Raw genomic sequence first — 70,519 nt, 5'->3', positions numbered from 1 at the left:
TTACGTACGCTTTTTGATTTTTTGCAGTCTGTAATCAATTCCAAAAGAACCAGCCACTGAAAAAATCAAAAGTGTGCATCTATACTAATTGGGTTCACGGGAAATGCACGGTGCACAAATCTCCGAAAGCTGCTAGTTTCTAAAATAACCTAATTTGGGATATACTATACAAAAATACCAGAACTTTTTTTTTTTTTTTTTTTTTAAACTTTTGTTCCTTACAGCTTTATCACTGCGTCCTGTGCAATAGAGCTTAATGGCTGAGCAGAGAGGGGGGAAAAAAAAACCCACCTTGCATCTAATTTGAAATGTATTCGTAAGATTGCTCGACTATGACATGCAGGGACACGGTTTGTCTTTACTGTGATTAATGCGTTATGTAATTCTTTAGAAACAATAAACGAACCTGGTGTGTCCCCCCCCCCCTATTTACACCGCGTGATCCCTTACTTCTCAATCATGAGCGCGTGAGCGTTGGTGGTGTTGGAGCTTTGACGGTTGTCAGTACGTCTGCAGAATCGACGGCAGGGAAATTATGCATGGAATTTGATTGTTAGTGGGGGCAGTGGAGCAGCGGCATCCAATCTAGCGGCCACAAATAGCGAACCCTCGACAAACATTTCATTACTGCTGACAAGTGTTGGGCAAATTGTAATTGGACATATCCTCTAATTTAAGCCCTTCTTACTTCACCGATTGCCTTCCCTAATACTCGTCTCTTTTTTTTTCCCATCATAAACTTCTTTGTGGGGTGCTCTCTATCCCCTGATGATATCTGGCAATTGCTAATTTATATTCAAATTTTTTGGGGGGTGGGAGTTAATTAGTTACACAGACCAGTGGCTAGAGATCCTCGATTTGTAGATTTGCTCTTTTTGACGCTGAGGCTGTTCAGGGATAAGAAGAGGCCGGTTGTTTTGCCTCAGAATAATATAACGGAGTGGCAATAGTACCATAGTAGTACTGCAGTAGAAGTATGGGTGTCGTTTATTGTTGTGGTAATGGCATATTGGAGAAGATGGTTCATTTGGGCGGCGCCATGCTGGATCAGCTGGAAAGCGTTGGCCTGTGTGGAGTTTGCATGTTCTCCTCATGCCTACGTGGGTTTTCTCCGGTTTCCTCCCACATCCCAAAAACATGCAACATTAATTAGACACTATAAATTGCCCCAAGGTGTGATTGTGAGTGTGGATGTTTGTCTCCATGTGCCCTGCGATTGGCTGGCAACCAGTTCAGGATGTACACCACCTCTTGCCTGTTGACAGGTGGGATTGGCTCCAGCACTCCCTGTAACCCTTGCGAGGATAAGCGGCTAAGAAAATGGATGGATCGATGGATGGTTCATTTGGGCTTTGTTGATTGTTCACGGCTTCCTCGAGGTCATGTGCATGAGGTCACATGCAATTCTGTTTTTGCGAACCTACGCCGGTATGGAATTTGATTAAAGAATTTCCAGGTCTGAAAAAGGATGATGTATAGAAATTATTTTATGCGCGTATGTAAAACTGTTAAGATGACTTGATTTTTTTTTTTTTTTTTTTTTTTTTAAACTAAGCATTATGACTTGGAAAAAAAAAAGAACAATTGTTTATTTAAGGCAATTGGAAGCACAGCTCCAATGTTTGTGTGAGAGTACGACACTATATTATTCCATGGTCTTGACAAATACTCTGTTCGGATTGGCTCAGCAGCTGGTGTAGGGTTTAAGCTGCATTCCTGAAGAAGGTTCAGCTTCTGGCAAACGAGGCTAGGTATTTTAAAGCAGGTCTCAACCCTGCCGGGAAGATCCCACTGGATTTCAAGTCCAACGCCTTAACCACTCAGCCATTGCAGCTGACCGAGAGCTTGGCTTTCATATTGGGATTTCAAAACTGGTCTAGAGTTCCAATGGACCTTTCCAACCTGTCCATCACTCATAAAATAATAGCCAATCAGATAGCCGCATTGTCTTAACCCCTGGCTTGACACGCCCCTCTCACCGTATTGTCCCAGAAGCAATGCTGGTTGTCAGTAGCGTGCGCTTGGAAAAGTTAATGTTACAAAGAAAATGGTCCTTGATGAAGCGTCTACGATGGATTAAGGCTCGTGGAAGAGCACATGTACAACTAAGTGTGGACAGTTTCAACAAACACAAGGCTATATGTTCGAAGGTAAGTGAGGGAGAAGTATTTTCTCTGAGTTTGATTGAAGTATTATCAGTGCTTTTCACATTGCTGCAGAACAACTTTCACTTCGTTCGTGTATCACTGTCCTGCTGAATGAAGTGTGTCATGTTTTATGCCGAAGAGTCGGGTTAGTGATACGTAAATGTGCGATGTCATGCAAGAGAAATGTCTGCCCATTTGTATCACATCAGACTTTTAAGACAGAGTACTGGGTTCGATTACGAGCCAAGTCAAATGAATACACCCACTCACTTATAAAGACTACAATGCTATTACTCGTGATCTTTCCTAGTACAAAGTACTCACCCTGCTTTACAAACTTTTTTTGCATCGATTGCCAACGTTTTGCTAGAACTCTGACATTGCGTCCTGCTCCATCCAAAATCTTAATTCCGTGTACATATTCTTGCGTGAAATAGTTTAGACCTCTCTGTAGAACCCTCTTGGACAAGTCTGATACCACAATATTATCTGGAATACGCGATAGAGAATCCAGTTCAAACGTGTTATGTTCAGTCGCCATTTTGGAAGATTGTGGGAGATGGCAACTGTTGCTAAGGGCGGCGGCACTGAAGATCGCAGTCGGAAAGGTCCATTGCATTTCTGAAGAAGGTTCAGGGTTCAAAACAGGGTGAGATTTGCAAATTTGAAATTCAAAGTTGAGTTTCAAGTAAGATATGAGCAGGGGTACGTTTGCCAAGTATGTCAAAAACAAACAAACAAACAAAAAAGCCCGGCTCAAAACCGCATCCGCCACTTCAAGCAGGTTTATGGTTCATGTAGGCTTCAAAATATTGGGGTTTTAATTCGAGTTTCAAAATAGGGTTAGGCTATTAAGGAAGGGTTTAAAAACAAGGTAAGTACCATATTTCAAATTAGGGTTTCAAACAGTTTTTGGTTTTCAATAGAGGCAAAATGTCATTAGGATTTTGCTGCAAGTCAAAATAGATTTTCAAATTAGGGTTAGACTTTTAAAGTTCTAGTTTCAAATGGGTTTCGGCTTTACAATTAGGTTGTCAGAGTCTGATTTCAAAGCTAGTTTGGTTTCAAAATAAGGTTTGATAACAGGGATAGGGTTTTAAATTAGGGTGACAAAAGAAAGTAGGTTATAATATAAGGTTTCAAAATGGGCTCAGAGTTTGAAAGTTGGGTTTCAAAATAAGGTAAATTTGGGGCCTTTAAAACAATGTTAGGATTTAATAGGTTTTCAAAACAGGTTTAGGGTTTCCAAAGAGGTTTAGGATTATGAAATAAGGTTTCAAAACAGGGTTAAGGTGTCAAAGTCGGGTTTCAAAACACGGTTAGTGTTCTGGTTTAAGGCGTGTACTCGCGTACATGTCATCACTGGAAGGCACTTTTGCTTTGGGGATAGGACACAATTTTCAGGCAATCGTGGAGTCCTGTATTTTTGTTGTCATGATATTAAATTTCATATATTGTATTTTATGGATTTGTACTCGTTTAGGCTGCCCTTTAACATACCCTATTTTTTTTTTTTACTTGTAAAATTTCAGATCCGCTTCGATCCCTTTCAGGTGTGCTTTAGCACCCCCAAAAGTGTGAATGTGAATCAAATCACATTGCTACAGTTTATTTTTGACCTGATGGAAAGGAGAGGAATGAAGATTAGCCGAAGTAAAACAGAATATATGTGCGAAGATGCCGAGGATTTGAGCTCGGAATGAGGGGGCTGGATAGGATTAGAAATGAGCTCATCAGAGGGACAGCCAAAATTGGATGTTTTGGAGACAAGGTGAGAGAGAGCAGACATGGATGGTTTGGGCATGTCCAGAGGCGACAGAGTGACTATATTGGTCGAGGATGGAGCTGCCAGGGAAACGAGCAAGAGGAAGACCAAAGAAAAGGTTGATGGATGTTGTGAGGGAGGACATGTCAGAGAGGAGGATGCACGAGATAGGCTTAGATGGAAAAAGATGACACGCTGTGGCGACCCCTAACGGGACAAGCCGAAAGAAAAGAAGAAGAAGATTATTGACCTTCACATAAATACTGTACCGTAGGTAACGTCATTAAATTTGGACAGGATTACACCAATTAAAAAAAAAAAGATTATTGTGAGGCTGTTCCACTTGCAGCCCGCAGATGGCAGACACGCCATTCGCCAGCACGCTCGATTTGCTCTCCGGGCATCTCCAGACAAAGAACGACAGCGGCTGCGACGACTTGACACTCCGAGCAAGGGGATTCTTTTCTTTCATGCAACAACTTTTTGCAATTATTATTTTTTTTAAATTCATCTCATGTTACCGATTGTGGCCGCGGTTGTAGAATAACTGCGAATGAGGCGGTCATGGCAAATGGGAGAAGGGAAATAAGATGCCAAGTAAAAATATAAATGACAAAGTAACAGTTTAAAATAGCTTTGAGTGAGGTGCAGTTGCAAGTGAAACGCAGTCGTCGTCGAACTGAATGAAATTGCGAGGAAAACACAAAGGTATCAAAGTAAAAATTAAATTTAAAACATGTATAATGACAGAGTGAAAGCAGTTTGACTAAAGTGCTAACACAAATGAAATAGTAGCAATCAGAATGATGACAGTGAGGAAAACATTATCTATCTATCTATCTATCTATCTATCTATCTATCTATCTATCTATCTAATCTTTCAAAAATATGACGTGTAAAATTGCTTTGTGTCAGGTACTAAACCAAAGAAAATAGTAAAAGTACCTCAATGAATGACGAGGGATACCAAAACAGTATAAAATAGTTATAAACTATAAGGTGTAAAAGTGTTTTAATCGTGTACAAAAGTGAGTGCTTGCCATTTTGCGCCCCCCCCCCCCCCCCCACACACACACACACACTGAGATGGAACAGAATGCTGCTGCTGGTGGTGGCCCGATCTCATCACGCAGGACAAAACAAACAACATAAGGCACAAGCGCCTCAATTAAATTAAAGATATGGGGGGGGGGAGGTCCAAATGAACATAATGTCAAATACACATATTAAAACTCAAATGAAATAGCCGCGAGGATGCAGGCAGGCAGACGGGAAGATTAAAACTCAAAGGGACGCCGCGTCTCGGCGCCCCCAGGGGCTGCTGACTGCCGTCGACGAGCAAACAGAAACAAAACAACACCCAAAAAAAAAAAAAAGACAAAAAGTCATCGCCACTTCTCTGCAAGGCTCAAGTGAGCAGAAAAGGAAAAGCTGGACGGCAAATAAAAACGTCACCTTTTCTTGCGCAGGACAGTAAATAACGAGACCGGCAAGTTATTGCGTCATTTCGAGACACTTCCTTTGGCGGCAATCCTTGAAAAGTGCAAACATGGGAGGATAAATGACACCTTCATAGTTTCTTTTACTGCTCACGACAAAGAAGATCAATTAGGGAAATGTGTCAATTACGCCGCGATGACTCTTTCTTCGCTTATATCATTAAAAAAAAAAAAAACAAAAACAGGAGTGGAGGGAAAAAATATCAGCACGACTAATCACCTATGAAGGAACGAGTGGGTGGCGACATCAAACTGAACCGTGAAAATGAAACGGGAATTACATGCACTTGGACGTCAGATGTTAATGGCAGCAATCAACAGCCAATTATCCGCCATACTCGAGTACCTTGACGAGCGCAGGTGCCGACGCAGGCCTCGCTCGTGCGTTTCCGCAAATTGGACAGGAAGTCCCTTTCTTTTTTTTTTTTTTTTAATCCAACATTGGGGGTCACGCCGGTCACGCGTCTTTCTAACCGAGGCGCTATTTATCCCGTCCTTACGCAACAGGTGGCGGCTTTTCCTCAAAGTGGTCCGTGCTCAGTCAGGACCGGGAGAGTGCCCCGATCCGCGGTCCTATTGCCGACACGGAGCAAGCTGAAGGTGTCAGATCTTCATTTGGGAGAGTCCGATCCCCTTTCAGGATGCATCCAGTTCTTCGTCTGGTCCCGGAGCTCGTGAGTACAAAACATTTATTTTCTCAACGGGAGTTCAACTCATTTGGGTTTGGGACAAGATTTACAGATTTTCTGTCTGCTACTTCTTGAGTCCTGTTTACTGCAAATAGTCATGTCCCCCACTGAATTTGGATTAGAAAATCAAAATTTTTTTTTTGTTTTACCGATATGAGCAATGTTTCCTCTAAGCTGTGCAACTGCACATTTGCGCACTTGTCGCACACTCTCAGAGCAGAGGAAAACGGATCCAGCGCAGTGAACTACACCCTGACATGTTTTTTTTTTTTAACACGGCCACACACTCTACTTCCTAGTTTACCTGACACCGCCCTACTCCATTTTAAAGGTCTACTTTCATAATTACAAACATTGGTGAATGTGAATAACAGAAGAAAAAGTGATGAAATTGGACGAGATTTTCTCTTTTTTGAGGAACTGGTCTGAAGCGAAAATAGAAAGTACAGGATAAGATGGTGTATAATGTTAAAATTCCACCTTTAGCACAGCCTGAGTGAGGATGAAAGCACAGACGATACAGTGCCCGAAAAGCTAAATCTGTATTTTAAATATAGGAAGCAACATAACATTAACCTTAAAACTATTTTGGCGCATCATTCAGCGTTCAATATGCATTGCCAAAGATATTCTGAAAGGAATAATTTAGTTTTACACCAAGAAAAACAGAGGGGGATATCATTGTGGGATGGAAAAAAAAAAAAAAAAAAAAAAAAAGAAACCAAGTTGGAAGTGACATATATTTATAGTTAATAGTTGGCTTGGTATGTACTGTATTTGTATTGTAATGTGTGTGTTTTTTTTTTCTTTGTTGATTCAGTGTAAATTTGCAAAAAGACAAAATTGTTCTTAAAAATGATCTGATGGGAATGTAATGTGAACCTCTGAATGAGCCAATGAATGAGACTGATTGACCACAGTGCATATGTCTGATGTTGCTCACGGTGGTCAAAGGGGGCGCTCACGGCCTCAGTGTGTTGGCTCAGAAACCTCAAAATTTTGAGAGAACTTTGGATATGAGTATTTGAATTATTGGCAGTTGTTTATGATCAAAAGATCACATTTGTCTCTGATAAAGTAATATTCATAATTAATAGCTCTCATTTTTCATGAAATGTCACAATTTGCAAAATGTTTTCTAAAAATCTTAAATACATTTTGTTATACACGAGCCTTTTCTGCGTTTTCCATGAAAACTACCACAAACGCATCATACGGATTGTGGTCGAGGTTGTACTCTGTACATGTTTGGTAGCACAAAAATGATTGTAATATCTCAACATTATCACTCATGATATATGAAAATTTTAAATTTTGATACATATTTTCACAAGGATCATGAACGTTGACACACTTGATTTGCCTTCACGGACCACATAAAATCATGTGGTGGGTCGGACCTGGCCCCCGGGCCTTGAGTTTGACACCTGTGGGATAGAGCCTCATTATGTTGTTGCAATACACCAGAGGGATCTGTGTGCTCAAGTGCCAGGGTGAGGCTGTCGTTTTGCATTCACACAATAGCAGACAGCAAAATAAAAAGCTGTTATTGCTGAGATATGAATGAACATCCATGAATTTGTGAACGGGTTGGAAGTATTACATGCATTTACCGTATTATAAAAAGAAGTGTGTAATGGCTTTAAGGAGTCATTTGGTTCATGTATGCGTTTGTATCCGCGTAGTTTGAAGGGCAACGTGCAACTCAGTCGGTTTTTATGAAACTATTTATGACTTTACTATTATGCACTTTTGTCTCCACCGTTATGGGCCGCCATCATTTGCTCTCTCAGAGGATTGCCTTTACTAGGAAAACCTAAAAACTATCCGTGTCTGTTTTACCATATAAAAACATAAGGGCATCACAAAAATGACCAAATTGGATTTCAAAAAAAATATTTAATTTTTACAAGCGGTCTTTACCATAATTGAGCCAATTAGATGAAAACGAACCACACAACCTTTGAAACAAACAAAAAAAAACACCTTTTGTCAATTGACCTTGCACTATATATTCATTCATTGATGACAGTTGGGATAAGCTCCAGCTCTCCTGCGACCCTCGTGAGGATAAGCGGCTCAGAAACTGGAGGGATGGATGATCACATTTCTTGGAAATCACAATCTCCTGTCACTGGTGTTCTACTCACGATTCTCGGGGCGCCCTTTGTCCCCATGGCAACCACATTGGTGTCCATTTATACATCAAAGGCGCAGATTTTGGGGAAAAAAAAATGGCCAATGGCATTCCAATGCAAAGCTATTTCACAACATTCGACATATTACAATCGGACCATTGACAGTCCATTAGCTGTTAAAAATGAACGCGTTCTTCTCCCTCCTTGGTTTGCCCTGAAGCCGCTCGAATCGTTCTACTTGACTCCTGAACCATTTCAATATCGGGCCGCTGTGGATTTTCCCTCCTCGTCTTCATATTTCGTCTTCTGTCCCCCCCTCGAGGAGCTAATGTGTACGTTGCAACGCCGCTTATGGAGTCGGTCGCCCTTCCAATAAAACGGCGTATTTCCACGGAGCCTCGTCACGATATTTGACTTTGTGCGTGCGTCGCGTTGGAAAGTAGATTGGGATTCATTCTGAAAGCCTTTAAAATTAATTCAGCCTATTCGTCAACGTAGTCCGACCCTCCTGCTCGGGTTTGTTTCGGGCCCGGTGCAACATCTTGTTAGCAGTTCCTATTAATCACTTTGGAAACTCCGTCAATAAAGCAGCCCGATGGAAAAATGGCAATTAAGCAGTTATTGGCCTGATGTGATCGGTGTTGTCCAAGGTCATGAGCACACGTCAATGGCACCGTGTATGTGTGTGTCTGTGTGTGCGTGTGTGTTTGTGTCCCAATACAACATGCACGTGTTAATCTTCCTCAACATCTTTCACCAGTATTGCCAGTTACCTTGTTACTTAGTTACTTTATAAATTGCTTGATCTTAAAAGTAACTTACATGACTGAAGACCTGATTTCAAAAAGTTGGAAAAATAAATGACTTTATATTTACTTTCAGCAGCTGTCAAGTGGCAGGAAAATCATGTACCCACAAAAAAGCACGAGCTTACTTGGTAATGTACAAGTTAGGTCATCAACAACAAATACTGTCATAAACTAGCGGTGTGGGGGCGGACCCAAATGCAGGACTCTCAGGCAAAGGCATGATGTTCAATGGGCTTTATTATATACTGAGTTGTGCACGACAACACAGTCAAAGAAGGCAGGATCCACAAAACAAGAAACAAGGTCCGATAACTATGAGTCAAGTAAAGAGCATAACAAAAGCGTGACTGGAATATAATGGCGCAGTGGCGGACTAACCCAGGATGCGGTAAAGTCTAATCACCGTGCCTCTTGTGAAACAGCTGTGACCGGCGACAGGTGTCAAAGATGAAACCGCTCAGAGGGGTGGCCAGGCCACGCCCTTCTTGTCCGTGGTCCAGCCTTACACATGACTGATATTATTACCTCCACTTATGAACGTCTCTAGTGATGAGAAATTCAGGTTATGAAACGCATCCACGGAAAAAGATTCTCTCTAGTTACAAAGGAAAATTCAGGATCGGAAAGGGGAATAAAAACAGGCGTTGGATTCGCAAGCACCCAATTTCCCCCAAACGAAAACATCCTGTATCTTGGTTTGTGTGGCGCAAAAGAGCTGCTCTCCCATTGGCTATCGCCGGAGCATCTTCCTGGTGTCCCATTGGTTAGGAGGGACATTGATTTTTACCCATGATGCTTTTCGCTTCCGTTGGACACTCGACTGTCACTGACTCACGCTAGCGCTTACGCATGCTAGCACACGTTGGGATAGTACAACTTTATCTCCAATTTTTTTGCAAGTTTATTCATCTTTTTTGACCGTGTGCCCCAAGAAACTTTAGTGGAATGAAGTTGTGTGCGCGCGTCCATTTTTACGTATGTTTTCTCTCGAATGTCAAACGTTTGCCTCCCCTTCCGTCCCCCACGATGCCTTTTGGTTGTCACTCACCGTTCTGTTCGCATAGTCGCCCAACGGTAAATGAACATAATTTTTATTCTTCTTTACATTATGTTCTTTGAATGCTTATTTTGAGCCGGTGGTGGGGTTTGGAACGGATTGGTTTATTTACATGTAAAAACCGCTTGCACTTGTGAAAAATTCACACCATGAAACGACTTCTGGAATGAATTAATTTCATAAATAGAGGTACCACTGTAACTTAAATACGACTGTAGTTGAAGCCTCATAAAATGAGCAACTGACACGACATGCCACAAACAAACAAGAGTAGCGAGCTAGCTAGATAGCTACCTAGGTAGCTAACTAGTCAGCTCAGTAGCTATCTTGCTAGATAGATAGATAGACGTGCAACAGATCACGTGAAATCATTGCCCCAGACGGATCTCCAAATAATATTTCGCCATTTTTCAATTTTGTAATTAGTCATTGTGTGCATTTTAGTGATGGACGATTAAGAATGTAGTATAGTTGATCTGTTTTATTAGTCATTAGTAAAATAAAGGCTGCAAATTCGCCACATTTTTAGAGTAACTTGTTACTCGTCGCCACTTGTGACGCGTCAGCGGCGTCACTGTGTTTCACACACGATAACGCTGCCAATAGCGACAGTCCTCCCTCTTTGTCCTGCGCATTCTGCCGTCAGACAACATTAGGAGGCGTGTGTGTGTGTGTGTGTGTGGGGGGGGGGGGGGGAGGTACGAAGGGTAGACAGAGCTCCTTCTCTCCAGAATGTAATCTCCCTGATGTTACATGGTTCAGCCTAAACTGATAAATTGCAGATTAAATGGCGGCCACACTCCACTTCACCCTGCAGCCCGCACCGCCGCCGCCGCCGCCGCCGCCCCCTTTTAGTTCCTCACATTTTTTGCTATTCGCTGCCTTCTTGGCCTGTCAATTCCGCCTAATCGTGAGAGGCACTAAAACACCAGGTCTTGACAGAGCCAGATCAAGAATGATGAACATCTCTCAATGGCAACAGACTCGCGCCCCTAACTCTACTCGAAGGCTCGCATCACTTATGCAGAAATCAGCGGCGGGCCGGCATCCAGGAATTATGCCCGCTGACAGGAGATGCATGGGGTAGGCATTGTGCGGCTCCGGCGGCCTTGACAACTTATACTTAACTGCGGCGACGGCGACCCCGAACACAAAGGATACGCCGCCTTATTAATAGCCGAGCATCCGTGTCAATAATCTCGGCTTTTGGGTTGCGTCCAGAGTCGTGCGTCTTGCCACGGGCGCAAAACGACTTTTTCTGCATATTTACGCGGAGGCGCATTCTGTATTCTCCCCGCAAGTCCGGAGGCCTCTTTGCAGGTATAATGAATGCAACGGCACCCGGAAAACAATTCTAATATATGTAAATAATACGTGCATGCACATTTTTTTTTTGGGGGGGGGGGCACGGGGCACGTACTCAAGCCAAGAAAAGGCCAGACATTGCAAAAATTACTCACTCAATCAAGAAAAAATGCAGTAGTGTATATTTGACTTTGGTATTTACTGTAATTGCCAGCCTACAGAGCGCAGCTGTTTACAAGCCTCAACGAGAACATTTGTAAAGGAAATACCATTTGGTACACACATACGCCGCAGCTATGTAAAAGCCACAAGTGCCCACATTGAAACCCACATTCAAACACGAGATATGTACAAAGATGATACACAGAGAGAGTTTAACGCTAGCGCTAATGCTAGCGCTAACGCTAACAGGGCCGGTTAAAATAAAACTTGCCAGTAAATGTCACTGAGGCATGCCAGTAACACAGCACAAAAAAGAAAAGACCGAGATAACATGGTTGCAAAATTCCACACACCCTCCTCTGTGCCTGTGTTCAGAATCATGTTGAAATGGAGTCAGCACACACTTGCTTCTGATTGCCCCCAAAACAAAATGATTTCTCTCAAGAACTCAAATAAATGCCCCCCCCCCAAAATATTTAAACACCTTGGTCAGAGAAGCTTTATTTACTTATTTTTAAATGTTGATGAATTGAGTTTTGTGTGTGTGTGTGTGCGTGCACATGCCTGTCAATATCTACGCATCCTTCTATCCATCCATCCATTTTCATAGCCACTTATCCTTCATAGCCGCTTATCCTCACAAGGGGAGCGGGGAGTGCTGGAGCCTATCCCAGCTCTCAACAGGCAGGAACTGATTGCCAGCCAATCGCAGGGCACATAGAGACAAACAGTCGCACTCACAATCACACCTAGGGACAATTTAGAGTGTCCAATTCATGTTGCATGTTTTTGGGATGTGGGAGGAAACCAGAGTGCCCGGAGGGGGAAAAAAAAAAACAAAACGTGGGCACGAGGAAAACATGCAAACACCACACAGGCGGGGCCGGGATTGAACCCAGGTCCTCAGAACTGTGAGCCCAACAATTTACCAGCTGAGCCACCGTGCTGCCTATTTATTTATTATTTTTAAATATTGATGAATTAAGAAAAAAAAATATCAGCAAAAACACACTTGTTTTGTCCAGGGCAAAAATGCATGTGCATGAGCGCCACTTGGACACTCTGTGTGCACGGGCCTGTCAATATCTCCACCCATTATTAATTAATGAATTAATGAGCTCTCTTCACCCAAAAGAAGAAAAAGAAGCCCTGCATCTAATCCATGAGCCCGCATATAAGGAAAACGTGCCATTAAATTCCTAACCTAACCGCACGTTGCTGATGTCGTCCACGGAAATATTTGTAATGTATATTCAAATTTCTCTGCATAAATTAGGCAAAAATGCATTTCCATGTAAATTTATTCACGGCGGGGAGAGCGCGTGTGGGGGGGAGTGCAGTAAGATCTGCCAGATTATGCATAATTGTAGCATTGTAGCCCTCATTTCTACATCTACTTGTGTGTCGCGCGGTCATTAAATTCCAAAATAATGGCGACCTCGCAGCTTCTGGCTTCTAATTGCCCCTTCCTTACAATCGCCTCTTCCAGACAATATGATAAAGTGCGCCGTAGAATCTATTCATAAGTCTGCATTTCTAATTGCGGAGGACAGTCTTTGGAGTTGGGCTCTGACTGGATGCCACTTGGCGTGACAACACTCGCTCAGTGGCATTGTGCCGCCTTTTGTATTTGTTGACGTCTTTGACGGAACAAACAACCGGATTCGGCGCCTTCCTGCAAAATTGCTCGTCATCGGCACGCCGCTCATAAACGTTGCTCTTGAAGGCCGCACTGCGTCACACGCAACGTGACGCTGACAACGTTGTTTTGCAAACATATTTGAGTGCTCGTAAAAGTAACATGAACGATGTACAAGTGCTTACATCTACCCGTTATGAGCTATGTCAACAATCGTACGAGATGGGAGGCATATAGAGCTCGTACACCGACGTCATCAAATCACGTCACTGGCCGGAAGTGCTGGTCAAACAAACCATTTTTCAATGCTAAGTCGGTTGGAGACGGCACGAAAGTACATCTTATAGCACGACCACCAGAGTTTTGTCCGATACCGTTAAACATTTTGAAGGTGATAATAAACGAAGGTACGTGGAAAAACGAGAGACACTTGGCATAGAGGACCCATATTTAATGCCGAAGTCGATGTTTTCGTCTAAGATATTGGACTGTTATTCCAATCAGGATCTACACATGTATCTGGTGAGTAAGTCGTCGATCGTTCCTGGATCTGTTCTCAATCAAGAATAAATTCCACATGGAGCCACTACAATTTTTTCAATACAAATACCAATATTTAAACAAATGACCCCTGGTTTTACACAAACTTGCATTCATTAACTATGATTGGAAGGGGGGAAAAAATGACAGCGAGTCGGCTCCTCGTACACGTTGCGGCCACACATTAAACTTCGGTAACCCTCTCCGTGACAGACATTATTTTTAAAAAATATGCATTGTTCTCAAATGAGTCCAATGCGTATTTAAAAAAAAAAAAAAAAAAAAAAGAAAATAAATCACTGGGATGGGCTTCAGCCCCTGTACCCGGAAGCGTGTTGCGGCCACACGTTAACCTACGTAAACCTTTTTGTGACCGACGGTTTATTTGCTTTTTTTAAAATACGCATTGGACTCATTTGAGAACAATGCATATATATATAGACTAAAAAAAAATCAAAAATTTAAACGCATTATTCTCAAATGAGCCAACTTGGCATTAGAAATTCTTTTTGGGAATTTGAGATTGAGAAGAATAATTCCTACCTGAAGTGAAGTGACCGCTATTGTCCGAAAGAGGTGTGCGATTATCAGGGATTTGCCGACAATGCGGGGGTGGCAGATGCTTGGAAAAGCAAAGTCCGTTTAAGAAAAAATAAAAATAAATAATAATAATTCCGGCTCATTGTACACTTTGAACGGTGTGAATTGCCTATACTGCGGCCACTTTCCAGCAAAAAAAAAAAAAAAAAAAAAATCGACTAGTTCATCACGTCTCACCTTTTGTAGTCAAAATAGAAAGTTTGACTAGGTAATCGTTCCAATTCGTTACTCCAGCAAATAATTTTCTACTTATATTTCTTCTCTACAAATCTGTTTTGAATGTTACAGTGACAATTTGAAACTTTAGCCTTGTTTTGAGCCCCTACTTTGGAACTCCAACAACTTTTTTGAACCCCCTTAATTTAAAACACTATCCCCTTTTGTGGCCTTCTCTTTTAAATTCCTAACTTTCATTGCGCGACCATTTGTTTTTTATTTCTGTAAATACATTTCTAAAAAAAATGTGTAAGTAAATTACAGGTCTGATTTGTAAATTTCCATAATTACAATTTCAGTTACATTTGAAAATTAGTTGCAAAAGGTGTCCCCCCCCCCTTTTTTTTTTCTCACTCTAAAGCCGATGTTTGTGATTGGTTATCTCTGGTCACGTGGCATTCTGTGTTCTCAAACGTGACATAATTTTCCAAATATCACAAATATGATATTTTAGTGTGTCTGTAATTTTGAAAAGGTTAAATTCATCCTGTCAAGTTTTCATTTTGACAATTTTGGACTAAATTATGCACATTTGTCTTTAGGTCGACGTGGTTTCATATAGTGGATTTTCACATGCTGCTCAGATAGAATGCAAAAAAACACATTTTTTAAAATTATGAATTTCCGATTATTATTGTGTAAAATCAAAACGGAATGCATTATTATTTGCAGTATTTGACATTGTTTATGGTAGTCTAAATGTAGCCAGCTACGTTTGCAACATCATCTCCCCAACACAGTTTGTTGGCCAACACAACGAAAACTAAAACAATAAAACAAAATTCATGCAACGTTAACTGCTTCAAGATGTCAGAAGAAAAGAGGGAGAGATCAATCTTTGTGATCAGTGAGATGATGTTGAGTTGAAGCATATCATTTTCCCCGTTTCCCCCCGCGACAAGGCAACTTAATCACGGCGGGACGATGTTTGACGCTGTCAACGAATTATTTTTGCAAAACACATTCTGGCCTGTGACTCTAACTTCAAATTTCATTCTCGAAGGCCTTTAAACCATTTTTTTTTTTTTTTTTAAAAAGCTCAGTGTGTCCACTGAGGGGGTGGGGCGAGACTAGCTGGAATCATCAACAATCCCCCCCACAACACACACACACACACACACAATGTTTGCCCCCCCCCCCCCCAAACATCAGCTCGTTCTGCCGCTGCCGCCCGGCCATGCTTCATCTCCACATCCTTAAAAGCAGAAATTAATGACAAGCACAAAGCGGCTCATTTATAATTGCTTCATTATACCGTTGCGTTCTCCTGACAATAATGGCGTCGCTGGTGTTTTTCTAATTATATGGCTTTTTTTCTCTCTTTTTTTTTTTTTTTTTTTTTTTGCTCGTTATCAAGGACTTCAGGTAATTGTGGAGAAAATAATGACCGCCTGCTTCCCCGTGTGTCACGGCTTGCACATCCCAAACAAGCTCGGCGCAAGGAGGTCGTGGAGTTGCCTCTTAAAGCTTTTACGCGGCCGCTCATCGGGGGCCCACTGGGTCTCCGGCGCCTCTAATGAGCAACTCGTACGCCAGTGTTTAACTCAACCTTCGTGACAGCTCACAATTAGCCACTGTTTTGATTGCGCTCCAATCGTACCGATTTGGACTTTTGTTTTTGACAATAACGTTTCTTCGGGGACCGTGAGGAAATGTGTTATTAAATACTTAGCATTGTTTATTAGAAAAAGTAAGGCAGGAGCCCTTATAGTATTTTTGCTCAAGACAGAATTTGATTTGGCGACACAAACGGGAGGCAGAAAATGACTTGCAGTGGACTGTCAAGTGAATGCTGGAATAAGGAAAAGAAAACAAAAAAATGTCATTGATAAAGTAGTTTAACTAGCGTTCAACTCTTTCTGCCTACCGAGGCTTATAACCAGATGCGCTAATGCTCGTGCCGTGCTAACGCTAGAGCCCTGCTAACGATAGCGCCGTGCTAATGCTAGCACCGTGCTAACACTAGAGCCCTGCTAACACTAGCACCGCGCTAACACTAGCGCCGCATCACCGCATAAACCGCAGGGTTGAAAGCGTGTGAAAAAAGTCAGGGCTTGTAGGCCGGAAATTACTGTACTTTTTCAGCTAATACACATGTGGGTGCATTCATTGGTATAGTAGCAAAATAGCAACGTGCACCATTTTCCTGTTGGATCCCTGCTAAAAATTTTCTATAGAACGTTTCTAAAGAATTACAGAACTTTAGGACCCAAGTCTGATAGAATTTCTATAAAAATTCCATTGTTCTGTATATTTTCTATAGAAAATCACAGCCAAAGTTCTATAGAACAAGTTGTTCTATACAAATTCTATAGAATTCTATAGAATTTTTTTATTTTTTTTTATTTTTATTTTTTTTTTAAGCAGGGATAGGTACTGCATTTAAGGAATGCACGTATATGGAGAGGTGGGCATACTTTAACAGTATGAATACTGTTACTTTAGAATATTCCAAGACATGTCAAAGTAAAAAGTAGTCAGCAGAGTCGTTACTTCAGTAAGAGGGAGTAGTCTGTGCAAAAAGTAAAGTACTGAATAAAAGTTGAGTAACGTTAGATGGTTTATATTTTCAATCAAAGGATCAAAAAGCCAAATTGAACAATTGGAACGGAAATTTCAGATTTGGGGGAAAAAAAGCTTTTAAACTTATCCTCTTATTGGTTGGCTCATCATCCATCCATCCATCCATTTTCGGAGCCGCTTATCCTCACAGGTGTCGCGGGAATGCTGAAGCCAATCCCAGCTGTCATCGGGCACACCCTGAACCGGTTGCCAGCCAATCGCAGCGTTGGTACATGACTTGTTATTAAATTTTTCCCCACTCGCTTGCTTGTCACGTCCAACTTTTTCGAGATGTCACGCAACGCAATTTCCGACGAATCCGACCGCAGCGCGCGACCGTCCGGGCCGACTCGGGAATCGGATTTGCGGCAGTGCGGATAACTTAACAAAAAAAAAAAAAAAAAAAAAAAGCTGTCTGAGCGCCGCGAAGAAGGCAGATGAGTGATTTGCATTTCATCGCGGCCACGCTCGGCGCTTCCTTTTTCATGCAACATTGCCGGATATGGATGATGACATTATAATAATTAAAGAACATTATGGACGGAGGGAGCTTTCCCGTTTGCTATCTTGTGTAATGGCAGCCAAACACTTTTCTTTCTATTTGAAGAATGCATCCATGTGTGAAATAATAATGCCCCCTCCAGGAATACCAGTCATATTTATTTGGAAGTATAAAAAAAAAAAGATGAAAAGGAAAAACAAAAAAAACCCAACAGCCTTCTCCCTCTTCATTTCATCCTTCTTTCCTTTGTTTTTTGAATTGTGCTGTTGCAGCATCCAGGACCATTGCTGTCTGCAAACCTCAGAGGCGGAATTAATTAGTTGCGAAGAGAAATCTGCCAGTGTTGGGAGCTACAGGAGAGCAGGGCAGATTCGAGTTTGCTCTGAACTTTGCTAATTATCAGGTAGGATGTAATTTTCTCGGTTCCCAAGAGGCACCCGGCGGAGCGCTGCGCCGACTAAAAGGAGGGAAATGAGGCACAGACCAGAAATAAAGTACGAAACTTCGACTGCCGTGAGCAAATACTTTTAGTTACGTGTTCTTTTTTAGACAGCGGACGCTCTGAAATCCAAACCTGCGCTCGTGTAGTTCAGATTTTTTTTTTATGCGAAATAAGCTTGTCACGAAAAGTATCTTTTTTTTTTTTTTTAAACTTCAAGGTCAACTTCTTTTTTACACTTTTATCATTAAGAAAGTTTTAAGGAAAGGTGACACCAATGTACGCTTAACGCTACACATTTGTGATCTGTTATTAATATAGAGTGGACCTCCACAATTGGAAGGAGATCCACAAATAATTGATGCCCGTTATAATTGCATTGACTTCCGGGGGATTTTCTTTTTTCCAGCCCCAAAAACTTAAATATGTGGGAATAAACCATCACAAAACATTCTCGGGATTTTGTAAAAGCAAAGAAAACAAAAAGAACGACAAAAAAAGTGATAATCACTTGAGGGGGTGGGGGATTGGTGACTGCAAGTATGTGGGGTCCACACTACATGTTTGGCAAAATCCCCCTGCAGCAAAAGACCACACAAAACTGATTTAAATATGTCTTGTTTCAATAACTGAAAAATGTGAGCTCACTAATGATATTTGAGGGATTAGTCTTTTTTTTTTTTTTTTTTTTTTTTTTTTGTAACTACTTGTGGAGCAGGCTTTATATGTTCAGACACATGACGGCAGGGTTTGGGTGGGGTGGGGGGGGGGGGGGGGGACACGTTATCCTCAAAGCACGCACCGCACACAGCCCACCGTTTCTATCCAAGCGCGTGTTAGCGGTGAGAGCAAGTTGTGCTGAGCGGCCTCCCGTCCCGCCCGCGTCGCTTTTACTACCCAGAACCGGTGCGGTGGTCTGAGCGCTCCCGGTGCTGAAAAGTCTTCTTGCGATTGTGCATGCGTGTATATTTTGTAAACTTCCGGCCAGTCTGAAACGTTCCCTGTCCATGCTTTAACGTGTGCTGTTCGCCAACTTGTCGCCGAGTGTTCATGCCCGCTATTATGTGTGTGAAATGTTTCGAGGAGTACCTATATAAGGATGAGAAAGACGGACTCGGAGGCTTCTTCTTACGACCCCACCGCTGCTCTGGGAAACTACGCTGCTTGGAACACTAACTACACGGACGCCGGCTGCCTTTTGTTTTTGGACCGGCTGGAACTTTCGCTAACTTGGAATGGAAGGGTTTCCCATTACGCCATCTTGTGTCATAGAGGCCAGAGAACATGGGTGATAGGTGAAGCGTGAACTTATTTTCTATCGTTAATTTATCCGATTGGTCTAAGCGTGGTGGTGATGTCATTGGAAACCTAGCAATATCCGCTGTGATGAACATTTGCTTGTCTGGGAAGACTCGTTCAACATTGGTGACGATACGCCGTTGTGCCTCAACTACTCTGTTCTTGAACACCTATTTTGTGTGAGCTATTTTATCGTGTTTGTGTTGTGTTGATGTGTGTGAGATTAATTTGAACAGAGGGGACGTTTGTCTAAATTCACACGTGACACTCTGGATGTCTCAGAAAGACGAACACAGCAAACGTACGTATATGTGTATATCTTTTAGTCAACTTTTGTTTTAAGGTTAGGTTAGGGTTAGGAAATAACGTATGTTACCCCCCTAGAAAGAAGGAGGAAGAGGAATGAGAGCAAGGGTTTTCCCAGTAAGCGTCGGCTACGTACCCAGAGTTCCCCTGTTAATAACGCATGCGCATTAATCACAAGGAGACTTTTCACCACGGGGGAGCGCTCAGACCATCACACTGTGACGAAAGAGGAGCTCCAATTGCTGCTGACCCGAGTGAGCGAAAATGACGCCCATTCAGACAAATAGAGCAACGAGCCAAACAGGAAAACGAGACGGATGCTGAAAGTGGCCGACCTCGCCCTCTCTCTCGATTGTGTGCCGCTCCCTGCCGCTCGCGTCGTTTTCCCAAGATGGCGGCGCAGCTAAAGTTTACCGGCTGCACGCGTCATCGGCCTTTAAACGCACATTTCCAAAATTCAGGAAACATGCACTTGAGCGGGATTTAAAGCAAAAGCAAAGCAAATTTATTTATATTGCGCATTTTTTACACGAGGTAACACAATGTGCTTTACATGATTAAAGCCATTTGAAAACAAAGAGATAAAATATTTAAAATGGGATAAAAACAATAAAAATGACTTTAAAAAAAAAGAGTTAAAAAACTCATACAGTGCAAGTAATATGATCAAAAAGTGGATATATTCTCAAAAGCATGAGTTTTTTTCACTTTTTCACACTTGGGGCTGACCTGGCCTCTGTTGGCAACTTCTTCCATTTGTGTGTAGCATAATAGCTAAATGCTGCTTCACCATGTTTGCTTTGGACTCTGCGCTCCACTATTTGACCCGAGTCAGTCGATTTCAGAGCTCTACTGGGTTTGCATTTCTTTCATGTATTCAGGACCCAAATCAGAGAGGATCCGGGACCTCAATTTGCAGACTTTACTCTCTTTGTCGTAAAACGTCGACCAAAGTTTTCAGAGGCTTTCCGGCGTCTGGCAGCGATTCTTGCGCCTAATATGCGTTGAGAAAAGTCAACTTCTTCCTACCGTCAAAATTGTCCCAAAGAGACTTGTGGAATTGGACTCGAAGCGGAATAGCAGGCAGCCTCAACCCCAACATCCCCCCGCCTCCACCCTCGCCCCCTTCTCTCTGGGGCGGCCATCGGGAGCCTCTTGATTTGCTCCTGTCTTTATTTCATCACGTGCGTCCCCCTCAGTGTGCTCCCCGCCTCGGTGCTGGAGCGCTAGGCTTTATTAACCCCCCCTAAGCGTGAAGTACCTAAGGGAGGTCAGACACTGGTCGTTAAAAATCTATTGTGACTTGTCTGAAAAATGAATAAATGAGCACATTATTTCTGCGGTTCCACAGCCCTGGCGCACTGTTTGTCTAATCAAGTGCGAGAGCAGCCAGAGTCAACCAGGGTTGACATGCACATTTTATTTAAGTTTTTTGCCCGTCAGAGGAGTTTAAAGGCGTAATGAACAAAGGACTGGTGATTTGAAATATAATCCCATTACACTGATGAAATTACAAAGACGCAGAGAGTTCACAAATCACGCTCATTGTTTTCTATCATGAGCGATGCCCCTGTTGAGGTTGTGGCGCCGGGAGAAGGGCAGCCCAGGAATGAAAAGTGACAGGTCTGGAAAAGGATGGCAAGCGCGGCGGCGCTCGGCCTCGGGGCGCATACCTGCGCCGGCCGACGCTAAGGAGCTTTCGTCGCCGCCTCCACCGCCGGGGAGGAGCGACCAATTTAGTGGAGCCGCCGCAAAAGGAAAGACTACAAGAAAAGATGCTTCTGCTCAAAGCTGACTTAGTGCGACATTTGTTGTTCTTTTCCAAAACGCCAAAACAGATTGGAATCATTTCCAACGATGCCGCCTTGCGCCGTGTAAATCGTATGTCGGAATCCTCAACGGAGGCCGCCGGCCGCCGTACTGCTGGACTCTCAGCTCAGCGCTTTCTGAACTCGGGTCGCGACACAGATGATGGAGATCATCTGCGTTTGAACATCGGGCAAGGCCGACGTTACAAACGCCACGTCATCATTTAGTCCATTTACCAATATTAGAAAAGGTTGTGGATAAAAGTGCTGCTAATTGACATTTATTTGTTTGGGTTTTCATGCTCGTGGTTGCGCGTCATTTAGCTTTCACGTCAGAATCTGAATCAGCTTTCAGTTTTTCTAGTGCTGCTTCTCTGCTGATCATATGGGAATTAGAAAGACACTTTGTTGATCATTTCAGCATTTTTGGGTGTCTGGTATTAAATGGACAAAGTTTTGAGCTTGCGATCCGAGCCAAACTGTTTTAGCCATCAATTGCGCTTTTGCATCCCAGCCCTGCAATTTGGTGAGCCATTTGAGTGAATCTTGATTGACCGTGTTGGCCCACTTCCTCAGATTTAGTATTTGTTGACCCATACAGTACGTGCGCCGCCGCCACACACATTCCGTTCCGCACAATTACAGCTCGGTCTGTTTGGACTCCCCAGGGTTGTTCAGACTGACCAGGGGGTAAACTGACGTTGTGTGTTTTTGCTCAGGCGCTCCAGCAGCTATCAGTCAACCGCTGTACTTGGTCTGTGTATCACTGAGAATCACAAGAAACCCTCGAAAGGTTTCACCACAAACTGAAGTCCGGGTTTCAAGCTCATCTCAAAAAACTCTGTTATTTGCTGGGAGAGACAAGCGACCCAAGAGTCTTTTGGTTTCACCTTGTGATTCCCAACTGATGATCGGCGCTAAATATTGTGAGAGGCCAATAGAGGCTTCTGAAAGGCGACTGCTCGGCAAACGAAACGCCTCCTTCCATGCTTCTTAGATTTTGGTGGCAAGTTCCAGTCCAAACTTAGCAAGACGAGAGCTTGCCAGAGAGAAACTGGAGAAGGCCCAGAGGACAAAGTTCAGGTGTGACAGCAAATCAGAGCCAAGTATTAATATTTTGGACGTGGGCCTGCTTTGCTTGCTCAGTTGAGAGGATGACAAAAGACTGAAGAGTGTGATTATATGGTGAGCACTCCAGAGTGTAAATTTCTCGACAATTCATTGTTTTTATCTGAGATCTTTTTTTTACATGTTCTGACAAGTACTTTGGAGGGTGGTATCGATGTCGGTGATGTTGTGATCATACTTAAGCACTGAACTGCTGAGCACCGAGCTGCTGCTTGGTGTTTTCCACACCTCAATGTTGGAAAAAGCCACAGGCATAAGATTCTGCCATCTTTTGAAGGGATCCCGTCAAGTTCCTCTCCTGCCCTGGGCTTGCGCCTTCGTCACGTGATGGCTTTAGCCCGTTTGCTGTTGTGGCAACATTTTAATGGGTGTTTAATGTCGTGTTATAAGATTTTGTAAACATGAATTAGCAGCTGTTTACAACTGAAATACTTCTTTTGGTACAATGAGGTCAGGTCAGACTGTAAAGAACTGTAAACCACTCCATCATCATGATCGCCCATTGTACAGTAAGAGGAAGTAGTTCAGTTGTTAACAGCTGCTCATTTAAGTTTGAATTTTGCAAAGTGGATTTTGGACAGGCCACTCATTAACACTGAAAGGTAGCTAGCCCCAAAATTTGAAGCCGTCACCCATCGTGACATATCAGAGACACTAATCCATAATTGAAAAAGTACTGTCAGTTATTGGCTCAAGTATTAGTTCTGAACCTCTTTAGTGTTTTAAATATAATTCACCCAGAACCCGATGCTCTATACAGACCATAGGCCACTGGTTCTACTCAGTACGATAAAGAACTCCAATCAGTGACTCATGAGATGAAGCCTGTGGCTGTCAGGGTTGAACGTAAACATTCATCACATCCGTGGGAACGACAACATGGCCGGTGATGCTTTCTCAAGGTTGTAACCTTCATTTTGCATGTGGATGCCAGTGTAACCTATTCATTGTAACTGGTGTTATGTGCTTCGTTGCCATTTTGCTGTCTGCTGAAAGGGGTCGCACTGCCCAAATTGATGATTGCTGCCACCTACTGTGTCGTAAACAATTTCTGACTCGCACTTGTTCTCAATCGGCACTCAGAGAGAGAGAGAGAGAGAGAAGTCATTCTATAGTACGTACCGTAGATTAATATACTCTATACCAGGGGTCACCAACGCGATGCCTGCGGGCGAATGGTAACCCGCGAGGACCATATAAGGCGCCTGCGAGGTATGTTCTAAAAATACCATAGGTGACAAATTACTATTATTCTTGCTTTAAATTATGTGTATGACTTGCTTACGTGAATTAAAAATTTAAAATACCTGTAATGTCATTTACTAAAATAAATGAAAACAAAAAACATTTTATGTACATGTAATGAACTGAGTCGGAAATTTGCCGCAAACAGGTTACGTGGCCCTTCATACGATCGGTGCTCACGAAGTAGCCCTCAGCCTCAAAAAGGTTGCTGAGCCCTGCTCTATACGCATATTTTGGTTTTGTAAAGAATGATACACTTTTGTCCTTCGACCTAACCTTATAGTTGATCTGATAATGTTGTACTAATGGCAGTAATGAAGAATTTGGAGCTGGGAGTTTGGGAGTATATATACACTGCATGAAATCACTGATTATAATTCAATCAAACTCAGAGAAGTTACTTCTCCCTCCCTTACCTTCGAACATACAGCCTTGTGTTTGTTGATGTTGTCCACGTTTAGTTGTACGTGCGCTCTTACGCGAGCCTTAATCCATCGTAGACACTTCGTCAACTGTGTTTTAGGCTTTGGAAAATGAATCAAGCGGGCCCCTTGTAACCTAGCAGGATATCTTTCATCAGAATTGCACGTTCTCCAAGCACATCTGAGGACCATTTTCTTCGTAACATTAACTTTTCCAAGCGCACGCTACTGACAACCAGCATTGCTTCTGGGACAATATGGCGAGAGGGGCGTGTCAAGCCAGGGGATAAGACAATCCAGCGATCGTATTGGCTATTATTATACGAGTGATTGACAGGTCAGAAAGGTCAATTAAAGCTTGCTGTGTAAAATTACTCTCGATTGTGGATACACATTCTGCTGATTTTGAAAAATGTCTGCATATTAAAAAAGTCATCTTCTCCGCTATGGCTCGGGTACTCGTCATCTGTACAAAGAAAGCTACAATGAAATCGTGCCTCAATGAACCAGGAATGAGCCTGCACACAAACAGATGGACAAGCAGTACATTTTTTTTTTATTCTTACTATGATTGTTATTAAATTATTTACTCACATAACTTAACAACACACGCTTGCAATATTGCAACACTATAGTTGTATAAATATGAACATTTAGAATGTGGGCACAGATTTTAATGATGAAGAAGTTGACGCACTTGTTTTGCTTTCACAGGCCAGATAAAGTTATGTGGTGGCCAGACCTGGCCCCAAGGCCTTGAGTTGGACACCTTGAATGTTTACAAAGTACTGCAATGACACACTCCACTAATTGTTGACATTTATGCTTAAAACATACTTTGCCATCATTTCTTTACGGTCAGGTGTTTTCTGATCGGGGATTCTTACCGTTCACTTCGTTTTTGAAATGTGGGCTTTTCATGCAAACCACAAAATAAATTTTAGCTGTTGCCATTGCTGTACTTTTTGCACAAAATCCGGTACAAAGAGCAGGTTTGACATTGTATGTCGCTTTATCTTCAATTCAAATATTTAAATTCCCGAACATGTTAAGGAGGTTGCTGCACAAAGGAACCCACACCACACATTGACATAGAAGGGTTAAAAAAAAAAAAAAAAAAAGATAAAAGGATTCAATTGTAATCACCACATTGGCCAAAATATATACCAGATGTCCACCTAATATTGTTTGGTTTTCTTTTCTGTTAGGATTCGTGAGAAATAATGAGTTTGGCCTTTTGCTTGGGAAAAGTTGCATCCAGCTCAGGGAAAAATATCAGGGCAACTTCTGTTTTAGTTTTCTCCGGCTTTAATTGGAGGCCTCACATGCCCCTTAAACAACATCATCTGAAGCTAATGAGACTTAAGAAGTACATCTGGCTCTAAAATGCTTTCCATTTATAACACTAATGAACTGCGGCGTGCAGTAGAGATGGCCAAACTGTGGAGAGATGTACAGTCCATTCTGGAGAATTCCCTTACGCTGCACAAGAGCACATAAAACACGTCTGAAGACAAGAACTTGTATCGCCTTATTCGTGTTTAATTGGAGTCTCTGAGAGAAGCAAACTAGCGTTTAATGCCGTCCCCTGCTGTCCCACTACAAGCGCCATCAATGTTGCCACCCCCGCTCATGCATCTTTCCTGAAAGAAATAACCAATGAGGCCTCGAACAACCACATTTTCAAATTCATTTTCATCTAAGTTTTAAATGTTGGATACTAAATGCATGTAAAATTCACCGTTGTTATCTATTTTTGCTATGTAAAAAAAAAAAATCAGAGCACTTGTAAAAAGCCACATAATAAACTTCACTGTCTTCTGACCCCACAGAATTTACCCATTATTACAGGTGCTGAGTCGGCAAAATGGTCAGCCATATAAAAGGGATTTATAGTTATCCCCGAGTCATCAGTCCTGGGATGTTGAGTTCTGGCTGATTTAATAGAAAACCAACAGGTAAAAGCAGAGAGGCAGGTTGCATTAATATGATGCATTGCATGATTGGGATGCAATGGAGGTGACTACTTGATGAAATGCGGAGATATTCCCCGAAAACAAACGGGGATGATCCTGGAAATCACAAAAATTCACTCCCGGCTCTGCTGTCCTACATCACGTTTACTTCGCTAGTCAGGGAGGTTCGGTACTACACTGTATTTGCTTTGTATTTTTATTGAGTGCCTGACCGATTTCTTTTGGGTGAATAGTAAGTCTGGTTACTTATTTAGTTTCCACTCTACGAATAAAGATTTGTGTAAACGGAGATCATCTTGACAATCAGTAAAGCAAAAATGGTTTGACTGACTTGACGTGTTTTTAGTCGCCGTTCTTGGGTTAGCACGACTGACGAGAACCCGTTGAACATTACAAAAAGCTCATTTTCCCCTGTTACAGTTATAAACAAAATCATCCCTCACAGCTCCACCCAGAGTCTGTTTCATTGTTAAATGCTTCACATCATGTTTAACGATTAGGCTTTGATTAGCTCCCAAGAACTGTAAAACGGCTCATCCTGTAAGCATGAAAACAGATTGAATAAAGAATACTTACTTTTCCCTCAGCTCTGGAAATCTGTCCTGTCGTGGGCTGTCCACACTCATCTCAGCCCGGCGCCGGCGCTGTTGGGTTTATTCGAGCTGACAGAGGAGAACTGGGGACTCTTTCGGTTGGCACCCCCGGTACACACCACATTGACGCTCTCCTCTGAAGTGCCACATTAATTCTAATAAAGCGCTGCCTTACGAGGTGCCCGTAAAGACTATAGCAGGACCGCTCAGGGCGGGGGTGGCCAGACACTGCTATAAATGCAAGTCCTAATGAAGGAAGGCAGTGGCGGCGCAGGTGGCGCGGTAGCGCAGGTGGAACCTCTGGCCCGGAGGCTCCTGGGCGAGTCCGCTGCCACCTCCACTCCAGGGGCCGCAGCAGCAGAGCCTGCATTTTAATTATCTGCCGCACCTTGTCCTGCCGATCGCCGACCGTCTTGGAGGTGCATCTTGCATGTTTACAGCTTGAACGCTGCAGTGTAACACTCAGACGTGAACTCACAAGGATCTTTTTTTGTTCATGCTTGGCCTGCTGTAACTTAGCCCAACTAATTCGCTATAATAGAGCAGGCATTTTGCCTGAATTATCTTCGTCACTCTCCCCACAGGGAGAGGAATCCATCCAACCAAAGTCTTTCCTACAGCTCGCGTTAAGCGGTTTTAGCCACACGGCGGTCCGCACTAGCTTACTTGTTCCTCATCCTCTCTTTGGAGAAAATCATCTTTTATCCCCTTGCCATTTTAACCTTAATCTTTTGACGTTAACCAATTCTTGAGTATGAGACACTGGTCTTTGCGCCCCGGTGGAAAATGGAGTACAATTTTGGGACCGCTGTGCCCCCTTGTTGTCGAGCCGTCAAGAGATAGATGGGGAAAGTATGGCCGCAACTGTTCGACCAACACACAGCAGTAAAGCTTCTCCTTCAATGTGTGTAGCAATCAAAATCATTTACCAATAGTTTTGTTGGACTTTGTACAAAAACTTATGCAAATCCCAATCAAGCCCTTTCAGGACTTGCTAGAATTTCCCACGTGAGCATTGAAGGTCCCCCACCAGAACGATGGAGTCCTCATTTTGGAGTGCCCTCCAGCACTCCCTCCAAGGACTCCAAAAACCGTGGGTACTCTGAACTGTTGTTTGGTGCATATGCACAAAAAACAGTCAGGACCTGTCCCCCCACCCAAAAGTGGAGGGAGGCTACCTTCTTGTCCACCGGGAGTGAACCCCAACATACAGATGCCAAGCCAGGGGGCAATACGCATAGCCCCACCTGCGCCTCTCGCCGTGGACAACTTTGGAGTGGAAGAGTCTGAAGAGAGTCCAACCCCTCTCAAGAGGACTGGTACCAGAGCCCAAGCCATGTGTGGAAGCGAGCCCGATTATATCTAGTCAGAACTTCTCGACCTCACACACCAGCTTGGTCTCCTTCCCTGCCAGAGAGGTGACATTCCCCGCCCCTCGAGCCAGCTTCTGTGGCCGTGGATCAGACCGTCAATGTCCCTGTCTTCGGCCACTGTCCATCTCGCCCGAGCCCTCCGGCCCCTCCCACAGGTGGTGAGCTAATGGGAATGAGGAGCCATGTTACACTTTTGGGCTGTGCCCAGCTGGGCACCATGCGTGCAGGCCCAGGCACCAGGTGCTCACATTCGAGCCCCACTTCCAGGCCTGCATTTGGGCAAGTGGAAAACCCAGTTTAATTTTTATGTACTCTCCATCGGGGTTTATGGAGCTGCACCTCACCCAGACAACTTAGCTCTTAGGATCATTGGGACACACAAACCCATCCAACACGATAAGGTAAGGCCTCAGGGAGGCGTAATACTGCAAATGTACAAATAATGGAATATTAAGGTTACTTTGAAGTGTAATTTCACAAACTCAGTTGTTGTTTGGTATCAAACAATACCAAATAACACTAATTGGTTAATAGATGGTGAAATCAAATTTCATTACAATATTCAAGAGTCGGCCTCTGGGCACTCCGGTTTCCTCCCACATTCCCAAAAACATGCAACATTAATTGGACACTCTAAATTGCCCCTGGGTGTGATTGTGAGTGTGGCTGTTTGTCTCAATGTGCTCTGCGATTGGCTGGCAACCTGTCCAGGGTGTACCCTGCCTCCTGCCCGTTGACAGCTGAGATAGGCTCAAGCACTCCCCGTGACCCTTGTGAGGATAAGCGGCAAAAGAAAATGGATGAATGGATATTCAAGAGTCAAGATTCTTGACTGTTAATGTTGAAGAGATGATCCAACAAAATGAAAGGTAAACGAAACTCGTTTGTCTTTTTTGCTTGCTGACCCAGAGACAGACCAGACTATTATTAATCTCATTTCCCTTCCTTGCTTTCCTCTTCCCTTCCGCCTGCATGCCACCCGCCCAGCTTGCCACCCGCCCAGCTTGCCAGCCGGGCTCCCGACACAACGCGGGGCCTAAGGGCAACACTGCGGCCAACCTGGCCGGGCAGACAGCGAGTGAGGACAACTGGCACGCTGAAAGCAAGCAGGTGTATGATTCAGAGGTGAGAGCTGTCAAGGGGGAATTTCTTGAACGAGTCAATGTATTTTGGTTTTGTGGAAGGGGTGGAGGGGCGCAGAAAAAATTCAAATTTTGATGCTTTTTTTTTTTGGTGATATGTGAAAATGTATATCTTTTGTTCCATGGTATTTGTGTGTGTGTCCTGTTCGGCTGTCGGATGAAGCAGAATGGAGAATCCATATCTTTATGCTGGAACAGTTTTACTGTGTCACTGTGGAGTTTTTGAGCTTCCTCTGATTTTTTTTTTTTTTTTTTTTTTTTAAATTTCACTTTACTGACGATCAGAGTCCACCAGTCGAACAGAGTAGAATTTCTGGAGTGGTGAAAGAGACAAAGACAAAGCGCTCACTGTAAACAGAACGAGAAAAGCAAATCATTCCGTATCTACGTGTTTAACTTCAACGATTCTTTACGGAAATATCATGTACTGCAGTAATGGTGGTTGTGCCTGAAAAAGGAAGACCTTGGAAGGGATTCCTGCTTCTCTCATGTTGTGTTGACTTTTATTTAGATTCGTCTTTGCTTTAAAATTGCATTTTTCAGTTTGTGTTCTGAGGTCGGCTTGGCTGCTACTGACAAATTGCAATTTCTACATTCCACAAAATGAATTACTTTCAATACAAGAGCGTTATCAAAAAGCCTCATGACAATACGGTGTAAGAAATGACCGGAACAAAATTTAGAATGCTAAGTGAGTGAGTCATCAGCGTCTGGACGTTACATAAAAGTATTGCTACTGCAGTGACTTTCTTGCAACATATTAAAAGATAACCCTATGCAGTATGAGTTGTCTCACCTGAAGTGACATCACTTTCGAGTTTTACACCGCGACCTTTCCGTGATTCATCCAGCGCCAAAACGTATGACGTCAATGCCTTGTGGAAACTCACTTCTGCAGATGACGACGTCAGGGGCTATTTATACACAGCAGGATGCCAAACGTTTCCTAAATGGATAGAAAAATTACATTGGGCCTCAGCACGACATCATAAACCTTTCAACTGAACGCAACCGAGAAATGACATGAAACTCATGTCAAGGACAAATATTATTTTCAGAAGGGAGAGTATAATCTCGTCGAAAACTGCATAAGAGAAGTCATATTAGCCAGATGTGTCTGCCACTTAAGAGAAATAAACATTAAATAAAATAAAGGGGGTGGCATGGTGGATCAGCTGGTAAAGCGTTAGCCTCGCGGTTCTGAGGACCCGGGTTCAATCCCGGCCCCGCCTGTGTGGAGTTTGCATGTTCTCCCCGTGCCTGCGTGGGTTTTCTCTGGGCACTCCGGTTCCCTCCCACATCCCCCCCAAAAACATGCAACATTAATTGGACACTCTAAATTGCCCCAAGGTGTGATTGCCTGGCAATCAGTTCAGGGTGTACCCCGCCTCCTGCCCGTTGACAGCTGGGATAGGCTCCCCACGACCCTTGTGAGGATAAGCGGCAAAGAAAGTGGATGGATGGATAAAATAAAGGCCTCCATATACCATTGGCAGAAAAATACTATTTATTTATTTCAGGACAGCAGTGAAGCCAGTCTTGGTCTATTAAGTAAAAAAAAAATCTCCTGAAAAATGTCACCTTTTAAAAATAAAACAAATACTAATGCACAAAATGCGTTTTTATCAGCGATGCGACCAATTCTTCTTTCCAGTCTGTATTCTGATGTCCGTTTGTAAAGCGTATAGCGAGACTTCCTTCATTTCTCCGGCGGTCGTCTTCCTCGCTCAGCAGCAAGCTGTTCAATTTCTGGCTCCGTGTGCTGCTTGATCACCAAGATTCAGAGGCAAACTATTGAGGGAAATTTCATGCCACAGAAGCATAATGATGATGATGACGATGATGATGATGACGACGAGGATGTGGATGGATGGCTCATGCCACATCAAATTCAGCGGATGTCAGTAAATTGGAACATATGTTACTTAAACTATAACATCATGATAATTCTCCTCCTAGATGGCTCATAAAACCGGAATTTATTAGACTAAATCGAGGGGGATGATAACATAGATAATTTTTAATGGAAGGTTAACGCAAGAATCCAAAGATAAAAATGGACCCCGTGGCCTTGTATCGGCTATATTCTGTAGTGCAACTCAAATCTGGAGAATTTTCATGCACAGAAGGGTGTTCCCCTTTCATTACATTTAATAGCTTCTAGCATAAAAATATACGGGTCCTTTTCATTGCTAATAAAACGGCCGATCTTTCCACGATAAGCACACGGGAGACAAAGTGGAATGGAAATCCAGATTGTTGAAAACAGTTCCCCCGTGCGCCCACCTCGGCAGGCGGGCAAGTGAGAGGAGAGAGGAGCGCGCCAACGGTTCGCGGGCCACACCTACACCGGGCAGGCTCCAGAAATCTTTCCTCTTTAGATACTTTTCACGTGATGTCATGAATCACATGACTTTTGTTTACCACGCCCACTGGAGGGCAAAACTACAATTCAACTCGTGTGTTTTAGTGATCTTTTTGTGAATATTGGCTCGATTGTAAGCATCTTACGGCCTTTTCATCACGGTATTTCATTGTGTGGCTTGTGGTCGTGAGAACGGACAGAAAAAGGGGTCTGACACTTCAGGCATTGTTTACCTTTTGCTGAGCATTAAGCTAATTTACTGTGGTATCCTCCACACTTGTTACGTATCTTTACGGAGGTGTTTGGGCTGTCAATATGCCTCCTCGCACCCGCAGTGAAACCTTTGCCTTCCAGGTTTTGGGGTGGAAAACGTGAACCTCGTGGCTGTCGCTAGCCGTAGCCTTTAGCTGCACTTTTGCTAACTGGTGGGAGCTGGCTATGTCGATCGCTTTTTTTTGAGCGTGAGCTCCGGCCCCTGGCTGAGTAACTTTTTGCGCACACTCGGTGAGTTGGTAGCGAAAAGTATGCGGTCTCTGACCATCTCATCGCTGTTTGTGTAGTCAGTCTTTAAGCAACAGCTAGTTCTGTCACAAAGTGCTCACATGACTCACAGTTACCTTGCGCCTTCTCGTGAAAGTTCCATCTAGCAAATATGGGGTTTGCTTTCGGAGTGAGGTAATCAGAGAATTTTTTTGTAATAAGTTTTCAGCAACTTATCTTCGTCTCTGGTCAGTGTCCACGTATCCCGTCCTTTTTCGCCGATCCACACCAGGAGGAAACTGCCCTTTTCCTCTTCACCTCTGTTTTTAAGCGGTCCCGTGAACATGATTTTGGCGTGTTGCTAGAATCTTCCCCACGCATCTGGTAAATTGGGTGACTTGGAACACTGAACGCCTCCTCGTCATCTTCGTTTGTTTGTTTTTTTTTTTTTCCTTTCCCGTGAGTCCGTAGTTATACTTCTGTCACTCTGACACCATGTTATGATCTTGTTGTCGTGTTATTGAATAACGTCGATGTGAGTCCAACTGTACTTTTTAACGTGGGTTATATTTATGTGGCTCACCACATATTATAATATTATAATTATGTCAACCACCAGAAAAGTATACATTTATCGCTTCCTAGCCGTAATATGTAGACACGATCTTGACGTCCAAAACAAACAAACACGTGGTCGGTGTGACGTCAGTGAAAAGTATCTATCGCCACAAATGCGCTTTTAGAAACAGGCCGCATCGCTAAAAATGTGACTCCTCACCGTTTGGATGAATGGGAGCCCGTCTGTGTGTAATTAATGGAATCCGAGCACTTTTGTCAGATCTGTTTGCTGTAACGCCACGCGGGTAATTCATATCTACGCCAGCGTGCGTATGCTTCCTGTCTTTCGATTGTCAACAGTACTTCCGTGACATGTTTACCGGGTCAGATCTGACCTTCTTAATCCTCCTCGTTATTAATACGATAAAGCCGACATAGAGGAACAATGAATCAAACCCAGTGCCAGACTCTCTCTCTCTCTCTCTCTCTCTCTTTTTTTTCTTTTTTTTTTTAATACCTTTCATACATATTAATTACATGGAGCTGCCACGGGCTGAGGAGTGCATTAGCATGTAGTGTACGTCCCAGTGCAGACGTATAAGTCCAAAAAGCAGAGCTGTTGTGCCCCTGCAGCGTGAGCTAGTTCCCCTAGATTAGCCTTATGAGGCTGAGTGGCAGGAACTTGAACATGACAGAGCAGTGATACACTTTCTTGTCCACACAATTATCTGCGTCCTACTTTTAAAGCTAATTCTACACACTACCCCCCAGGATGTATGGGAAGCATCCTGGTGGGGGGGCATCAGCGGAGGGTGTCAGTCACAGGAGGACCAGACTGCCCCGGAGCAAAGCTGCCGGTCCCTTTTCTCGGCATTTGCGAGGGGGTGGCGGCGGAATTGTGTCGAAGGGGGTTGGGGGATGATTGAAATAGAACTTGAGATGTGGGACACATAAATAAAGTGTTTCTTCCCCCCCCGTTCTTCCTGAAATACACTTCCCTCACCTCACATTTACATAATACTCCAGCGTGCACTTCCTCACTGCGATCAGCCTCAAGGTTTATGGAGTCGTGCGGCGATGCATGTAGCAGCAGCTTCGCCCGGTAATTCATAGCAACCTTTAAAACATTAGCAGCAACCCCAAGCACGATATTTGCATTTCTTGTATACATAGGAGTTGAGGGCAAAATTTGTCAGCTTACTTTTGTACCTGGCCGGATTACGACATGAGGTATTGAAGAAGCGTTATGACAACTTGCGTTAGCAGTTTTCATCATTTTGATTCCAATTTTATGCCTGAATTTTTATGAATAGTAATTGAATCAAGTGTTAATCTTTTGCCAATGTTGACACAAACTTGGTTGCAGTTTTGCAATCGAACGCTCAGTTTGGAGTGACTTTATTCACTGTGAAGAACTGCACTCCATCATGGAGCAAAGTTTTTCCCCACAACTTGATAGGGATAACACGCAAATGCAGTACATTTGTAAAGGTCTCCAAATTACAAGCGCATTGTAATAAGAGTATCTCTATGACGGTGTGAAGTGATGAGCAATATTTAGAAAATGGCGTCTGCTCTTTTCTTTTTTGAGCATTTCCAAAACAGGTGAAGCATTTATCTGTTTTTTTTTTTTTTTCCCCTTGCAATGGACTTCTTCGATGGCGATCTTAAGCTCCGCCCCCTTAGTCATGTTCCACAATCTTCCAAAATGGCGAGTGAACAGACATGTTTGAAGTCGATTCTCGCGTATGTTTTTTGCTAAATGCGTCAGACTTGTCCAAGACAGTTCTACAGAGAGGTGTGAACTATTTCACGCAAGGAATTAAGATTTTGGACGGAGCAGGACGCAATGTCAGAGTTACAGCGAAATGTTGACGATCGATGCAAAAAAAAGTTCGACGCCTCACAAACTTCATATTGAAATCCAAACGGATAAAATTGTGGAATCGTACTGTGAATGTAAAGCAGGGTGAGTACTTTTTACCTGGAAAGATCAGGAGCAATATCAGTGTAGTCTTTATCAGTGAGTGGGTGTATTCATTTGACTGGGCTCGTAATCAAACTCAGAGAAGATACTTCTCCCTCACTTACCTTCGAACATACAGCCTTGTGTTTGTTGATATTGTCCACATTTAGTTGTACGTGCGCTCTTCCGCGAGCCTTAATCCATCGTAGACACTTCGTCAACTGTGTTTTAGGCTTTGTAAAATGAATCAACCGGGCACCTTGTAACCTAGCTGGATATCTTTCATCAGAATTGCACGTTCCCCAAGCGCATCTGAGGACCATTTTCTTACATTAACTTTTCCAAGCGCACGCTACTGACAACCAGCATTGCTTATGGGACAATATGGCGAGAGGGGTGTGTCAAGCCAGGGGTTAAGACAATGCCGCTATCTGATTGGCTATTATTGTATGAGTGATTGACAGGTCGGAAAGGTCCATTGACGGCGGTACCAGACTGATTTTTGGTAATAACGCTCCACACGTATGCAGCCTTTGGCCAAAGTTCTCGTTAGCACACAACTGTAGTCCTTGCATAATTGGACGTAACCTTTTCGTGACGAAGAAGGAGCTTCATCTCATTTCTCGCCACTCCGTGTTCTGTGATCTGGTCTGAATCTTTTAAGTCTCCAGCTAAACCGCTACATTCAGCGTATTTTTAGTACTCCCCAAACTGCGTACGAAGATTGTCTGCTCGTTATAATCCAGTTTTAATTGGCCAGTTGGAAGACGAGATGAAAAATACGAGATTAGCAATTTGGTAGCTTTAGAGCTCAAAACGTTGACGGACAATAGTCAAGTCGGCTCTCGTCCGCACGCGATCGCAGGCGAAGCGACGTGCGCGCTCGCCGTTTTAACGACTGCATAGAAGGGCCGGCCCATCCGTGAGGGGAGAGGAAGGATTTGACACAGATGGCGATGGCTGTAAACCATCAGCACAACAGAGGGGGACTCAAGATGGCCACAGGCCCCTTCAGATTCGTGCCATGATATGTTTTTAACAACCAGCCCTCAAACTTCACACAACCTCCTCGCCATGCTGACTCAATCTTCTTTACACCTCAAAAAAATCAAGGGGAGACCCGAGTACAGGTGACCCGAAATGGGATGTATTGCTCCGAGTCAAGTTTAAGAAGATGGGTGCAAGCTGCCCGACCTGACTTGTGCTTGGATATAAATGATGCTGCGTTACGTGAGCAGCTTGCTTTAGACACACGCAGAATAAACACACACACACACACCACACACACACACACACACACACACACACACACACACACACTCTCACTCATCAAAACATCGCAATTAACTCATCACTTACGTACGTAGTTTTCACTGCAGCCGCCTGTGCTGAAAGATCACTTTGTTGCTGAAGAAAATATATAGGTGTGTAATTACAGCAAATCAGAGGTGGATTCTAAATTGCGCGTGTGATGGCGGCACTGCGTGTTGCATAGTTCATCATACAGGCTACTGACAGAAGAGGAAAAAAAACAAAACAACCAAGAATCATGTATCTCTGCAAGTAGAAATTAATAAAAACACTATGTCAAGGAGCCAGAAAAAATGGTTTCCTCTAATGGATTCTTCGCCGAAAACAGCTTTTAGACAATCAATCTTGCCTTTGAAAGGCCAATTATTTAATTGTTCCTCACAATTGCCGCAGGACTTTGTCCTCTGAATGTGCTAAATGTAAGCATTTTTTGTCACTAGCAAAACGGCTCGTGGCACTTTGATCGGGCTCCTTTCAGCGGCGCTGCCACCATTCAGAACTTGACATCAACGTTGACATTTGTGAAGCGGGCCGTTCTGTGCGTGTCACGTGGGTGTGCGCACATATGCAAAGGCCGGCTGACCTTTGTGCTTTAGCCGACAATACGGCGTTTGCGCGTTCTGATTCAATTACTTGATACTTGTAGCCGTAGTCAACATAGAAACAGCAAAATGTTGGTTTAAAAAAAAAAAAAGGGGGGGGGTTAAATGCGCATTTGTATTTGGATACATTAAAAGAAACCCATATGTTATGAGTATTATATGTAATAAGTGTGTGTTTGCTGGGTTCTGATGGCATGGGACCTTCAACACTAGGAATAAAACTGCTACAAGCTGCGATTGTTCAAAGAGGTAATCATCATAGATACCCACCAATCAAATTTTAAAAGACTTTTATGTTACCATCCATTTTCTTAGCCGCTCATCCTCACGAGGGTCACGGGGCGTGCTGGAGCCTATTCCAGCGGTCACCGGGCAGGAGGTGGGATACACCCTGAACTGGTTGTTCACAGGGCACATCGAGACAAACAGCTACAGTCACAATCACACCTAGGGACAATTTAGGGTGTCCAATTAATGTTTTTGGGATGTGGGAGGAAACCGGAGTGCCCGGAGAAAATCCACACAGGCACGGGAAGAACATGCAAACTCCACACAGGCAGGTCCAGGATCACGTCCGTGACCTCAGAACTGTGAGGCCAAAGCTTTACCAGCTGATGCACCATGCCGATACTTTTATTGTAATTTTTGTTGTTGTTGTGAGTGTCCATCTTATTGACAGGGCGCAAAGCAGAGAAACAATTATTTGTGGAAGCTGTGCCAGATGTGCCAAAACCGGATCCGAGCACTGCGGTGCACGACAACAGTTCAAGCAGCCCTTGTTAGTCTCGTTTCTTCTGCGGGATGCCGCCTGCCACTAAAACTGTAGCAAACTTAAAGACCCCCCACCCCCCACGAACACACATCCATTCGATTGGGATACAGCTTGTGTTATAAATCAGAGCAACTACATCAAATATTTCCACGTGCTTTAGTCCTTGTCATTCTGTCATAATTAATCTGAGTGTAGCACGGCACAGGTAGATATTAATTGATCCGGATGAAAGCTGTTGACAAATTATCGCCATATGCATCATTGAAATTGCACATTCAAATCAACATTAACTAAGACCTGTGAGGTAATACAGTACAAATATATATTTTGAGTCTTTCTTCTTTCTTGATGCCACCCTTTTTCTAGCTTCTTTTTGCCCTTCACTCCGACTTAGATTTCAAGTTGGACATTTATCTGTTTCTATTTTGTGGAATGTTCAACGGGCAACTTGATGGGCCCGATTGAACAGCGACCAAATAGTCGGCATTCCATTGCATAATCAAGCCGACCGTTCCCGTGCGCTGTTGGGGGGGGGGGATGGGGTGCGATGCGATGTGACGAACTAAAATTGAATTTCACTTTACGAAGATCCCAACTCGCGGGGCTGAATTGCATGCTCATTCACTCTAGTAGGTAGCGTGCACTGTTGGCAAGAAGAGTAAAATCTGATGAAAACTGCTGTATTTAAAAGAGAATTTGGCATTTTTTGTAGCTCTGACGGTTTTCACCATTTCACCGCAAACGCATAATGAATGAATTAGCGGGAGATAAACAACTATAATCTATGGGTTGTTTTCACGCGTCGTCACCCGTTGTGCTGCTTCGAACGGCGGCCATTTTTTATCCCTGAGCTCCGTTACTCATACGTACGCAAGGTGGACGACATTATGTTTCTAACTGCATTTATTGAAGACGCGACCGACAGCACATCCAACCCAGACTGACTATTAGGCTACGTGGCATACACCCATCATGGGACTCAGGACTGCCTCACAAAGGCGCAGTATTGTACCCTTGATCTTTTACTCTATGTGACAGAAATCACGAAGGAGAAGGGCATACCTGTATGCTAACACGGAAAATGAAAGGCGGTGGAATATAATTTTTATATCAACGAGGAATGGTGCACGGACGTTACAGAGCTCAGCACACATTGCAGCAATTTTTGTTAGCTACAACATAACTATAAAAAATGTAAAATATATTAAGAATATATATATGGGCACTTACCTGTATGCTACCATGAAAAACGAAGGGTGGTGGAATATTATTATTTTTTTTAATATTGTAGCAGACTAGCAGGGTTGGGTAATCGTCCACAGAGCCACAGAACATCCAAAGCTTTTCATCAGAAGCGTTAGACAACGTCTAACCCTTACGAAGTCGGACTTGTATCCCGGATCGTGAGTCTCTTCATCGCAAGGCTTTGAAGAGCGTGGCGACGAGCAACTCTGGGGAAAAAAATTACTGTCAAAGTGCGCTGAAATCAAATGAATCAGACACGAGTCAATGCGGCGCTGAAAGGAGTTTTGTCGTCAGTCACATCGCTTGCAATATTGCCCCGGCTAAATGAATTTATTTTCATCTACTCCTCCCAGAAAGTGGAAATGAAGAGAGGCAATCCTGGCGGTGGCCTGTTTGCAGATTCTCTCCACAGCAATAAACTTTGGGCCCGTTTTTGCACATCTGAAAAACTTTTTTTTCGTCCACCCCCCCCCCCCCCCACCCCCACCCAAATGACAGACATGGCTGTCATAAAATTATGTTGCTGCTCCACTTGCTAACAACTCATCATTAGTGGAAAGAGTTAAAAATACCATACTGCAACGCTTTGGAATGCGATTTCCAATCAGGGCCGAATCCAAGAAAAGAGGCATGCGCTCATGGTGGGAGGATCTGCCAAAAGATTCAGGGTTGTTCGAAGCCATGGATGGTCCCCAGATCACGGGAGAGCTCAACGGTGTGTCTGGCTATGAACGACGGCTTCAGTCCAGTGCAGTGCCGACTTTTTTTCGTCGCAAGGAGCATAAACGGCCGCATGTGACAATTAAAGCCTCAAAAGAGAGGAGGTGCCTACCGCGTACCTTGATCAGATTTTGCACTAAACAATGTGGGAAAAACAGGGATGCATGAAACTTTACTCTGTTATCACTGAATAGATTTATGACATCTTACAAAATGAATAAGCACTATGGGAACCTGCAGAAATGAAAACAAGCTCTTTACAACAGATATTTTCCAAGCGGTAGCTTCCAAAAAGGACCAAGTCGAGTTTCTTCTCATCTTCATCCTCATTTTTTTCCTCCTGTCTTTCCTCATTTTCCTGATCGGACACTGGCTGGAACTAAAATGCCTCAACGTTCTCCGTCGCTGGAGGGGGCCGCTACTGCGGCGACTGCTAAAAACTACCTCGGGCCTCGGGCGCATCCCCGTTGGACGTCACTACCCAGAATGCACTGCAGGGGAAAAAAACAATGCCGGCCTATTTTGAAATTTGTAAAAATACATAAATCTGCAAATGGTCATCGAAAGTTGGATGTCATTGCTATGTAAACGCCGGTCGAAAGAGATCATGAATACCAAACGTGTCATTGAAAGTGGAGTTCGCTTCGTACAAAATTGACATGAAAGTGAGGGGGAAACATGCAGAGTGCTACACGTTACGTACATCCTCCGTGTTTATCCTTCAGGCAGCTCGTGCGCCAATATTGATGCCTCGAGGTCCGTTACTATGGCAACCCGCACACACAAACTGCGGACGCGATAAGGCCCGCAGCCGTGGCCTTGAGGGAGTCGTTAAGCATCTGTCTCCCGACTCCCCTCTTCAGTCTCCGCGTGGCCGGGGTGGGGGCCGCACTCGAGCAACAAAGGTGGCTCATCCACGGTTGCTCTCCAAGGACTGACTATCATCATGCTAAGACAACAGCAGGAGCCATTGTGGAAGAGATGATGGAGCGTTTTATCTACCTTTTGCTTTGTGGAAATTAGCATTCCAGTTCGCAGATCACTTACACTGAAGAAAACAAGTATTTGAACACCCTGCTATATTGCAAGTTCTCCCACTTAGAAATCATGGAGGGGTATGAAATTTTCATGGTAGGTGCATGTCCACTGTGGGAGAGATAATCTAAAAAGAAAAATCCTGATTTTTTTTTTTTTTTAACAATTTATTTGTGTGATACAGTTACAAATAAGTATTTGAACACCTGTCTATCAGCTAGAATTACGACCCTCAAATACCTGTTAATCAGACTTTAAAAGTCCACCTCCACTCCATGCCTTTATGAATCAGATGCACCTGTGTGAGGTCGTTAGCTGCATAAAGACACCTGTCCACCCCATGCAATCAGATGAGACCAAAATGGAACTTTTTGGTCATAATTCCACTAACCGTGTTTGGATGAAGACAAATGATGACTTCCATCCCAAGAACACCATCTCTCCTGTGAAGCATGGGGGTGGTAGCATCATGCTTTGGGGGTGTTTTTCTGCACATGGGAACGTACGACTGCACTGTATGAAGGAGAGGATGACCGCGGCCGTGTATTGTGAGATTTTGGGGAACAACCTCTTTCCCTTAGTCAGAGCATTGAAGATGGGTCGTGGCTGGGTCTTTCAACATAACAATGACCCGAAGCACACAGCCAGGAAAACCAAGGAACGGCTCCGTAACAAGCATATCAAGGTTCTGGCGTGGCCTAGCCAGTCTCCAGACCTAAACCCAATACAAAATCTTTGGAAGGAGCTGAAACTCCTTGTTTCTCAGAAACCTGTTTGATCTAGAGAAGATCTGTGTGGAGGAGTGGGCCAAAATCCCTCCTGCAGTGTGCAAACCTGATGAACAACTAGAGGAAATGTTTGACTTCTGTAATTGCAAACAAAGGCTACTGCACCAAAGATTAACATTGCTTTTCTCAGGTGTTCAAATACTTATTTGCAGCTGTATCCCACAAATAAATCATTAAAAAAAATCATTCATTGTGATTTCTGGATTTTTCTTTTTGGATTATTTCTCTCACAGTGAACATGCACCTGTAAGTATAAATTATGTAAATTTCAGACCCCTCCATGATTTGTAAGTGGGAGAACTTGCAATATAGCAGGGTGTTCAAATACTCATTTTCTTCCCTGTATATGCATACAATTTGCTGTGGGTGGTGAGGTAAAAAAAAAAAAAAAAAATACAACAACAAAAAAATGAATATAATGCCAAATGTTGCTAGATTCAAGAAGCTTTACATACTTGGAAACGTTTCATCAAATTTGAATAATTCAAAGTTACCTTCACATTGTGTTGTGATCCGTGACCAATTCATCAGCGGAGATGTATTTACACTGATTGTTAACAATGACAAAAAGCGGCCGAATTTCTTGTTCTGCAGGAGAAAGTCCAGTTTTGTTCTCCCGCTGAAGGACTTAATCCCAGTGAAAACACCAAACAGCGAGAGCCAGCTAACAAGAGGCCCCCCGCACGGCAACGTGAAGAACAACATTTCCTCAACTCAAATCATAAACTCAATGACAACTGCAATTTGGTGGCCGGGTGTGATGGTCTGAGCGCTCCCGGTGCTGAAAAGTCTTCTTGTGATTAACGCACATGCGCATTAAGTCATATTTTGTAAACTTCCGACCAGTCTGAAACATCCCATATCCAACCTTCAACGTGTGCCATTCGACAACTTGAGTTCATGTTCGCTATTGTCATGTGTGCAAAATGTTTCGAGGAGTACCTATATAAGGATGAGAAAAACCGACTCGGAGGCTTCTTCTTACGACCTCACCGCTGCTCTGGGAAACTACGCTGCTTGGAAGACTAACTACACGGACGCCTGCTGCCTTTTGTTTTTTCGGACCGGCCGGAACTTTCGCTAACTAGGAAAACCCGCTGGGACGAACGTTTGCTTGTCTGGGAACACTCGTTCAACATTGGTGACGATACGCCGTTGTGGCTCAACTACTCTGTTCTTGAACGCCTATTTTGTGTTAGCTATTTTAGCGTGTTTGTGTTGTGTTGATGTGTGTGAGATTAAATTGTCAGAAACGCAATACAACTGCCTTGTCGCATTTTGAACAAAGGGGACGTCCGTCTAAATTCACACGTAACACTTATGGACGTCTCAGAAAGATGAACACAGCCAACTTACGTATATTTGAAGATCTTTCTATCAACTTTTTCATTTTTTTTTAAGGTTAGGGCTTGGATATACCGTATGTTGGCTCCCTCTATGTAGAAGAAGAAGGAGGAGGAGAAATGAGAGTGGGTGATTTCCCAGTAAGCGTCTGCTACGTACCCAGCGTTCCCCTGTTAGTAACGCATGCGCATTAATCTCAAGGAGACTTTTCAGCATGGGGGAGCGCTCAGACCGTCACACCGGCTCTCCTTAAACGGCGGCTACTCGGCGTCGGTTGTCGGCGGGAACCTCTCGTGTTTACACGCCGTCTTCCCGCCGGCCCCGGCGGACCTGCCGCGGCCGGCCTTGCTTCGGAAACAGATGATAAATAAATCAAAGTGCACTAAGCACTGCTTCCACATGGCAATCGCCTCCTTCATAGCGTCTGCACCTCATCAATCACGCCATTGTCTGCTTAAAAGGCGAGCCTTGTAAATGTCATATCCACTCAAACCCAAGGAGAGGCGGAGCAGAATACAGCTCCGTTTTTTTTTTTTTTTAATTGGATAGTGTAATTAAACTAAAAAACCCTGCTAGGCTGCTTTTTGACAGGACAGACGAAGACCCCTTTTAATAGGGCTATGAAATGTATTTGTTAAAAGGATGAAGCAATATGTACTATATGATTGGGTGCCCTTATGTGTCATTCTTTTTATTTATGGCTAAAACAGCAAAATGGTAACTTGGTTAAAAAACAAAGAAGTATTTATGATTTTAAAAGTGTGCTTGCTTAATACAATTACCAAATGATGAAAAAAGGCTGCATATATTAAAGGTCAAGTGTCATGAAATGGATGATTTTTAGTTATTAGTGAAAAAAGGGTTAGGTATGGACCCATAGGTTTTTTCACCACAAAACATGATTTTGACGTATATGGCTTTTTGTAACTCCCGCCATGAAAATCCTCTCGAGGGATTTGTTTTTGAGAAGAAGCAGGAAGTGACATACGGGGCAGGAGCGGCCTTAGTTTTACCTGCAGGAGGTAGCTGGTTGTTCCTTCGTGTTAGCCAAAATGCCGGCTTGTCTCATTGGTGGCTATTGCTCGAACACTCTGAAGGATGGATTTACCTTTTACCTTTCATAATTTTCCAAGAGACCCATTTCGTCGTGAAAAATGGATGCTTCCGTGTCATAAGAGGCGTGTTCATCTCCCATAGTAGGGGCCACAGCGTGTTTTCAATGGCGAATGTCGGGGGGACGTCACGGACAGGACATGCAGGCAATATGGCTACCACTTGGATGTCAAATGACACTCCCACAACTTTACGCATGGATGACGCCCTTTCCGCTCATATTTATTTTTTCGTATAGACATTGAAGTGAATAATGTTATATGTATTTTTCACTACAATATCTATTTTAGATTGTTTATAGGGATGACAGTTGACCTTTAAAGACACTAATCAGATGTATAAATATGTTGGGCAGCATTCGCGTAACATTCATCTCGGGAACGAGCGATTAAGAGAAGCAAAACTTGTACTTGATTAAAGTAACAACAAAGAGAAGCCAAGCTGTAATATTGATTAGATGCACCAACAGGATACTTTGCTACTCACACGTGCTTTGAATTTAATTTCATCACCCGCGTTCTTTCCCCTATTGTTACGCAAAGAGCACAGGAATACAGCGGGAAACCAAACAAAACATTTTCACACGTGTGAGGTCAAACAAAGCGGCGAGACGCATTTGTGCGTTTTTAGCTTTGATCTGCACAGTTGGTGGCGAACGCCCGGTGTGGGAAAGGCCACCACCCCCCCACCCCTGAGAGTCCCACCGAGGCCTCCTTGCCGAAGATCGATAGGACGGGGCCGCAGTGATAAATCAGCGAGCTCGAGTGATGTCTGTCATAAAGCTCCCACCACAGTCACAGCTCTCAGCTTTATGGCACCGGTGAGTGCTATTGCAATCTTTTGATAGCTTTGTTTAATTTATCTGATTACAAGAGCGGCCCAAAGAACAAGCTGCAGTCAACCTTTCCTAAGTGTTGGATCCACTCAGCTGCCGCGTTCTGGTACATGCGAAGCCATCATCGAGGCGCGCTCGTGCTTAGCTGTGACTTAAACCTCTCTTTCTTTTTCATGCTTACTCGGCAAATTATTGACACGTATATGCGGCAATATTTTTAAGAATGTGCAACGTAACACGGGACACGTGGGATGGAGCCGCCGGTGTCGATCACATGGTCGCTCTTTGCTCTCAGAACATTTCTAATGACCTTCAGCTTGTGTTTTGATTGTTGTTGGTTGGTAAAATTACAAAAACTGATTGTTATCGTGAAGCAGGTGCATCAGGATTTCTTTTCATTTTCTATTTTTGTCAACATCGTGAGACACGTACGGCACAGAATGCGTGCATGCACAATTCCCAATGCTGGGAGGGAGGATGAAGGTGTGCAATTTGTGGCGAATCTAATTACAACTGTTTGGCCGAGCTAGTGCGCTCTCTTTTTTTTTTCTTCAATTATACTAATTATTATCCCCTAAGGGAAATAAAAATTTCACTCCGCGCTATACTATTTAATTGCATGCGTTACACACACAAAGGAACAATTTATTCAGATCCATCCAAGGGAGAGCTCTGGCGAGTTTTGTGCTGAGTTCGAGGTAGAACAGCTTCTGAGGTGAAGTCTTGATAAAATGAGCTTCTGTCATGCCAAATGGGTGCCATTTTGGTTTGGTGTGTACTACTGTAATTTCTGGCCTATGAGCCGCAACTTTTTTTCACATGCTTTCATCCCTGTGGTTTATGCGGTGATGTGGCTAATTTGTGCATTTTTTCTAATGGCTGCAGGGGGCCACTCGACCGGAAAAGGTAAGAGTGAGATTAGTGGAATATATGTGCCGAGGAAGTGACTTTTACCGGTCCGGCCCTTTTAGCGCTGCGCTAGCATGTTACTGCCGTGTCTCAGTGATTCTTACCAGTATGTTTTTTTTTTTTTTTTAAACCGGCCCCATTAGCACGGTGGTGCTAGTGTTAGCCTTAGCACGGCGGCATTAGCATTAAACTCTCTGTGTACCTTTGTAAATATCTCGTGTTTCAATGTAGGTTTCAATGTGGGCAGTTGCAGCTTTTACACAACTGGAGCTCCGGCCCGGCATCCATAGATGGTTCTTGGGACGGGAATGACCCGGAGTCTGACGAGCGAATTCTGGTGGCGGGCTGCGAGCCGAGTTTCAGTGGCAGCGGCCGTTAGCCGAGCTTCAGCAGCGGCGTAGGCCGTTAGCCCCGGTCGCCGAAGCTCAGCTAAAGGCCTCCGCCGCCACCAAAGCTCGGCTAAAGGCCTCCCCAGACGCCGAAGCTTGGCTCGTGGCCCGCTACCGGAGCGTGCTCATCAGACTCTGCGTCTTTCCATCTGAAAAACCAATCGCGGTTGTCGGCCCGGAGCTCCAGGAGCCGTTGTTTACTCACTTATTTCGCTCGTAGGCCTCAGAGTAGTCAGACACCGCGTCATTCCGCCCGAAGAACCATCCAACTATTCAACATTAATTACAGCCACAGGTTCAAATCTGTATGAAAGTATTCCTCCGACTTCCCGATGAACCGATACTGCTATTTCTTCATCAGATGAGGATAAATCTGAGAAATCAGCGTTGGCATAAATGGTTGTCCCATGTAATTGAGCGTTTGGAACAGCACGCAACACATCACATCCGTCCACGTAGGTCGTGTGACTCGCGAAAATGGCAGCGCCCCTGAAAATTTGTAATTGTCGATAAAAATCTACTCAAAAAAACTATTAAATGAGAGAGGATTTAACATCACATTGACAAAATAGAGTACATATTCTGTGACCTATTGGATACATTGTTCATGCAAATGTATCAGCTTTATATAGCAATGTTAACGGTAGAGATGTAATGCAGCCCTATGGGGGCACAAACCAGTGCAATCTGTAGGCCGGTCCCAAGCCCGGATAAATGCAGAGGGTTGCGTCAGGAAGGGCATCCGGCGTAAAAACTGTGCCAAACAAATATGAGCGTTCATCTAAAGAATCCCATACCGGATCGGTCGTGGCCCGGGTTAACAACGCCCGCCCCCGGCACTGCTAACCTGCAGGGCGTCGGTGGAAATTCAGCTACTGTGGGTCGAAGACAAAGAAGAGGAGGAAACCGGATCCAGCGTCAGAAGAAAAAGAGGAATGCACAGAGCCTACAACTGAGTGTAGGGACTTTGAATGTTGGGACTATGACAGGAAAAGCACAGGAGTTGGTTGACATGATGATTAGGAGAAAGGTTGATATTCTGTGCATCCAAGAGAGCAGGTGGAAAGGTAGTAAGGCTAGAAGTTTGGGAGCAGGGTTTAAATTATTCTACCACGGAGTAGATGGGAATAGAAATGGAGTAGGGGTTATTCTAAAGGAAGAGCTGGCTAAGAATGTCTTGGAGGTGAAAAGAGTATCAGATCGAGTGATGAGACTAAAATTTGAAATTGAGTGTGTTATGTATAATGTGGTTAGCGGCTATGCACCACAGGTAGGATGTGACCTAGAGTTGAAAGAGAAATTCTGGAAGGAACTAGATGAAGTAGTTCTGAGCATCCCAGACAGCGAGAGAGTTGTGATTGGTGCAGATTGTAATGGACATATTGGTAAAGGAAACAGGGGCGATGAAGAAGTGATGGGAAAGTACGGCATCCAGGAAAGGAACTTTGAAGGGCAGATGGTGGTGGACTTTCCAAAAAGGATGGAGATGGCTGTAGTGAACACTTATTTCCAGAAGAGGGAGGAACATATAGTGACCTACAAGAGCGGAGGTAGAACCACGCAGGTACATTGTGTCTTTGTGGATCTAGAGAAAGCCTATGACAGAGTACCAAGAGAGGAACTGTGGTACTGCATGCGTAAGTCTGGTGTGGCAGAGAAGTATGTTAAAATAGTACAGGACCTGTATGATGGCAGCAGAACAATGGTGAGGTGTGCCTTAGGTGTGACAGAGGAATTTAAGGTGGAGGGGAATGCATCAGGGATCAGCTCTGAGCCCCTTCCTGTTTGCAGTGGTAATGGATAGGCTGACAGATGAGGTTAGACTGGAATCCCCTTGGACCATGATGTTCGCAGATGATATTGTCATATGCAGAGGAACAATTGGAAAGATGGAGACATGCACTGGAAAGGAGAGGAATGAAGATTAGCCGAAGTAAAACAGAATATATGTGCGTGAATGAGAAAAGTAGAGGGGGAAAAGTGAGGCTACAGGGAGAAGAGATAGCGAGGGTCGACGACTTCAAATACTTGGGGTCAACAATCCAGAGCAATGGAGAGTGTGGTCAGGAAGTGAAGAAACGGGTCCAAGCAGGTTGGAACAGCTGGCGAAAGGTGTCTGGTGTGTTATGTGACAGAAGAGTGTCTGCTAGGATGAAGGGCAAAGTTTACAAAACAGTGGTGAGGCCGGCCATGATGTACGGATTAGAGACTGTGGCACTGAAGAAACAACAGGAAGCTGAACTGGAGGTGGCAGAAATGAAGATGTTGAGGTTCTCGCTCGGAGTGACCAGGTTGGATAGGATTAGAAATGAGCTCATTAGAGGGACAGCCAAAGCTGGATGTTTAGGAGACAAAATTCGAGAGAGCAGACTTCGATGGTTTGGACATGTTCAGAGGCGAGAGAGTGAGTATATTGGTAGAAGGATGCTGAGGATGGAGCTCCCAGGCAAAAGAGCGAGAGGAAGACCAAAGAGAAGGTTTATGGATGTGGTGAGGGAAGACATGAGGGCAGTTGGGGTTAGAGAGGAAGATGCAGGAGATAGGCTAAGATGGCAAAAGATGACACGCTGTGGCGACCCCTAACGGGACAAGCTGAAAGGAAAAGAAGAAGAAGAACGGTAGAGATGTTGATACAATTAATCAGAAGCTAGAATAGTTAAGTTTCTGCTTTTTAGCTTTTTGTACTATGCATTTTACTGGTATACACGGTATGTTTTAACCTCTGACAGTGAGATGAACTGCCTTCTTTATTATCTCTCGGTTGGGGTAGCTCAGAATCGGCAATGAAATCCACTCACATAATATAAAAGTGAAGCCTGCAGACCTTAACCAAAGAAGCATTTGCCAAAAGTGAATGAACACGTCTCCTAGCTCATGGTTTTAAATGAAAGTGCATAAAGTGTTCTATCTACTGCACGCCAGTGTGAATTGTGCTGGAAAATCTGTTTTGGAGGGCTGGGCTTTTTCAATTCCGAGGGAAAAAGACTGACTGCTGGAGTGACATCAATCAAAGCGGGACGCCGTGGTGGCTTTGCAACATAAGTGGAAGGTCCAGAGTTCACCAGTTCAAACAGGCAATATCAAAAAAAACAGGGGGGGGGGGGGGGGGGCAGAAAAGCAAGCTGAGCTGAGATCAGGCGCTCGTTGGTCTAAGCTATCTCCTTTGTGGACGTGTTGGAGAGCTAGCCCCTGTATTAGCTGAACTTCATTAATCTTCATGCTATCTTCTTTAACTAGTCATGTAGAACGGCTCAATAGAAAGCCGTATAATGGGGAAGGCCCAGTGCCAATTACTAGGTTAACATAGTGTTCAGCCCCAGTGCAACAAAGGAATGAGATGGAGGAGGAGAGCCGCCTTGCAGAGGGGAAGTGGGGGGTGGGGGTGGAGCGCAGCATTCCACTTGGCGAGAGTTGTACGATGGAACTGATATTTGACCTTTCAGAAAACTTAAAGCCTGATACGGAATTATCAGGTCAGTGCAGTATACGTTGGATTGGGACACACGTGGCGATATCGCCGCTCGGAGGATGAGCAAAACATTTGTAAAACCGAGGGCATAATTGAGAATGCCACTCATCTTACGATCCTGTCAATTCGGCGTGTTTGCGCTGGATTTTCTATTAATATAACAATTAATTCAAAGAGCGCACTGCACTTTTTGACAAACGCAAACCCGCCGCACGATAGAAAATGTCACTTTCTACCATTGTTTCCATTACTAGTAAATATTGAAGCTATTATTCAGTTTCCCATTGAAATATTTCAATATATTGAAGTCAATATTTTTATATGCATTGTTGTCATCTTGAGCCTCGGCGCACTTAATTTTTTATTCCTTATCTGACTGGAGGGGAAGTTTGCCGCGCAAAGCACTCGTCATGACTGCTGTCAGAACAAGTGTTAAACAGCACTTATTTAATTCCATGTGATTAAAATAGGACTGGGTCAGTTTGGGAAGGGGCCTCCGGGCTAGGGTTTTATTTGGAGGACCGAGATTAAACTCATGTAAAATGGAAAATGTCACACCGTCATGGAAGATGCTGCGGGAGTTGCGAGAAGAATAATATTATTGTGATGTGAAGTGATAATTCCGCCCTGTCCACCCTCATTACCCGGCAGCCTCGCGTGCGTATTTCCTGGCTCGTGGCCGCGTGCGTGCGGCGCGTGGCCTTTCCTTGCGCCGCACATTCGCATAACAGCAAACATGGGGAAAAACATTTGGCATCTTTGGCTTTTTTTTTTTTTTTTGTGTGTGTGTTGTTTTCCAGGCATTGAAATTGGGGCAACGTGCACACGTGTGCGTGCTAGCCTGGGTGACGAAGGGTGTGGCCACGCATGAGCGAGCGCCTCCTGATGTTGGGTTTGCTAAAACTCAAGAACACTCAGGATCTGATGTAGTTTCTCACCTTCGCTGACAAAAAAAAAAAAAAAATGGAATTCCAACTATGCAGAGGAAGCAACACAACAAGCGCGAGCATCTCCGGATGCAACACAAAAGAGGGTGACGCGCAGAGGCTCCACATTCGTGCGGACCCCAGCCGTCTCAGATAGGGCATATTTTTGTCTGGCAAGATAAGGGCAGAGAAGGCAAACATATTACAGGGCTCAAAATTCTCTATCTATAGCTCCTTTTCACGAGTCCAATAATTCATTCATTCACGGCCTCTGTTTCCCCAGCCCCTCTCGGAACATCTGCCTCATACATACATCACCGCGCTGATAAAGATCGCAGACGGAATTGGGAATACGCCGCGCGTACGGGACACCGCGCCGCTGATTAAATAACTTTGGTGGCTGGCTAAAATTGAAACGGCCGCCGGATGAAAGGGGACTTATCGGGCTTTATTAAAAGGCGGCGGGGTCCCGTTTTCAGGTTTAGGGTGATGTGCGCAGTTTAAGATGAGATGTCCGACCGAGCTGCCAGACGACTTAAAAGGGAAAACAAAAATGGCCTTTTTTGACCTCTGTCAGCGGGTTTTACGCCGACACGCACAGAGAGGAAATGTATTGGGTGCTTGTCCTCGAAAGAACTGTAAATCTTTGAGGAAGAGTTAAAATAAGAGCTTTATACGGTAAAGAAAATAAATATTTGAACACCCTGCTATGGTGCAAGTTCTCCCACTTAGAATTCATGGAGGGGTCTGACATTTTCATAGTAGGTGCATGTCCACTGTGAGAGAGACAAACAAAAAAGAAAAATCCAGAAATCACAATGTATAATTTTTTAACGTTTTATTTGTGTGATACAACTGCAAATAAGTATTTGAACACGTCTATCAACTAGAATTCTGACCCTCAAAGGCCTGTTAGTCCGCCTTTAAATGTCCACCTCCACTCTGTCTTAATGAATCAGATGCACCTGTGTGAGGTCGTTAGCTGCATAAAGACACCTGTCCACCCCCATACAATCACTAAGACTCAAACTTGTCACATGGCCAAGACCAAAGAGTTGTCCAAGGACACCAGAGACAAAATTGTAAAACACCCCACAGCTGGAAAGGGCTACGGAGAAATTGCCAAGCAGCTTGGTGAAAAAAGGTCCACTGATGGAGCAATCATTAGAAAATAGAAGAAACTAAACGCGATGGCCAGTCTCAATCGGAGTGGAGCCCCGTGCAAGATATCACCTCGCGTGGTCTTAATGATCCTTACAAAGGTGAGGAATCAGCCCAGGAGTACATACATACATACAGGACTTGGTCAATGACTTGAAAAAAGGTGGGACCACCGTTTCCAAGGTGACTGTTGGTCATACATTAAGACGTCATGATTTGAAATTATACATGGCACGGAAGGTTCCCCCTCTTAAACCAGCACAGATCAAAGCACGTCTTAAGTTTCCCAATGACCATTTGGATGATACAGAGGCGTCATGGGAGAAAGTTTTGTGGTCAGATGAGACCAAAATGGAACTTTTTGGTCATAATTCCAGTAACCTTGTTTGGAGGAAGACGAATGATGAGTTCCATCCCAAGAACACCATCCCCACTGTGAAGCATGGGGCGTGGTAGCATCTTTCTTTGGGGGTGTTTTTCTGCACATGGGACAGGACGACTGCACTGTATTAAGGAGAGGATGACCGCGGCCATCTATTGAGATTTGGGGGAAGAACCTCTTTCCCTCAGTCAGAGCATTGAAGATGGGTCGTGCTTGGGTCTTTCAACATGACAATAACCCGAAGCACACAGCTAGGAAAACTGAGGAGTGGCTCCATAAGAAGCATATCAAGGTTTTGCCATGGCCTAGCCTGTCTCCAGACCTAAACCCAATAGAAAATCTTTGGAAGGAGCTGAAACTCCGTGTTTCTCAGCGACAGGCCAGAAACCTGTCAGATCTAGAGAAGATCTGTGTGGAGGAGTGGGCCAAAATCCCTCCTGCAGTGTGTGCAAACCTGGTGAACAACTACAGGAAATGTGTGACCTCTGTAGTTGCAAACAAAAGCTACTGTACCAAATATTAACATTGGTTTTCTCTGGTGTTCAATGACCGTCCAACGGTGCTGGGTGAGGGAGTGAGTCATATTCTCAGAATTTAATTTAGTTCATATCAAAGTGGCATAACATTGGTGTACATCCGTGCACATTTTGTCCAAATGACTCTGTGTTTTGTGAGCTGAGAGATTTGTCACAAGTCAAAATTTCATTTCCGCGCGTTTGAGTGCAGATACTTCTGTCCACTCTTCACTTTTGAGTTTTCAGTTTTAAGGTGACTGCACTGTCTCCCGGTGTGTTTTAGGAGTCATTTTAAGGTTCTTTTACTAGTTTTTAAATGTCTTAACAGTCTTGGGCCATCATATCGATCTGATATGTTTTTATCATATCACCGTTGTTGGGTCCCGAGAGGGGTTGCGTCAGGAAGGGCATCAGGCGTAAAAACTGTGCCAAGCAAATATAAGCGTTCATCTGAGATGTCACGCTGTGGTGACCCCTAACGGGACACGCCAAAAGAAACTGACGAACGTGGTTGGGTCCTGAGTTTCTTTCGTTTCACGCTGAAGTATTTTCACTGTTGCATTATTTTAGCTGTTTTTTTAGTGGAGAATATATTTTTCTTATGATGCTGCAAGCGCGAGGTGTTTGCCGCATCAGGGAGCCGGTCGCCATCCATTCGACGAGGAATGCCTCCCGGAAGGGATCAGGACAGAGACGAGAGCCAGTGAAAAAGTCATGGAAAATGTGACGGGGGATTTCAACCATTCCTTCGGTATGTGTGCTACTTACAATGGAAGCACGAACAGATCTTCATAAAACCGCAGTTGTTTGTTTACATTTATACGTGAGATTGTGCCGCAAACCCGAGTGACCTCGGGCACGCTGTGCTGTACTCGCTCGGTTTTACAATTTCAGCGCTCGTGGTGGCCGCCGGAGATGTCCGCCATGTTCCTGTCTCTTATCGACGGACAACTTCACACAACTGGTGACACACACGCATGCACACACAATGGCTCTCTTGTATATGCCAGATGGCAATGTGAATGGAGTTCTTTTTATGGATGTATGTATTCTTTTTTTTTTTTTTTTTTTTTTTTTTTTACTGATATTGATGTTATAATATGGCAGTTTTTGTTTAAAGAGCTCCATACTTGAGAGGGCGGCACGGTGGTTCAGCTGGTAAAGGGTTGGTCTCACAGTTCTGAGTTCCCGGGTTCAATCCCGGCTCCACTTGTCCAGAGTTTGCACGTTCTCCCTGTCCCTGCGTGAATTTTTTTTCTGGGCACTCTGGTTTCCTCCCATATCCCAAAAACAGGCAACATTAATTGGACACGCTAAATTAGGTGTGATTGTGAGTGCGGCTGTTTGTCTCTCTGTGCCCTGCGATTGGCTCGCAGCCAGTTCAGGGTGGACCCCGCCTCTTGCCCGTTGACAGCTGGGACCAGCTTCAGCACTCCCCGCGACCTTCGTGAGGATAAGTGGCAAAGAAAATGGATGGATGGATACTTGAGAGTCAAGCTGTCTTGTATCAACCAATCATGTTCTTTGTGCATGTGTAATGCGATTAATCATATTGAGTTAGCCGATTTTTGCTGGATCATTGTGGATGTTTGTCCATGTTTCAAATCTTTGGTTTCCATCTTTGGGGTTTGCTAATTTTGCTGCAAGTGCGCCACATTTCTTTTCAGATGGGAGTTGGTCACCATGCAGGGGTTTCTGTCTTATCCTGAATTTAGTTTCCTGTGACAACAATTGTTCATGATTCCGACAAAACACACATCTCAACATTGCTCAGCGTCGTATCCCGACAGAATGAATTGTTTCCGACTGTGAGTGAACTTTTGTTTTGAGCAATTTCCAGTCAGTTCAGTTTCAGTCTAGTTCTGCAATTAGTAAGTAGTTCTTCTCAAAATGTTTTGCTTTCAATTCAGATTATTTTCAAGTTAGTTGGCACCCAGTGTTTACATGCAGTTTCGCATATGTTTTCATGCGATCCTGCGACAGGATTGCGTTGGTCACTGTTGTGTTGTTGAATTTAAATGTCAAAGGAGCCGCAGAGGAAGTCATCAAGTGGATTTCTCAGACTATTATCAGTCTTCCTGACAGATTAACGACTCAAATGAGGACAAGGTTGACCACTATCTAATCTACTGTCGTGAGCAGTGCACCTCTCTGCATTTGAAATGTTTCCCTCTATGTCACTGGCCCTTGTTGGAAACTCGGCAAAGTTACCTTGCTCAGGGGCAGTGGTGCGCGTCTATGCGACTGAACGCACAAACTTGTGTAGCGGCTCTCAAGTAGATAATACTTTGACGAGAGGTGGCTAACTTGAATTCTTTCCTCAATTAAAATTAGGAACTAATCAATGAACACAATGTTAATTATTGTAAACTTCTATTGCAACTTTACTCTTTACTTGTGCACTTATTCCCTCTCAAAAGGTCTCTGAAATAATATTTCCCCTTACGAGTTAAGGTTATCCTGATTTAAATAATCAAGCTACCAAATAAACTCCCCACTTTTTTAACTGTCGAGAAGATAGTCAAATAATAAACCTGGTTATGTAACAAAAAGTGTGAACATTTAATAACAAAATAAAGGATGGAAAATCAAATATGTATACACAACAAACACTCATTCAAATAAACAAAGTCAACATAACAGGTACACAATGAACGTAAGATAATCTCAGCTAATTTATTTTAAGGGCCCAAACAAATATCATGTTCATATTTGTTTGCCAGCAAAACAAATGAACTTCAAACCCCAATGTCTTTGTTTCAAACGGCAGCAGTGACGAAAGTGGAGGGTTGTGTCGAATGGTCCAGCCTCATCCAAGTCTTGACGGTCTGATCCGTTGCGAAGCTTTGTCGTTGTACTCCAATGCAGGCCTCGCTAGCCGATCCAGGCCTCGCTAGCATTTGCTCCTCGCTAGCGTCCTCGTCTTTTTCCACGTGGTCCAACACAGGCCTCGCTAGCTGGCGTTAGCTTGTTGCTAGAGTCCTAGCAAAGTTCCATGCATCAACTTAGCCTCTGTATTAGCGGCTAACTCCACCATGTGACAGCATGATTTCAGTAGTCCTCTCAAACGACACACTATCACCATTGAACTGTCAACTGTCCTTGTCGAACTCGTTGAACAATGTTGATAAATGTCCGCCTTTAACTTTCCCTCTCTTCACACAACCACTGCATCCAGCTTGTTTTTTTTCTCTCTCTCTCCTCCCTGTCTCCTCAACAGGTCACTTCCTGTCCTTCTCAAACACTGGTTACAACAATAAAAGGACAAACAAAAGTATTTCTTTTCACAAATTACTAAAACATTTAAATACAAATCCCTTCAACAGAAAATAAATTCAACACACACTAACAAATATCCCACCACCTTGTGTAAAGAAAACCTATAACCTAATTGCTACTCTATTTATTTTAACAATAGCAATTTTTAACTGGGTTACACTTGGATAGCACCATGCCTTCAAATAAACCGAGGGTCACCAAAGCGGTGCCCGCGGGCGAATGGTAGCCCACGAGGACCATATAAGGCGCCCGTGAGGAATGTTCTAAAAATACCATTGGCCACAAATGATTTGTTCTTTAAATTCTGAATCTGATTTGCTTACGTGAATTAACATTTTAAAATACCTGTAATGTCATTTACTACAATAAATTAAAACACAAATATTTAATGCACATGTAATGAACTGAGTCTGAAATTTGCCGCAAACAGGTCACGTAGCCCTTCATACGATTCTTCTTCTTCTTCTTCTTTTCCTTTCGGCTTGTCCCGTTAGGGGTCGCCACAGCGTGTCATCTTTTGCCATCTTAGCCTATCTCCTGCATCTTCCTCTCTAACCCCAACTGCCCTCATGTCTTCCCTCACCACATCCATAAACCTTCTCTTTGGTCTTCCTCTCGCTCTTTTGCCTGGGAGCTCCATCCTCAGCATCTTTATACCAATATACTCACTCTCTCGCCTCTGAACATGTCCAAACCATCGAAGTCTGCTCTCTCGAATTTTGTCTCCTAAACATCCAGCTTTGGCTGTCCCCCTAATGAGCTCATTTCTAATCCTATCCAACCTGGTCACTCCGAGCGAGAACCTCAACATCTTCATTTCTGCCACCTCCAGTTCAGCTTCCTGTTGTTTCTTCAGTGCCACAGTCTCTAATCCGTACATCATGGCCGGCCTCACCACTGTTTTGTAAACTTTGCCCTTCATCCTAGCAGACACTCTTCTGTCACATAACACACCAGACACCTTTCGCCAGCTGTTCCAACCTGCTTGGACCCGTTTCTTCACTTCCTGACCACACTCTCCATTGCTCTGTATTGTTGACCCCAAATATTTGAAGTCGTCCACCCTCGCTATCTCTTCTCCCTGTAGCCTCACTTTTCCCCCTCTACTTTTCTCATTCACGCACATATATTCTGTTTTACTTCGGCTAATCTTCATTCCTCTCCTTTCCAGTGCATGTCTCCATCTTTCCAATTGTTCCTCTGCATGCTCCCTGCTTTCACTGCATATGACAATATCATCTGCGAACATCATGGTCCAAGGGGATTCCAGTCTAACCTCATCTGTCAGCCTATCCATTACCATCCCTGATGCAGTCCCACCTCCACCTTAAATTCCTCTGTCACACCTAAGGCACACCTCACCATTGTTCTGCTGCCATCATACATGTCCTGTACTATTTTAACATACTTCTCTGCCACACCAGACTTACGCATGCAGTACCACAGTTCCTCTCTTGGTACTCTGTCATAGGCTTTCTCTAGATCCACAAAGACACAATGTACCTGCGTGGTTCTACCTCCGCTCTTGTAGGTCACTATATGCTCCTCCCTCTTCTGGAAATAAGTGTTCACTACAGCCATCTCCATCCTTTTTGCAAAGTCCACCACCATCTGCCCTTCAAAGTTCCTTTCCTGGATGCCGTACTTACCCATCACTTCTTCATCGCCCCTGTTTCCTTTACCAATATGTCCATTACAATCTGCACCAATCACAACTCTCTCGCTGTCTGGGATGCTCAGAACTACTTCATCTAGTTCCTTCCAGAATTTCTCTTTCAACTCTAGGTCACATCCTACCTGTGGTGCATAGCCGTTAACCAGATTATACATAACACCCTCAATTTCAAATTTTAGTCTCATCACTCGATCTGATACTCTTTTCACCTCCAAGACATTCTTAGCCAGCTCTTCCTTTAAAATAACCCCTACTCCATTTCTATTCCCATCTACTCCGTGGTAGAATAATTTAAACCCTGCTCCCAAACTTCTAGCCTTACTACCTTTCCACCTGCTCTCTTGGATGCACAGAATATCAACCTTTCTCCTAATCATCATGTCAACCAACTCCTGTGCTTTTCCTGTCATAGTCCCAACATTCAAAGTCCCTACACTCAGTTGTAGGCTCTGTGCATTCCTCTTTTTCTTCTGACGCTGGATCCGGTTTCCTCCTTTCTTCTACTCGCAAAGTAGCCCTCAGCCTCAAAAACGTTGCTGAGCCCTGAAATAGACTATTTACAGTCATGTCCCGTCATCACCTTGGAAGGCTTTGTTCTCGCTAAAAACAGGCCAGCGAAATGAAAGTTCAACGGTTTTCAGTCTTGATAGATTATGATTTACACCAGTGATATTAATACACAAGGCTAGGAAAATGAATACTGTAGTCATCGTCTCCTGATTGCCAACATCAAAGTAAGGTGAAGGACGTAAACTCTGTTCTTTCCTCTAAACTAATAGTTCCCAAACAAGCCCCCCCTCCCCCCTCACCATTTTTTGGAGGGGCTGAAGCAACCCACGCCCCCCCAGTTTGAAAACCACAGCTCTAAACTCTGAATGTATTTCCATAAAAACTGGCAACGGCACTAATGGAATTCAGCCACGGCATTTGAATCGGCAGCGACGCGCCAACGCGAACGGTGGGCAGCCCAATCACGGCCAATGAAACGGCATCAGTTGAACAGATGGCAGTGACACGAATTAAAAGCACAGAACAATAGTAGAATATAAACCCGAAATGACACCCAAAGTGGCCGTTGATTTATAGCCATTGTGAGTTCGGTGCTGGGCTTCCATGTATATTAGCGCTACAAATCTGGGTCCATTTAGCAGGGAGATGCTCATACATACATCACCGACTCCTGCTCCAAGCCAAGGTCACTTCTTATTGCATCAATCTTCTCAGCAGAGGCTACTCGGCACAGCAGCAGTTTTGTAACTGTCGCAGCTGTAATGGAATCTTTTTTCTTGCGCTTCATCTTTCTCTTATCACATGAAATATATATTCAACTTCCCCCCTCTTTCCTTCATTCTCCCGATTCTTTTTATTTTATCGGCAAAACATTCCCGGGACCTCATTTTTTTCTCTCCGCGCTCCCGGCTCCACTCGCCGCCGCACATTTTTACCCTCTCGGCTCTCGAACCGGTGGGTCACTTTCTTTATAGATGTAATTAAAAGGAACAAATAAATAGATACACTTGATAACGGACGTTGTCCCGCGACTACCGTAATTTCCGGCCTACAAGCCGCGACTTTTTTTCACACGCTTTCAACCCTGCGGCTTATGTGGTGATACGGCGCTAGTGTTAGCGTGGCACTAGCGTTAGTGTGGTGATAGGGTTAGCATTAGCGTGGCGCTAGCGTTACCGCACCTGGTTATAAGCCTCGGTACACAGAAAGAGTTTAACGCAGGCCTCAACAACCTTTTTGAGGCTGAGGGCTACTTCGTGAGCATCGATCGTAGGGTTAGTATAGTTAGTCACATAGTTAGCTGTGTGACTTGTTTGCAGCAAACTTCAGACTCAGTTCATTACACGTACATAAAATATTTTTGTTTTAATTTATTGAAGTTTTAATTACATGAATTTAATTCACGTAAGCAAGTCAGATTCAGAATTTAATGCACAAATAATAGTAACAATTTGTGGCCTATGGTATTTTTAGAACATACCTCATGGGTGCCTTATATAGTCCTCGTGGGCTACCGTTCGCCCGCGGGCTAGCGCCGCGCTAGTGTTAAACTCGTTCTGTGTACCGAAGCTTATAACAAGGTGGGCTCTCTAGGCCGCGAATTACGGTACTTGAATTTCAGCAATCATATACCCTTACTACATTATTAAAAAATGTTGGACATAAAAGGACAGAGGATCCACTTGGCCCGGGAGTACACATGTAAGCTAGCACGTTTTAATACGCAAACACTCACTTTTGACATGAAGGACTTCATACTACGCGGTGAATGTGCTCTCCAGACTCATAAAGAAAAGACTTGCTGAATTGCCAAGTGCCAGTTGAAGACATTCATGCTGAGTCAGTTTTTATCCTGATTACGCGGGCTTCCGCCTCACGTCGTACTTTAATAAATGAAGATATAATCAAATCAATCATTTTAAATAGTGGTGGAACATTTACTGCACGCTAAGAAAAAAAAAAGAGAAAGAAAACACTTTTAATTGATGAACTTGACCTGCTTTTCCTTGATAACAAATTTCACTTGTTCCATAAAAATTATGCTCAAGTGACATTATTTGACGGAATCTTTATCACCTGCAGAGTAAATAAGAGTAATTTATGCTGTTTAATTTCCAGCTCGGAATATAAATCACGACTCTGTTATACATTACGGAGCTCGCGTTGAGCAGAAAGTGAGGCGTGAGCTGATTGGGCTGTTAAAGGGGACACCAACTTCTCCACGAGTTTGGAGGGGTTTGGGGGTGATAAGACACACCGAAAAAACATTTTTCAAGAAATCAGGAAGGACCCATCACTTACAAAGTTGTTAGTCAGAAGCATCATGTAGAACGGAGTCCAATTTTTTTTTTCCTACAAACCGTGGGGAATATCTGGAGGCAAGGAAAATGTCAATAGTTCAATGATTGTCCAAATATTGAATAGTGGCTCAGCTGTAAAGTGTTGGCCTTACATTTCTGAGGTTTCGGGTTCAATCCTTGCCCCGCATGTCTGGAGTTTGCATGTTCTCCCCGTGCTTGCATGAGTTTCCCTTGGAGACTCCGGTTTCCTCCCACATCCCAAAAACATGCAACATTAATTGGACACTCGAAATCGAAAATTTTTAGCAGGGCTGGTCGCCAGTCAGTCATAGGGAACGCCGTCACTCATTGGGAACTGAACCCACCCTGCCAGCACCAAAGTCAGGCAAGTGTACCACTTCGCCTTCAGTGACCCCATTTTGCAAGTTGTACTATTATTTAATTGATTGGTGAACAGCCATCTATGAACTATATAATCAAAATGTAGGAATTAGTATGAGGCTGGTTTATATGAAAATGAAAATTAGAAACATTCTTGTTCATCTGTTGCGGAGGTGTCTGATGTTCTGATAGTGATTTTTATACATATATATATATATATATATATATATATAGCATATTTTATTATAATGAAATGCCAAATGAGTATTCACTCCCTGTTCACATGTGACCAACATGAACCAATAACAGCGAAGTACACTGCACTATAAAAAGTAACTGTCAAGACATATTGTGGCTTGATCTGGCGGCATATAATGTCAAGTATTGGCGACATAATTGAATCTGCGAAAGCTGATTACAAACATAACTGCGCTTGGGGCGAAGCCTCGCGGCGCATTCGAGCAGTCGAGCGCTGTCTGCGGGCCGAGGGGACCCCTCGGCTCCTCTGTCAAAGAGGCAGCATCTGACAAATATCACTCCGAGGTGACGAATACATGACAGCTGTCAATCATCGCTGGAGAACTGGCAAGCAGAGGAGCTACCAAGTGGGGCTTCGGCACACCTTTTCCGTTAAATATAAAAACACAAATGCAGCCCAAAAGAAAAATATACTTTTATTGAGCTAGTATGATCTATGTGACTTTTCAGAGTAATCATGGGAATAATACAATGAAATGAAAATCACGTTTTTTAAACTGAAGATTTCACGGTGTCCACAAACACACTGATGATATTTGCAAATGTATTACTTTGAAAACATGTAAAGCAGCAAAAGTACAGCAGCATCAACAACTAATACACACATCATCCATTTATCCATTTTCTTTTACCGTTTATCCTCACAAGTGTCGCGGGAGGGCTGGAGCCTATCCCAGCTGTCAACGGGCAGGAAGCGGGATACACCCTGAACTGGTCGCCAGTCAATCGCAGGGCACATCGGGTTAAACAGCTGCACTCACAATCACACCTAGGGGCAATTTAGAGTGTCCAATTAATGTTGCATGTTTTTGGAATCTGGGAGGAAACTGGAGTGCCCGGAGAAAAGCCACAAAGGCACGGGGAGAACATCCAAACTCCATACAGGCGGATCCGGGATTGAACCCGGGGCCTCACAACTGTGAGGCCAACGCTTTACCAGCTGAACCACCGTGCCGCCTACACACATCACGTCTATCGAATTATTGTAAAGACTAGGAGGAAAAGCTATGTGAACCTTTTGGAATTTCTTTGGAATTTGAAATGTAGTCTCATCTTCATATATATAAGCTGGAGTGAAAATGTAATGCAGGCCAAAAGAACTGAATTACAGTTCTATCAAATCCGACTGTTGATCCTGGGAAAATTAGAATGTTCTGCATAAAATGGCCAAAACATCTGAATGGCAAATGCACTAATTTTGCCTTAAATCAAAACAGGAACCACTTCAATCCCTTGTGATTGGGTGTAAAATGCAAAATCGTTCCGGACCTAACTTTACTTTGACGTAAATTAATATTTTTAAAACGGCCGCAGATTCATTTGATGAATTCACAAAATAAAGCGTGCGAGTGTATTTTGGTGGCGTGGTAAGGAAGTAGTACCCCACTGTTTGAAAATCTCTCAGCTATTTTCCTGCACCCCTTCCTCTTATGACTCTGGGCTGTTTGGAAACAGGTTCCCGCTCGCATAGTCGCAACGCCCTGGCGATGGTTCCAAAAGCTTTCTGACCGACCATGTGTAACAAAGCGTATGAAACGTGACTCAATTATAAAAGCGGAGGGTCACATGTGGCTGTTTAGTCTTCTGTCATTTTTTTATCTGTTGTGTAATTGGACTGAGGAAATTCATTTCCCAAGACACGTGGGAATGGGGTTGTGAGTCGTGAAAAAAATAGAGTACAATATGTCTTTTAACGCACATGCAGCAATTGTGGCCTTTTGTGTTGACGAGCTCTTTCATTTCAAGTTATTGTTGACAACAAATCACATTGTGAAACGAGCCTTTTTTTTGGGGGGGGGGGGGGGGGGAGGTGTTGTTTTCCAAGTTCCCTTTCGAGTTAACTCCAGACTCAAGGTTAATGTTTGTAGGGCTTTAAGATGATCATCCTGGGTGTTGATCTGCAGAGTGTGTCACATATTTAGATGAAAAAAGATTCATCACGCTCTTCCTCTGTCGTCTCATGTCGCAGAGCTTTATGAGCTCCTTCGATCCCGGATTTCAGAAGCCATTAGTGTTCTTCCTCTTGAGAGATGGAAGGCAAAGCCAGCAGCGTGGCAGCAAGTCTTCCTGCTCTAACTGGAAATGACACTTTGTCAATAAGTATACTAATTATTCTGCCCATTTGTTTTGTGCAATGCGGTTAACAAGATTCCTCCTACAAAAGACTGTGATAGCCCAATAACCATTTTTTTTATATTATCATTTGTTCTGATGAGACTAATTGAGAGGTTTTGTAGTATAGCCACGGGGGGCCTTTTTGAAAGTTTTGTTGGTGATCATCTCTTTGTTGTGCTTGACTTCCTCCATCAAGAACGAGGAGGAACCCAATAAAACTTTTGGAGAATGTAAAGCGAGACGGGTCAAGCCCACCTCCGTTTTCTACCTATCTAGTGTTTACGTTTCTACGTCAGCTGTCCTCCCAATTCCCCATTTATCTCCCCTGAACTGTCCTAGCCTTTCGGAGCTTTCACTTATGACAGATTCCTGATCCCCCGGGCCAAGCATCAGAGGAAGTTAGCTGCAGTTCGGTCCACACAACTGTCAGCGGAAGACGCAGCCTGCACTTGTCCCGGCGCTCTGATTGGCCTCCTCCCGTACAGCCACATGAATCTCATCACAGTCAGACAGGTGGGAGGAGACTTTGGCAGAATGACGAGTCGAGGAGGTGAAGCTCGAGACGGATCCTCTTCCCAATCTTTGGCCCTGCACCTCTTCAAGAAGTGAGAGGTGAGTTTACATCTTGACAACATCCAGTGAAAAACCAAAAAGTATTTCGCTGTGTTTTTCATTTAGACAAAGGTCGTGTTGTCAAAACCATCCGTGTTTACACTAACTTTGTAAAGAATTACATCCACGTTCTCCCAGGGTTCTCTTGAATCAAGTTTTTCTGTAGTAATAGGGTAAGTTGAAAGCTCTATGACTGGCATATTGGTTTAGAACTTGACCTGCAGAAGCACTGCAAAAACTGGATAAACTGTGGAGCACCAATGTTAATTTTGTTGTGACACACTCATATCTATACCAAACAGTAAACACTTAAAAAAGAAAAACTTCCGCGCAAAAACCTGCTTCTTTTATTTTTCATGGTTGGAAATGCACCGTTTTTGTAGTGCAACAGAGAACAAGTTAATTGTTTGGGATTTTCAAGGCAAAGATTAAATATTGAACGCCTCAAAGAAAATCCCCGTACTGGGCTTAGCGTCAGAATACAGCAAGCTGAAGGCAAACAGAGAAAATATGAGATCTCCTCTTGGATTTGTGCGTTCCTGCGGGAATAGCTGAAAATGTAATTTCCAAGCGAGAGTCTTAAATGAGCAGTTCTGAAGCATTCTTGATTGACTGAAGCCTAACAGCTTGTCATCTAACCAGGCAGCTAACCGAGTCTGGGCTGCACCCACCTTCCCGTTTGTGTTATGTTGTTGTTGGAAAGCTGATGGGCCAACATGTTTTCTTTCTTCGCGGCCATCAATGTCCACGCTTCGCCTGATATTTCTGCATGTTCTGCTGTCTTCCAACTAAAACTCCCAACTGTGCGCTGCAAAGATGCACGGAAAGGCCCTGGGCAGATTGGAATTCACGTGGTTAATCACGTAATACAGATAATGTGCAACGAACATGGTGCAAGAATTAAAGCATAGAGGAAATTGATATAGCTACAGTAGAGTACAATTTAGGTGCCAGCTGATACTGTCATGTATGAGTGAAATGTGGCGTTCATGGCTGAATTTGGAGTGACTTAAATATGCATGGAACCGGATGTTTCACATGCCTAATGACTGCACAGCTAGCAAAGAAAAATGGACACATAATCTTTGAGCAGTCTAATCAGTCACTGTCTATGAGAGAGCAAATAATCTTCCTCTAAAATAATTTGCAACTGCCAACACACAACATAGTTCACATCACATACTGCGGACAAGGTCTTGAAAATGCAAATTCCCTTTGCAGCTATTACAGCTTCTGCTCTTGTGTGGAAAGATTTTCTCCAGATTTTGGAGGGCTTGGATCCGTTGTTGTTCAAAACTCTGTTGAGGTCGGGGCAGCGGCGTAACTTGTGAGGATGTTTTTCCCAGCTTTGTTCACAATCGTGGACCTTCCCTGAATGAGCATTGGAAGCATTTCTTCGTCAAAAATGACGTTGTAAGACAAAGATCAAGACTCAATTAGGAAGCACTAATTTCAAATCACCATTTTGAGCCCAAAATGTGAATTTATGCAGTGCGTAAATTCATCCATTCCGTCGAATGAGCTTCTCTGTGGTTCGGGCTGTCCCATTTAGACACACACCGATATGGCGCTTCTACTACTTTGTCTGGTGACAAGGCGTGACAATAGAGTCACCATTCCCCACCTGAGATGGCCACCCTCATGTTCACGGGAAGCAGAAGGGATGAAAAGTGACCGCGAGGGCTTGGGAGTGGCCCGGGGGTTGAAGGGTGAGAAGTCGTGGCAGTCTCGTGGTAAAGCCTCACGTCGGCGTTGAGGAGAACGAGAGCTGACAGAGGCCACCTCCAGAGACTCTTCACTCTCCATCACTGCGCTCAGCAGAAGAGGCAGCGTCTGTCAGGGCTTCCCCATTCCTACCGAGCGCCCGCGTGCCGCACCTCCCGCCCCAAACACCTTTAGTCAGTTTCACAAAGCTCCTCACGCTGCCAGAAGCCTCCAGACTCATTGGCGATGCATGACCAATCCCCACATAACCCGCCGAACATCAACGGAGTTTAGGACTCACAACATGACAGACACATCCAGAGGCTTCATTTCCACACACTCTGCCGTCATTAAGATCATCGGAGATAATCTTGCACAGCATCAGATAGGGAGCACTGTATGGTTGCATATCACAAGTATCACATCATCTTAGATTACATCTGGGCAAAACCCTAAACTATTCAGACACGTAAGATAAGGAGGAGACTGCCCACATCCCAACAACCAATTTGACCTGCAAATAGAGATTCCTTCAACTCACGCACCCACTTTGAAAAAATAAATAAATAAATAAAAAAAGGGGGGGGGGGGCTATCAGTTTTAATTTGCCAAACTTTCCCGTTCCCTTCAAAATCGGGCGGGAGGAAAAGCCGACGCCGGAGCGGCGGCCACCGTTCCCAAGTTTCATCCGCTCGACGGAATGCCGTTATCTCGCTGTGGTGTCAAGAACTCGATCTCTTTTTTTTCCCCCCTCTCCAAGTGACAGGCACAGACGAGAGATAAGATTGGAAAAGAATCCCACTCCACTGAGTAAATAAATAATCAATACTCATCTAAATGTAAATGAGAAAGTAGCCCCCTTTGATAGGAGGGTTTTTATCAACCAACCAATTTTCTACAGACACTCGCTGGGCCTCAACCAAATCACCATCATTCAGCTCCCGTGTAATGGATAAGAAAGGGGCTGAGGGTGGACGGCTTCAGGGGAAGAAGGGTCATCTGAGATCAGCTCCACGCTGCATCAACAGCGTGTGTTCGCTCGCTCACCAAATACCGTATGCATGCACAAGCCTGCCTTGCTCAAATACACATTGTTGAAAGGACAAACATCCTTTCTGACGCACACGAATGGAAATATTTTTAGCCTGCAGCGGAGCAAATGTTCTTTTACTGTACAGAACACTTTAGAACGCTCACATCTCAAAAGAGGAAAACCGTAAAGAACCCACCAAATTAAAGAAACTACAAAGGTCATGAAGTATAAAATATAGCGATGATTTGACTTTCAGGTGTCATTGACTTAAGGCACAATTTCCTCCCCCAAAATGATCATAATATGAAAAAGAAACATACCTTTTTTCCCACATTTATTTTCTAAGGCAGCACATTGAATCAGCTGGTAAAGCGTTGGCCCCACAATCCTGAGGACCTGGGTTCAATCCCGGCCCCGCCTGTGTGGAGCATGCATGTTCTCCCCGTGCCTGCGTGGGTTTTCTCCGGGCACTCTGGTTTCCTCCCACATCCCAAAAACATGCAACATTAATTGGACACTCTAAATTATGTGGGTGTGGCTGTTTGTGCCCTGGGATTGGCTGGCAACCAGTTTAGGGTGTACCCTGCCTCCTGCCCGTTGACAGCTGGGATAGGCTCCAGCACTCGTCGCGACCCTCGTGAGGATAAGCGGCAAAAAGGATGGATGGATCAATTTCTAGACTTAATCTTTTTCAGGCTTTCATTTGGTTATTTTTATTTGCATCTTATCTTGCCCAATACCGCTTCATTTGTTCTAACTCGCCAGAGAAATTGATCTTATTTTGTCAGATTCAAAATATTCAGTGTCTTAGAAGCAATAAAAGTCTTCAATTTGCAAATTTGTTTTTTTTTTTATATACAGTATTTGATAGTATCAAAGCAGTCTTGATAATAGTTTGAGAATTCTGTACATCCAAGAGAGGCGTTTTTAGCCACAGCTATTAGAATGTACAGACAATCGTCACGTGAATTGGAAAATAAAAGCAACAACAATAATTTGCAAGTGCTGTACAGGACCGGAAAAAGAAACGTTGATTTTCATAAAAATAGCACATCCAAGCAAAAATTCAAGGAAGCTTTTTTTTTTTTTTTGGATCCAGTTCTGGTGTTAACATTTTTGATAACTCTGCACTTTCCAAAGCATTACCATTTTATTGTCATCAAAATGCTCTGCTCAGACTTTGAATTGATCCAGTGAAACCCCTCAAATACTATTTTCCTCATCTTCATTGCATTAGGTTTTATTTCATAACTCATAGATGTCAATAATGGAAACCATTATATAGTGGTATGCTCAATAACAGAATTTTCCTGCTTGAAATGCATGCGGTATTGATTTCCAGTTTTCTGGGTCCATAAGGGCAAATTGCGTGGCGGTGGCTGCCTTTGCTGCACTCAGTCAGCAACACCGAGGGCACACGGACTGAAATTAAAAATAGAAAAGATAAACCATCGTTGCATCTAGGTGCGACTTGTTGAGGATTCCAAATTACAATCTTAAACATCGTTGAAGTACCCCCGAGGATGTTTATTTTTATTCAGTGGTCATTTGTTAGCGAGAATTTGCAAAAACTTCTAAATATAGTTACAAGAACCCACAAGTGGATCTGCAGAACATTGGCAGACATGTTGTATTTTTATGCGGTATATCCAGGTGAATCATTTGTGAACCCTAATGACAAAAACATGTCATCAATTAGTTGTTTATTCATGAAGATATTATATATATTATATATATATATATATATATATATATATATATATAATGTGTGTGTGTTTATACAGCATTTATTTATAAAACAAAGCCACAAAAGGCAACAGCATTTTTCCAACAGCTGCACAGTGTTTAAGGGCACTAGCGTAGCATGCAAGGCTTCAGGTGATTCTGTGCTCCGTGGCCAAGTTGCGGATGATTTCCACTGTGCTGAATCGGAGTGACAGAACAAAGCAACGCGCATTGTGTGTCTTCCATTTCTCTCCGCCGGATCCCTCCGAGCTAGCCTCCCGTGTCCCACGGGAAAGGGAGCCATCCAGCTAATATGCCATAAGCTGACAGCCCTCGTCTGAAATGTGTGTTAAAGAGCCAGCTTTGGAGACATAAAGGCATTCTTCGGAGGCTGATGCAATTTTTTTTCTCCCCCCCCCTCATAATCAAACCTCTTTGTACCTCACGGGATGCCCACTGCTCTGTTTGCCCAACTGGAATTGGTTGCATACGTGCGAGGAAACGCGCACACCCATTCAATGCTCATTTTATACTTCTATCGATAAATTCTTCACTTCTTAAGTCACACTAATGCTTTAGCAGCAGCGGAGAAAGAAAAAGAAGATGAACTTGGCGCTTCTCACAGATATGTACGCAATTTAGCACGCACATGAAATTGCTCCCTGTTTCTTCAACCTCGGCTGTAAATCTGCTCAAGGAGGATTTGCGGGCTGTTCTTCCAAACCATTTAAAATCAAACAGTGCTGCAAGGGTGCGCATACTTTAAACGGGAATCTAGACAGGGGGGGGTGCGACGTTAATGTTACACCGCCAGCTGCTTTTGTTTAAATCCGCGACATTCAAAACTTCTTAAAAACATTGCATCAGTTGTAGTTTGTAATCCTCATGCAATTTTAGTCCTTGATGGTCTTTACGCGACGTATTGTGCAAGATCAACGCCAACTTCTAAAATTTCAGTCCATCAGCTGATGCGTTTTACTCCTCAACTACATAAATTCTCTCCAACAACGATTAGTGTACATGATGGTGTAGTGTACCCGCTGTAGCTCCATGAAGTTCCAGAAACTGTATTCGGTAGTTGAAACTTCGTCAAAAGGATGACACATGACTCACTATAAACAACATAACATAAAATACTGTTGAACAGGTTGGAAATTTGCGTTGGTCTAAACGGAGCACTCCATAAATATGGTTCAGGTCCTACCTGGAGAAATTGAGTCACTTTGGCACCATTGGATGTTATCAATCTAATCCGATGACAGTTGAGGTCCCACGAGGGTCAGTTTTGGACGCCTTCTGTTCAGGCTGTACATGCTAACCTTGGGTCAGATTCTTCAGAACCTTAATGTTGACTATCATAGCGATACAGATGACGTTATATCCACTGTTTCCTCAAATTTTTTTACGTGTCCGAGCAAACGCATTAAGGCTGTGAGCGCTCCCTTCGACCACTGTGAGCAACATCAGACGTATGCACTGTGATCAATCGGTGTCATCCATTGAAGTTACATGGCTCATTGAAAGTTTCAGATTACATTTTCAAGAACAATTTTGTGTTTTTGCAAACTTACACTGAAAATGTCAACAAACAAAAATACATTGCTGACCAAACCAAGTCAACTATGAACTATAAATTTGAAATGTCGCTTCCAACTTAACCCACAATGATATCCCCGTCTGTTTTTCTTGGTGTAAAACTGAATTATTGCTTGCACAATATCTTTTGCAATGCATGTTGAAAGCTGAATGATGCTCCCAAACAGTTTTAGGGTTAATGTTATGTTGTCTCCTATATTTAAAATACAGAATTTGCTTTATGGGCAATGTATCGTCTGTGCTTTCATCCTTGATCAGGCAGTCCTAAGGTGAAATTTTCACATTACCCACCATCTCATCCTGCACTTTCTACTTTGGCTTCAGACCAGACCTTTTTACTCAAAAAAGAGAAAATCTCGTCCAGTTGCACCACTTTTTCTTCTTTTTCTTATTCACATACTCCGAGCTTTTCCGAACAGCTTTTCTTTTTTTAGAGTAAACGTAAGCAACATGTCTAACTATTTGCTCTCCATTGCCCAGACTGGTGGTGAGCCGTTTGTAATTATGAGTGTACCCCTTTAAGAGGGAAGGTGGGCGGGGTCAGGTAAAGTAGGAAGTAGAGTGTGTGGCCCAGTGTGGCCGAGCAGCAGCTCGTTATGAGAGGCAATGTGTTGCCGTGTAAAAAAAAACAAAAACAAAAAAAAACTGGTCTGGATCAGTTTTCATCTGCGCTGAGTGTGCGACAAGTGCGCAAATGCGCAGTTGCGCATCTTAGAGGGAACATTGGTGATATCTACAAGTTCTGTCCGGATGATTACATTTCAATTAAGGTGTTGTGTGTCATTGTCTTAAAATAAATGACCACAATTTCCTGCAATTAAACCATAATGAAACCTAAGTTTTTTTTTTTTTTTTTTTCTCGGGAGGAACAAAAGAAAAGATGATTTCTGTTAGTAAATACCTGGAGTAATTCTCTTTAAAAATACTGTCCGAAACCAAAACCTTGGTGCCCAGATAGATTCCGATCTGATCTTCAGTAAATGTGCTTATGCGGTCTGTTGTTGTTGTTGGTGAGCAAGAATATCAGACACAGGTAAGTTCATGTTTATTTCATTTGTTTCATTTGGGCCTTTTATTTGACACCT

General features: G+C 43.6%; 1 long non-coding RNA gene across 1 annotated transcript; it reads left to right on the top strand.

Annotated features, from left to right (window-relative positions):
* Nucleotides 1-28,936: 28,936 nt before the first annotated feature.
* Nucleotides 28,937-42,545, top strand: LOC133499654 (uncharacterized). Its single transcript, XR_009794709.1, has 3 exons — nt 28,937-29,088; nt 29,223-29,344; nt 41,798-42,545. It is a non-coding gene; the product is annotated as an uncharacterized LOC133499654 (long non-coding RNA).
* The last annotated feature ends 27,974 nt before the right edge of the window (nt 42,546-70,519 follow it).

Source organism: Syngnathoides biaculeatus, chromosome 4, assembly GCF_019802595.1.
Source record: "Syngnathoides biaculeatus isolate LvHL_M chromosome 4, ASM1980259v1, whole genome shotgun sequence".
Lineage (NCBI taxonomy): Eukaryota > Metazoa > Chordata > Actinopteri > Syngnathiformes > Syngnathidae > Syngnathoides > Syngnathoides biaculeatus.
The sequence above is the reverse complement of the archived record's forward strand: the minus strand, read 5'-3'. Positions and strand labels throughout refer to the sequence as shown.